General features: G+C 40.1%; 3 protein-coding genes across 7 annotated transcripts; 2 read left to right on the top strand and 1 right to left on the bottom strand.

The window, feature by feature from the left end:
- Nucleotides 1-3004: 3004 nt before the first annotated feature.
- Nucleotides 3005-7317, bottom strand: SRSF1 (serine and arginine rich splicing factor 1). Of its 4 annotated transcripts, none has more exons than XR_008346480.1 (5): nt 6886-7317; nt 5852-6072; nt 5423-5595; nt 4644-5231; nt 3005-3482 (listed from the first exon to the last, which is right to left on the bottom strand). XR_008346480.1 is itself a non-coding variant. In XM_053457716.1 (4 exons), exons 1-4 carry the CDS (start codon nt 7077-7079, stop codon nt 5037-5039), a joined length of 783 nt encoding a protein of 260 aa, XP_053313691.1. In that variant the 5' UTR covers nt 7080-7317; the 3' UTR covers nt 4197-5036. The 4 variants fall into 4 exon arrangements, 2 of the variants coding, with proteins under 2 accessions (XP_053313691.1, XP_053313692.1); XR_008346481.1 differs by having other exon boundaries at nt 4644-4747; XM_053457716.1 differs by lacking the exon at nt 3005-3482 and having other exon boundaries at nt 4197-5231.
- A 7642-nt stretch (nt 7318-14959) lies between these two features.
- LOC128475249 (dynein light chain 2, cytoplasmic) lies at nt 14960-19079 on the top strand. 2 transcript variants are annotated; one of them, XM_053457721.1, is made up of 3 exons: nt 14960-15099; nt 18180-18318; nt 18662-19079. In XM_053457721.1, exons 2-3 carry the CDS (start codon nt 18187-18189, stop codon nt 18797-18799), a joined length of 270 nt encoding a protein of 89 aa, XP_053313696.1. In that variant the 5' UTR covers nt 14960-15099; nt 18180-18186; the 3' UTR covers nt 18800-19079. The 2 variants fall into 2 exon arrangements, with proteins under 2 accessions (XP_053313696.1, XP_053313697.1); XM_053457722.1 differs by having other exon boundaries at nt 15086-15107.
- Nucleotides 19080-31600: 12521 nt separating this feature from the next.
- On the top strand, nt 31601-62831 carry HEATR6 (HEAT repeat containing 6). Its single transcript, XM_053457706.1, has 20 exons — nt 31601-31867; nt 31960-32067; nt 34727-34867; nt 35596-35711; nt 37919-38033; nt 39720-39821; nt 41812-41946; nt 44692-44978; nt 46099-46276; nt 47411-47617; nt 47719-47818; nt 51392-51735; nt 52200-52322; nt 54598-54684; nt 56743-56877; nt 57465-57587; nt 58289-58413; nt 60659-60755; nt 61322-61526; nt 62087-62831. Exons 1-20 carry the CDS (start codon nt 31601-31603, stop codon nt 62623-62625), a joined length of 3534 nt encoding a protein of 1177 aa, XP_053313681.1. The 3' UTR covers nt 62626-62831.
- Nucleotides 62832-65545: the final 2714 nt, after the last annotated feature.

Below are 65545 nucleotides of genomic sequence, written 5' to 3'. Positions count from 1 at the left end.
AAATAAAATGCAAGCCGGCAGGGATTCAGCAGCCTGCAAACATAGAACATACATGCCATAAGGGAGTACTCACTCACAGCCAGAAAGAAAATATATATACGGCAGCCTCAGGAAAAGTGCAATGAAGAGCATCCCCAATAGCGGCTTCCGGATGCCATAGGGCTCAATGCTCCAACAAAATAATAAAAAATGCTTAACTGCTTTTTGGGCAACGTCGGCATATTCCATCAACACTGCCGTATCGCTGAAAATAATGCTTGTTATCCGGGGTGGAACGGTTTTGCTGGAGGTGGAACTACACCAATATGGCTGCATTACTAAAAACGATGCTCCCAATATGGCCCTCAGAAGCGGCTGCCGGTTAGGCACAGGGGGGCAAGCGAAAGAGGTTGTGCCAATATGGACAGGGGCATCATAACAAGCTCTCAAAAGCTTACTTACGCAAACAATGCCTGAAGAGGCTCCCAAGTGAAACAGGGAGGCCAAGCACTTTTCAGAGCTGCAACTGGGGGCATAACGAGGGGGGGGGGCTTCTTCCTACTGTGGATGTAAAGTATTGAATAGGTATTGGCTGGATCGTTTAACCCCCTTTGTGCATATGAAGTGTGGAGTAAATTCCATCGTCCAACCACCTTTCTTCTTTACTTAACTTTGTGCCAGAAGTAACCATGGTCTACGTTTTGGGAGAAATCAACTGTTTCAGATGATATGCTTGCCCTCTGGGGCAACCAAAGAAGGGTAGCAACCATAGACCAAAGGACCGCCCGACCCATGTTTACCATTATCGCCTTAACTCTAAAATATTGCAAAATTATAAATTGTCCCAATGTCTCGTGTTTAGATCGATCCGAATCCAATAGCCTGCGAGGCTTTGCTTTTTTTTTTCATCTGAGGGACTGGCGTGTCCATCTGTACAGTCTCGTATATATGGCTTCTGATTTAGTTTCCCAATCTAGCTGAAGCCAATTCCATCTTAATCAGATGTGAGTTAGGACCTCTTTAGAGCATAAATCCCCTCTTAGTTTGCAATTCCCACATTGCTTTATTAGCAATCCCCCACATGAACGTTCTCTGCATTAGGGTTTTCACTCATTGTGCTGGCGTTTCATTACACTTCACTGTCTACTCTCTTTCACTCCCGTTGGGTTGCTCTGTGCTGTAGGTTTCCTCATTTGTGATCTTATATCTTAACCAGTCACCAGGTGGGGTCCCATTCTAAACTCAAACTTCTGACCCTGACCTACACCGCCCTTAACTCTGTACCCCCTAAATCTATACCTTACTGCCATAATTAGGAGTTCACTGGTGCTGTGCCCCCTATATGAAATTATGTTGCCCATCCCATCAGAATTTCTCCTCATGCATAACTTTCAAAAATTCTGAAATACCAACTTTTCTGAGAAGTGTGCAACCTTTCCGCCTAACGCTCTCAGTCATCATCCTAATTAAGTCATCTGAATGACCAACAACCTCTACAGACCCTATCGACTCATCCCCATCCACGCAGTGTTTTTTTATTCTTTTCCCCTTATGTTTATGCGCGCCATGGTGTATCGTCTGTCTGTGTAAAACACTTCTAGGAAGAGTGTTGTTGGCAGCTGCTAACATAGGGGAATATTATCATTTATTTGAATTTACACATCGAACTCCAGTTTTTTGTTTTTTTCGATACATTGCTGTAGCAATTTTAGCAATTTCATACAATATGAAAAATGTGCATATTTTTGTAACAGTAATAGCAGCATTGTAAGCCTAATCCAGTCACACTTTTTGTCCAGCATAATCAATGTGAATGCTATACCATAAAATACTTGCTTCAGACAATCTCTTTATCCTCAGTCATTTGAGCAATATCTGCTGTGGCTTTTTTTGAAACTGCAATAAAAATGGTCAACAGCTGTGGAGTACAAGCAAGAAAATATTTGTTAGTGTGAAAAAATTCCATCTTTGGTTCATCCTGAGGCACTGTAGCTGTATGCAACAATGTGTAACATTGAGGGGTTTGTTATATGGTCTTAAAGATAAAATCTGTAGGATGCTCATGTATGCTGGGCATAGATACATATGTAACAATGGGGTGAAGGGAACGCATGCTTTGTCTTAAATGCAGGACATCTTAATTTCTACCAACTGCATGCTTACTTATATTGCCTCCATGAATTAACCTCTACTTGTGCTTGAAAGCCTTCATTCTCTCTGCATAGTCAAGCTTCTGTAGTAGGTTATGACCTATTGTTCTGGCATTTATCTTTATGCTAAACAAACCACCCTCCTGGTACTTTGTTAAATCCCTCTAAAGATGAAGTCTGTCACACAAGGGCAGTTTCCTCCATGGGCTAGCCCAAGGACAGGTCCAAGTCAGACAGAGGAACAGTGCTCATGTAATTAAGCTATCTAGTCCCGCAATAAACACTGCGCTTACACTGTGGAAAGACAGCTCTGAGCAAGGTGGTAAAGGAGTAAGATAGGGAAGTCTGCTGGTATAAGAGCATTAACAAGGTGGGGGGGCAATTGGCTTTGCCTACCCACCCCATCTCAGAAAGGGCGAGCTGTGAGTCTTCAGATCTTAGGCTTTACCGAGTTTCTGGCAGAACATTTTTCCCTCGCTGGAAACAGCATGGCCAGATGTTTTTACTACTGCTACCCACCTAGTCTTTGTGCAGTGGACCCCCCTTGTAAGTGCTGTAGTTAAATTAACATAAGGGATACGTTATGTATTGCATATTAACACCAAATAACCATTTTATTTTAACACATTACACTTGGCAACTAGACAGCAATACATCTTTTACAGGTACAGATTAAATATGGACAGCCCAGTTGTAACTATTAGTAGTCTAACAAGGGAATATAGAATGACAGATACTGAAGTGTAACTGTTAAGGGCCTTAATGGAAAAATCAGGTATTCGGACTTCATATGTGCTGTAGCAAAGAAAATTAGTTTCAGATGCCGAAAGGAAGAACAAGAGATCATTTTTTTTTTCAAGTTTTATTTAAAAAAAAAAAAAAAAAAAAGCTACAAAACCAGCTTTCAACCTTTTGCCTAGAGCAAATTATGGATTAGTTTTAAATCTAGCATTTCACCGTTTCAGTAAACATCCCCATATACCCTCCCACCCCAAAAGCCTTTATTTACCATCTATTTGGTGCATTCCTCCCAGGAGATGGCTTCAGCGTGCCTGATGTCTCCACTTTGCTCAAAAACAAAAAATCCCACCACAAAATTCTTCCATCTTAAATGGCTCCACTTGTCAAATAAACAAAAAAAAAATCTAGCATTGCCAATTGAGATCATGGAAGGAAAAACTCCACATGAATGCAGTTTAGATGGGGCAGGAATCCACTCCTATGTTCCTTGTTATCTGATCCCGCTCCATGAATCCTGGCAATTCATCCTCCCTATCCTATTTCATTCCTATGATATGAATCCATTGATCCAGCTCCAGGATTGTGATCCAATGAGCCCTCTCCAAGCCAAACCTTTACAAATCAGCAAAACCAAGAAAAAAAAAGGCAAAGTTAGATACGGTCAATGTACATGTCTGGGAAGAGATCAGTTATGTGTGCAATATGATTTCTACTTCTGCACAGATAACTATTTAAACTTCCCAAAACAAAGATCTAGTGAAAGGTGTGGCACAGATACCAAGTAACTTGCTGCTGCATTTAGGCAACAGTGTAAGGGGCAGAAGAACGGTTATACCTCACGTAGATAAATAAAAACCTATGAAGGTTTCAAAACTTGCAGCCCTGATAAACAAATCAAAAATGTTATTCAACATACCATTTTGATGGCACCAGTATGAGGTCTGCTATATGCTTATGGTCAGTTTGCCTTAGTGTTAATACAACCAAGCCGGCAGAAACAAATTAGCAGATCTAGTGCTATGCAGTTAAATTACTCCAAGGAAGTTAAGGTAACAACCCTTCAAAAGACTGGTCCCTAGGCTGCCCCATTCAGTTGGAAAACAGAAGCCGTTTAGGGCATTCATTAAGATGGCATTTGAGCACAATGACAGAACTTTGCAGTTACTGCTAGGATGGGGGAGCCAGACAAAATATGAGAAGTTAATTGGCATTGGAGTAAGTGTCTCACTATAAGCCGAATTGTAACCAGGTGCTACTTCACAATCAAGTTGCAGTGTGGAGAATTTTGCAAGTTATTGAGTCTTAAGAAGTTGTACACTTTTGGACTGCATTTTATGTTTTTATTCAAAAAAGTAAGGTATGTCCCAGGTAAAAACAATCTCCTGGGAATAACACAGGGGAGGTTGCATCTGCCTGTACAAAATATTCCTATAAAGGCCAGAGCACATGTATTTGAAATATTGAAAATGTCAGGGGACAAAAGGACAAACTTACTATCCCAGTCTACGCTAACCTTTAGACCATTTTGCGTTTTTTTGTTGAAAAAAAGGTTTGTACCAGTCACATAGTACATGCATGTTTAGCAGTATTGATATTACACTACAGGGCAGAGGCCAACAACCCACACAACCTATGAAACATTGTTGAAGATGGAAGGAACTGTTCACTAAGTTAGAAAAATTGCCTAATGCAACCTCAGATTAATATGTTCTCTTAATGTAGCAGAAGGTCAATACTGCCAGTTGTGTCTAACAATAGCACTTGGAGTCATACCATGGCCTCCATTTTTGATCTGATCCTCCACAAGCCTCCTTTTGACAATCCTAAAATGATTGAAATCTCCTCCACAATTCCTTAATCCATCTCTTCAGATATGTCTACAGAAAGACACACGAAAAGTCAGGTAAAACAAACTTTCCCACAGGTTTTCATCCATAATCCCAAACAATTTCAAACATAGAAGAAAAACCCACAGTGAGTCTCTGGAGAGGTTAGCTAGGCTGGGAGAGATTGTACACCTGTTAAAATACATCGGGCACAAGGAAAATGCAGGCATTAGCACAGATTTCTTACTAATGATACTATGCCAAATGTTTATAACACTTAAGAAAACTTGAATAAAACAGACTTAAAAAAAATGGAATAAAGAATGTATACAAAAGTGATTTATGTGCGGGAACGAGATCTGCTGTGACGGGGAGAGTAACGTGGAGATCCACGGCTTCTTCTTGGGGAATAGCTGCGGCTGCGACTGTTGCTTCTACTACGGCTTCTGCTACGACTACGGCTGCGAGACCGTGATCTTCCATAGCTTGGGCTTCTTGGTCCATCAACTTTAACACGAATGTAGGCAGTTTCACCCTATTAAATAGACAGAACCTGGGATTGAACAAGCAAATCTCAACTAGAGGTACAACTCCTGTAACTAAACCAGCCTGGTTCAATTAAAATTGAAGTACAAAAGCTTGTTTTCTTACCTCAACAGGAAGAAAAAAAATATATATATAACAATTCTATTCCAAGCAAACAAGATAAACACAGGAAATACATACCTCATGCGACCTAAATTTAGTGTTATCCAGTTTCCGTACTGCGTAAGTCATATCTTCTTTTCGCACAAACTCCACAACACCGGTACCATCTCGGTAAACATCAGCATAACATACATCACCTGCTTCACGCATGTGATCCTTTAAGTCCTGCCAACTTCCACTTGGAGGCAATCCTGGAAAAGAAAAAAGTCATCTGTATTTTCTTCAGAGATCACACTATAGAATCCATATGCACCAAGCTGCTTCAAACGCATATTAAATCTGTGTGCGGTGACTGATGTTAATGTTTAACATACAAGTGCTTAATGTCCTGCAAGGCAAGTTACACCTAGTACTACCATAATTTACCTGCAGTGGATCTACAACAACCGCATCCTTTATCCGCACATTTAAAGAAAGGTACTGCACATTGGATACTGTCAAACTTACCAGAGACAACAACTCTGTATTCTGAGCGCCTGGATGGGGGCCCATATCTTCCACGGGGAGCACCGCCTCCACCACCACCTCCACCACCACTTCCTCCGCCGCCACCTCCACCACCACCTCTTCCTCCTCCTGCCCCACGTCCACTACGGGGAAACTCAACTCTGAGACGATAGCCATCGTAGTCGTAGCCATCCCTGCCATATACAGCATCCTCAGCATCCCTAAGGAAAAACAATGGATGAGCAACAATATAGTTAAACACTTTATATGAATGCAGTTGATTTGTCATCACCTTTTCTGAATTTTTTTTTTATTACTGGTGTTTTAACTCATGGTCAACAAGTGTGATCAGGAAACTGTGGCACAAGGTCCAATAATGCACCTGTTTAAGTCAACAGAAGCTGGAAAATTATTCTGTAGTCATGGAAACCATATGTATTTTTTTTATAATGTTAATGGAAGGCAGATTTGCATTCAGAGAAATACATTGCATCCAATGCAAGTTGGACTCCACTGCGCATGCAAAATGGGGTAGCTAATACAGCCTTCTGAGGAGATAATGCCGCCTAAACTAGCTTGCCAGTACTTTGTAAAGCAGCAATAATCCAACCACTTTATAGCACGTTCTTTCGGCTTTAGGAGAAGTGCGAGTGACGAGTTTTGTTGGGTAGAAACTTACGTATGAGGAGAGGGGAGAACAACAAGATCAGGAGAAAGAAGATAACCTGAGGCCAAGGGCGAAAGGATTACGAAACTTGGTAAGCTAAAATATGGCGAAGGCACGTGAGCACGTGTTCACAGCTACCCAACTAGAGGCAGCCACAGCACTAACGCAAATTATTTAACGCGACTACAAAAATACCAGACCAGTCGCGGAATAGCTTACCGGATAGGCGCCATTTATAGTTGGCGCCATTTGTAAACAAAAACCTACAGTCACAAGGATACGTAGATTTTGATAAAAAGCAATATACGTTTAGGGTCCCCATATGGAAGACAGAACATAAACCGAACCGCCACTCATAGTTTAGTACCTTGGGTCTTCGAACTCGACAAAGGCGAAAGGCGGCCCTCCTCGCCGGTTCTTAAGATCTATGTCTCGAATGGCGCCGTACTTGTAGAAAACGTCCTCGATGTCCTTGGTACGGATATCAGGGGGCAGATTCCCGACATAAATGCGGCAATCGTTATTGCCCGCTGGCCCCCTAATCACGCCTCCTCCAGACATCTCCAGCTTGGCGGATTTTTAAGGAAAAATAATAGACAGAAAAAATCGGCAAACAGAAAGCTCCTGGCGCGTGTATCCAGAAGCTGCACAAAATGGCGTTCGCTGATGCCTTTCCTTCCGAACACCTCCTTCCGTCGCGCAAGAATATCCCACTAATGTACGTCAACAACCTCAAAGGGTAACCTTCCGCGATACGGCCTGCTTTTTCTTCTCCTTCCTTTCTTCAAGGGGCGGGTACCTACAAGCCTAACTACGTAACAAAAGAAAGAACCGCTTCCAACTGCTCTTTATATAGGAACTCTAAACGGAGCACAATCATGGGCGGGTATATTAATTCGAATACGACCGTGACGTCATTTCCTTTAGTTCCCAGCATGCTAGGTGTTGGTGGACTGGTCTTTGTATTAGGAAAACAAAAGGTTCGTTGGAGGCGCCTTTTTTCTCGTTTAGCTAAAACACACACACAAAAAAATAAAAAAGTTTGAAAACCAAAAGCACACGTTGGCGAAATCACGCGGTTTCCGTACTGGATTGTTTGTGTATACGCTATGGGCCTTGCCTTCTTATTCCAAACGTAAATGTTTACGTGTAGTGAAAATGCGTTTGGAACCACGAGCTCAATTTTCATTCTTCTGTTGTCTTAAATCGTTGTATAACAAAATATTTCTGGTTTGTTTTTCTCACATTTTTGTGTGAGTGTTTGTTACGTGGTCATGAAGGGGTTAAAGACCAGCTGTTGGTGTTTTTTTTGGGGGGGTCGTGATATTCGGACAATTACTCTTTTTCATTTTAAGTGTTCTCATTGGCATTATATCGTTCTCCCAAGGATAAATACCATTCTGTGTATAGTCATTTAGTATGATTAACATATGTAATATATATGTATACATGCAGCACTGTGGAATATGATGGAGCTATATACAAAATCAATTTAAAGGGGCACTTCAGCCATCAAATATGCACGTATACCTTTTTAAAATTACGTTGCTTTTTTTTACAATTTAATAGAGCATTCCGCTGCTCTCCTTTCAGCCTAAAATATCTTCTCGCACATGACATACTAACGTAGGGTTTTTACCCTAATCTCAGGCTTAAAGTTTGTATGCAATAGTTTGTGCACTACTGTGACTGCAGATGTACCGCATACTGTAGATGTCAACACTTTTATTGGCCACTCTTTAATTATCTCGGGGTGAAGGGGCAGATTCTCAGGATCACACAATCTTAATTTGACTCCTTTTTAATTTGGGGGGGGGTCCAAGGAATTATTGCCCTCCAGTTTTCTATTGGAATCTCACTGTGAAAACAAAAAAAAGGTGATTGTTGCTTCAAAAGTGTTAAGGCCATAGCGGATACCAAGTCCCAAATCTTTGTCTTCTGAGGCCACACCCCCACAAGGGGATATGCAGCTTCTTCCTTTCCTTACAGTCCTATGCCTTGAGAGGGCTGTGTATCTTCTAGGAGCCCCCTAGTGGAGACCCAAGGGGAAGTGGTGGCCAGAAGGCATAATCCGCTCCCCCTACCAAAACCTCTTAAGAGTCTTCAGGGACTCTGTTCCCCTGTGCCCTTCGGTAACCCAACGGTGCTTAACTCATTGCCCAAACAGAAAAAACACTCATGCACTGATATAAAACTGAAGCGTGCAGTGAGCAGTGCAATATATAGGCCCCAGCCAATTGTGCCAATTGAGAGGTGAATAGAAAGAACAGGTAGCTGTTCTGGGTTCAGACAATAATACAGAATGGTCTTCCTAGCTGCTGCTAAAATAATTTCAATTAATTTTCCTACCAATGTGGTTTGTGTGTATAAGCCACAAAAATTGCTGTGTATGACTGCCATGGAGATGCTCCAAATTTATTTGCTCTCACAAAAAAAAATAAAAAAACAAAAAAGTCAATTACAAAAAAGATTTAATAATCAAGCCCAAATTCTCTCCAACCTGGTGTTAATCTGTCAGTTGAGTTTTCAAAAAGGCCATCGCTGATGCCAGATACCCAAAAGTTTTCATTGTGTTGTTGATTGTGACTCTCAGTTAGGCTGGATAGGTCATAGCAAAGCAAAAGTTCTGTTCTGCAAAGCTTTACAAAAAGAGTTGATTTTCCTTTGCTTAGCAGCCACTGTAGTAGAAAAGTCACAAGTTTCATAGAGCAAATTTTGTACTTTATGATAAACTGTAAGGATCCTGCTTTTATCCTGAAAGTTGAGCAGTTTAGTGATAACTGGCATTGACCCAGACCACTCCATTCCCAACTGATGTACTCTTTTCAATTCAGCCAAGACTGTGAGGTAAAGATTAAGTCGCATTGTCTCAGGAATCTCCACAAACTGTAAATTGTTCCTCCTCCTCATTCTCCATGTCATCTAATTTTTCATCTAGCGAACCAACCAGCTGTTGTTGAGTGGCGCTGTAGTTTGCAATGTTTGCATCTTTTTAATACTGCAATAGCAAAAGTATTAGTTGTCACCTGCTGTGAACTTTGTTCAAATGTGACCTTTAGATCAAGGAGCCTTTCATCTATCAATGACATCTCATTCGCCATCACTTTTGTAGAGGTAAGATGCTCCTCCACCAGACCTCCCCACTGGAGAAGACGGCACAGAGATACTCTGACAGTGGCAAACTCTGCAAGGGTTGTCTGCTTTAGCTTCAGGGGATCTGTTTAAGTGCTGCACTCTGCTCCCATTCACTCTCCCCCATGCAGCCCTATCACCATATATTCTTATGTTAGGACAAGAGAAGGTATACAGGTCCAAGCTCTCAATCTGTGGCCCAATTACCTCGAAGGCCGCAATCAAACCTACCCGGAGCCCACCTTACGGGAAGAATTTTTTGGGGTTGGTTTTGCTCTCTTTGGCAGTGGCGGAACTACCGGGGCCGCAGGGGTCACGACTGTGACCGGGCCCTGGAGTTCTGCCAGTCAGGGGGGCCCAAGGGATGCCGAGCGGTTGCTGAAAACGACCGCTCGGCAACTCTTGGGCCCCCCTGACTGACAGAAATCCAGGATGCCTCTGCTCCCAGCCGCTGCTGCCTCCGTCGCCGCCGCCTGCCTCAGCGCTGCCCAGAGTGCAGTGTTGGGAGCGTGAGGCGTTTGTCTCGGGTGCCGGCGCTTCACGCTGAGCGCCGGCATATGACGTCAAATGCCGGCGCTCAGGAGTGAAGCGCCGGCACCTGAGACAAACGCCTCACGCTCCCAACACAGGAGTTGAAGGTAAGTGACCTACACAGGGGGGGGGAGTGGGAGGGAGTTGAAGGTAAGTGACCTACACAGGGGTTAGGGAGGGAGTGGGTAGATCGTGAGAAGGGGGGAGTGGGTAGATCGTGAGAAGGGGGGCAAGGGGGGAGTGGGTAGATCGTGAGAAGGGGGGTAGGGAGGGAGAGGGTAGATCGTGAGAAAGGGGGGGTAGGGAGGGAGAGGGGAGATTGTGAGAAGGGGGGAGTGGGTAGATCGTGACAAGGGGGGGTAGGGAGGGAGAGGGTAGATCGTGAGAAAGGGGGGGTAGGGAGGGAGAGGGGAGATTGTGAGAAGGGTGGTTAGGGAGGGAGAGGGGAGATTGTGAGAAAGGGATAGATGGGTTGGGGGTGGGGGGGCCCTTAACAGATTCTCACACCGGGGCCCTGAGGTTTCTAGTTACGCCCCTGCTCTTTGGCTATCGCTTTCTCATTTTCTAGTTTAGCCCATCTAATCACCTTTTTTTGCATGCATTAATGGCTTCCTTATATCTCATATAGGATGCCTCCAATTTGTCTGATTTACATGCTTTAAGAGCCATTTTCTTATGTTTAATTTCTTGGTTTACTTCCCCCCTAAACCACATTGATTTCAATCTGTTTCTTTTATAATTATTACCTAATGGTACATAATGAGAAGTGTACCTTTCTAATATTTGTAATATTCCTCAGTGTTTTTTTCACTAAAGAGTTTATACCAGTTAATATGTTGTAAAGCTGCCCTTATCTTATTGAAATTGGCCTTTTTAAAATTGTGTTTTGGTATTCCCCATGTGCAATTTCTTTTTTGAGTTTATTTCAAAGGACACCACATTGTGATCACTATTACCCAAGTGCTCCCCCACTTAAATGTTTGACAATAGATCAACATTGTTTACTAGAACAAGATCCATCTCCTGCATGGCAAATTCATTGGAGTGAAGAAGGAGGCAAATTCATATGGGTGGACACTGCGAAAAGTATGCTTCAAAGTACATATGGTAGCTGGAGAAATCAATGGGCTTTCTTTGCATGTGAACGTACCACTGCCAAATCATGACTTGGCTGGTGACTTCTGAGACTTGGAAGTTGATTTGGAAAACATACTTTTGTTTAGCCAACACACAGAAAAATAAACCATAGCTTTCTTCAACGCAACCCTACACGCATATGCAATCGGCAGAGCCTCCACTCATGGCTAACTCTATTATATGGAGTTTCATTCACCACAACTGTGACAGTAAGTTTCATAAACATGTAGTAGTTAGTTGAAATACTTCCATTATCTGTTCCCACTACTAACCCTGTATAAAGTAGTGGGGATAAAGGGGTCTCATCCCATTTGATATGGCAAACATTTGGGAGATAATGCTGCATTCAATTCCCTTACAATAGGAGCTTTATATAGAGTGGACATTTCTTTAAGAAGCCGTGAGGAAATGCGTATTTGCCCAGGGATTCCACCAGATAGTTCTTAGGACAAAATGATTTTGATAATTCACGAGGACTAGCGGCAGCTGGTACTCAGTCTATCGGAACAGAAGTCACAAGCGTTGTCCACCCTTAAATCCTTAGGGTGGACAAAGTAGCATTTCTTTGAAAATGCTAATAAACCAGACGCAATGCTAATGATACAACTGTGATTTTGCAGAACTTAGAAACATGTTGCATGGATGGTGTTTAATTTAAGACACTTAAATTTGAAAAACAAAGTCTGTAGTCAAGTTTGTGTGTGTTGAGGGAAGGTGTCAGGCAGTTTGCAGTTCGTCTTGGTCAGTGCATGGAGGATTGCTGAAGACCATGTTTATACCTTAATTTCCCACAAAATAAATGCAATGCAAGCCTGCTGGGCGACCATCTACCTACCTACTGCCTTCTGCTGCCTGGCATTTAACCCTCACTTCCCCAGCAACCTTATAGCATGGGCTCTTTGTGTGGTCGCATAGAAAACTGAAATAACACAAAAATAAAAACAACAAGACGCTAAAATTTCATGAACAAAAATTGCGTTTCTAATTTTGTTTAGAAATATCACAACTACAAACAAATTCTGATTCTTTATAAACATAACACACTCTTGACACAATCCCAGTGAGTGTCCTCTTTGATAATAACCTTAAGCCCTCTTAGCCCGAAGAATAATCTGACCTTGCTCAAAGTCCACCATCCTTCTGATAAGATAAGCAGGTAACCACTACCACCAGAGCCTTTTTTCCTCATACTTTGAAGGTTCATATTCAATATATTGCTATATGTATACTGTATATATTTTTAGGCGAATTAGGTGAAGTCGACCACTTCCATGTCCCTGTCTCCTTGCATCGCAGCTCCGTTTGTTCACTGGCATATTTTTGTTCTTCTGTCTTCATTCTTTGTCCACTGCTACAAACATGTTCTTTCTTCGTCAGCTTCTCCATGGACCACTGGACATGGCCTTCGTGGTGAACCTCCACAAAAAGGCAGAGCTTCTGGGCACACTATCTCGCCCCGATTGGCAGAACGGAGGAGATGCTGTTTCTGTGGCTCTGTCCTTTCGCGGAAGTCCAACAGAGAGACCAGAATAATGCAAGTAGATTCGCAGAGAAAGAGAGGATAATCTGTCTTCATTATTCTGGGGTCCTGGTGAACTCTGGCAAAAGGGTGGAGGCTCCGGTCACACACTCTCTTCTAGCTCTTCTAATTGGGGCGAGGGTGTGACTGGAAGCTCTGCCCTTTTGCAGATTTAGTTTTTCCTGTTGTTTGCTTGTACCCATGGCTGGAGAGATGTATATATATTTTGCTGTTAGCACTAGCAACTGTGGTGATTTTTTAAAGGGAAAAGAAGGCCCAGACTGTGAGATAACGCACACGGTGGTCCATTAACTTACTTCTTAACAACCTTCTCTAAAGGCATTGTGTGACCAGTGGGATCATAAACACTCATAAATGCAAAGTCCCACTGGAATTTATCAGAAACATTGAAATAACCAACTATTAAAATTGACAATTTGCAAAAAGGAGGGCCTTCAGGCAAGCCTTCTCTCCTGTTTCTGCAATTGGGGAGAGGGTTTCCCTGTTTCTCCAATCAGGGGAGAGGGTATGCCCAGAAGTTTACAATAAGAACTAAAAAGTAAATATAAACGAATGTAGCCATTTAAAAAAAAGTTTTAAAAAACCTTGGGGCTTGGGACCCGGGAAACTGTTTCTTACATACACTTCTCTGTCTAACAATGTCAGTGATGGGGAGAGAAGCAGAGACAAAGACAGTACTTATAAGCATTGCCTTTGTCATCTGACAGTATCCACACATGTGATTGGCTGTAGCACCAGTGCCCCCAGCTTCTCGGCCTTTTGGCTAAGATCAAGTGTAGTACCCCTATGGGAAGAGGGGGGAAACACTGATCCTCTGGCCTTAGGGCCGGGAAAGCATGGAGCCCGAGGTGCTTAAATTGCCCTGACAGCAATGTTGGAGTCACCGTGCGCAGTCTTGCACACCGCTGTGCACGGTGAGCGCACGTTTTTGCACAGGCGGTTATCCTACACTTCCTCCATAGCACCATCAGGGCATGGAGTGAAATGTATTTTTGAACCTGGCTAGGCCAGTCATGGCCTGCCCTTATTTATTTTTATTTATTTATACAATCACAATGTGTTGAAGCACGTGTGCCGATTAATTTGTTTTTGGATTTCATGGTCACCAAACCTTTTTGCGAGGCCACGTTCACTCTTTGTTTTTTCGATTTGGACACCTTTGTTTTGGACACTGTCTTTTGGCAGTGAAGCCTAAAGGGGGTTACTCCCTTGCGGGAGTGCCCTGAAGGCAAAGGGGTCTCACCCTCCGGGGTGAGTCCCGAAGATCCGGCCCTCCCATGGGGGGGGATTTGTCTGGGTTCCCCTTGCGGGGACCCAGTATCGTATTGGGCTTCTGACGTCTCTTCGGAGCACAGAATGCATTACCAAAGGAGCACGCACCTCGGGCTCCAAAAAAACAAACAGTGCCCCCAGCTGGACATGCCGACTGCACAGCACGCGAGCATAAAAATATATCACGCAGCTTGTCATGTCCAGCTGCACTTACGTCATTAGGTGGCCACCAGCCTTAAAGTGCCAAGAGGACTTCATTATCCCAGTCTGACCATGATGAGAAGTTTAGACCCTATCTCAGTTGTTTGTATAGGAATAAAATGTGGACACATAAGAATTGGTATGGGGGGGTCCAAAACTATTTAAAAATATTGTTAAGAAATGATGGTGACCTTAGCTTGAATTAAAGTGATGCCTCAACGATTACTGCACTGATTACTGCATTGATTGCATTCCTTTGTCTTAAATTCATAGAACTGTCAAGGTGTTGTAAAGTCTATCTACCACTGCTATGTTACGTTCTTCTCAGAACGACAACCAAACAGCTCGGCAATGACGAAACACCGCACGCATACTACAGTCAGAGAAACCGTGTGAATTACGTAATGTGAATTCAAAACGTCATTAGTTATCACGGAACCATATTAACCTACGCGCGTTTTCTGATACCCTTCGGATATACTTTGTTGCATTATATATTTCAGACGATTTAACATTTGTCTTAGGACCCTGGAGCGCAACAATTCTCTCACGGCATTGTGGGATGCAATAAGATGTAGGCAGAAAATAGCGAGAGAAAAATGCCCACGGTTGCTGGAGATAGGCGCGGTCTCCACCAATGGCGGGAGCGGTTGGCTGAGGCACTGCAAGGGGCGGCGCCGCTATTTCAGAGGGGCTGTAACAATCAGACAGCTATTCCAGGGTGCCAGACATACAGGTTCTTGAGGGAGCTGTTTACCACTGTGACCGGTGAGCGGGTCGTTATGTGGGCTTTTCGGTTTGGGATGTGTCCGTGTTTATGTACGATGGTTTACCGCATATCCCGTAGTAAAATATGGGCGGTAACGCCTGCTGCGTTGGAACTGGCGGCGGTGATACGCAGGGGCTGAATGTGCGAGTCTTCTGCTATTTAGTAACCCGAGCCGTGTAGCGTTACGCGGTATCCATCCGGCAAGCGGCTGGGCGTGAGGGTTTGCGGCTCTGTCACCTGGTAGGTGTTGTGGAGGTGACCCAACACTCGGTTCTTCTGGCCCCTGGAATATCTGACGGTTGTTTTAATGCGTGTCCCCTCCCGTGTATCGCTGTGGGAATATTGCCGTATCTATGGATTGCGCCCACGTTTTATTCTACTGAGCGCTTGTGTTCACGAAAGCGTTTTTAATTCGGCAACAAAAAATGCATAGCGGGCTACTGTGTCAAGTGATCTAAACAGTCATTCATTTTTATTTTTTTTTGTATAGGTTTAGGAATGAAATCACCTACCTTTTTTCAGTTTTTTTTAAGGTGGGGAGGAATGAAATCGATCTTTTCACTGCTTAGTGCCAATTTGAATTGGACCACAGCTAAACCGAGAGATAACCTCTCTACCTATCGTGTGGGAATTATTTTGGGCCATACATACTTCTAATAAATAAGTTTTAATGTGTTAATTTCTTTTAACCAGAGCATTTTTTTTCTTCTGTTCAATCAGCCACCAGTTCCTTCTTTGCTCAGGTGAATATATATATATATATATATATATATATATATATATATATATATATATATATATATATATATATATATTTCTTGCCCATCATTTTGTATGAATTAAAACCTTTTCCAATACTACAGCAATATGCATAGACCCAGAGCAGATGTTGGTTCAATTGCAGTTTCAGATTTAAAACCTACAGCACAAAAGTTTAATTTATGAAAAGTAGGCACTTGTCATGATCGACCCCCCCCCCTTCATCAGTTGTGTGACATTCCCTGTGAACATTTTTGCTGCACATGGGTATTTGTGAGTTGGAGACCGAAACATGGATCTTATGCATCTAAGCTTTCCAACTCGAAATTTTCTATGCCTGGTTTGTTGGGCACATGTCCCAGGAAACTAGCGTTATACAATTGGAAATATCTTTTTATCCTCTCTACAACCAACCCCAAATCCTTGATTTTAGCTAAAATATACATTGCATGTGCCTTATAATTTAGGTTGTATCGTCTGTGTATATGGCCTATGTATTGAGTTTAGGTGTTTCAGCCACACCCATAACAGGTGTATAAAACCAAGGCATTCAGTCTCCAAAGACACTGGGAGTTGAATGGGTTATACTGAAGAGCTCAGTAACTTTGAATGTGGCCAAAAGTCGGTTTGTGAAATATCTGCCCCGATCCGCTGTAAGAAGTGGAAGCATCTAGGAGTAACAAATCTGGGTTTGGCAGATGCCAGGAGAATACCTACTGCAATGCATAGTGTCTACTGTAATGTCTAGTGGAGGAGGGATAATGGTCTGGGGCTGTCTTTCAAGTTTTGGGCTATGTGAAGGGTAATCTTAATGCTATGAAGACATAGACCATTGTATGGTTCCAACTTGGTGGCACCAGTTTGGGGAAGACCCTTTCCTGTTCCATCATGAAGTAAGGTCCGTAAAGAGGTGGCTTTGTGTGGAGGAATTAGAGCGGCCTGCACAAAACCCTTAATCCCGCTGAATATCAATGGTATGAATTGGCTTGCCCGTTGCAAGCCAGGCCGTCTTGTCCAAAATCAGTGACTATATGATGGTAATCTTCTTTTACGATCCGTCATATAGACATAAGAGACGCGCAAAGCTCTTTATTTAGTTTTTTTTGATAGCTACTGTTAAAGGGTCAGAATGTACAACCTTGTCATGTGGCTTTTTAGTTCAGCGCTCAGGGACCATTTAACAGATGGAAGCACGACCAACTGTTTGTTCAGTCGTAAGTTCATGGAAGCTTGCATACCCGGAGTTGCGATTTTTAACTTTCTGGGATCACTATACAGGGCTGCCTTAGCCCTTCTTTCTGGAGACGTGTCGGTGTTGGCCCTGTATAATGAATTGTAATGCAAGTAACAAGTGCTGAAGTTGCAACTCTAGCCTAATTTCTTAATTATGGCCACTTTAATGAAATAAGTCCGGCTGCTCCTGGCAATATCGGTTTTGTGACTCTTGGGCAACTTTATCCCAGCACGTCAAAACTTTATGGAAAGCCAAGCTTAAAACTTCCCTGACAATAAGGAGAATGATTGGCGACAGACTGGTCAGCTTTTCCTGCAGGCACACTGTAAAATCCGTACAGTAAGCACCCTAATGCTGCTTGCTACTATGGTAACGAGTGTGTGTAGGGAGGCATGATGCCAGCTGATCTGTTAGATCAGCTGACTAGCATGCTTGGGAAAGGAGGGGGTGGGAGAGAAATGGCTGATGCATGGATCAGTAAATGTGACATAAATTGCCCCGTCACTATGAGAATACCTCCTGTAGTAAAAATGTGAAGGCACAAATGAAAATATATGTAATGTATCAATGCTGTGTCTGCACTACAACATACTGTGTTCATACATGTAGGGGAGGGCTGGCTCCGTGTTTCCAGTAATTTGGGTGGGGTGGGTGGAGTTCAGCCTTGCTAGTCCAGAACAAGGCACATTGGGTTTTTCTTTCTTCAGGTCTGAATGGATGATTTTGTTCTGTGCAGTCCTATTTAATGAACAAGTCATCAAAGTGACTGTTATTGTCATTAGCATTTCATTCTATACAAACATATCTTGTTTAAGAAGCATTGGAGTCTTTACAATTATGCGTAGTTTGTCATACTTTAACACTTGATTACCTTTTTATGTCCTTTTAAGTGAGCTCTAGTCTGTAATCTTTGGTGTATAAAGGTTGCTAAGTACCATAAAACATTTACTACGTTTGGTAGCATTCTGTATAACATTTAAGCAAGCAATGTAGATCTTGCAGAAGCATATGAACATTTTTTAAAAGCACAAGACTGAATAATTTTGTTCATTGATGTTAATTTATGTACTTTCTCAACCATAACAGGAACACCATGTCTGACAGGAAAGCTGTTATCAAGAATGCTGACATGTCTGAAGACATGCAGCAAGATGCTGTAGACTGTGCCACTCAAGCTATGGAAAAGTATAATATTGAGAAAGACATTGCAGCCTATATCAAGAAGGTACTGTCGATTGGATCTTTCTTAAGAGTGGTTTGTATTTTAAATACAGGCATACCACACTTTAAGGGTGTAGTTGCAGCACAACCATTTGCTTTGCGGCCACGTAACGGCATGACGCCAGCACGTCAGTTCCTACTTAGACTGTTTTTTGTGGTGACTGTTGCACTGCAGTACATGCAATAAGTGAAAAGCTTAGTTTTTTTTATTTTTATTTTTCTTCACATGTGCTGGACCTAATTGTGCACATAAATGTGCGGTATGCCTGTACTTCTATCTGGTGTGATTATATTAATTAGTAATGCAATTACAAACTGTATAACTTTTTTTTATTTTTACTTTTTAGGAATTTGACAAGAAATACAATCCAACTTGGCACTGCATTGTTGGCAGAAACTTTGGCAGCTATGTAACACATGAGACGAAGCACTTCATCTATTTTTATTTGGGCCAGGTTGCAATTCTCCTCTTCAAATCTGGCTAGACACAGGATAAATTATGGACTGTAATGCACTGATGGCTGGAGCCAGAATCCCTTCAAACACGGCTGTGCAGCTGCATGGACTGTATTCTATATTTAATGTGTATATGTTGCAGTGTAAATTTGAATTTTTTTCCAGTTGCCTGGAGATAAGGCAGCTTCATTTTGTTAGTTTTGTTGGTTTTGTTTTGTTCCCCTTTATGTAGTATTGCACTTGGGGAATCTGTAAATGCTTTACAATGGCGTTTAAGTTGGGAAAAGTAATTAAACAAAAACAAAAATACTTTGTGTGGATTTTCTTTTTCCCCTCGTTTTGTTATAAGTCAACAAAGTACATTGGAATGCCACGCAAACTGAGATACTACCTTCTAAAACATAGCTGGTTGCAGGAGTTACTATTTCAGTATATGAATTGAGAACTTATACAATTAAAATTTTACCTGCCTTTAAAATATTTTTGGTATTGTCTTAACCAACACCTTCAATATTTCGTGCCTTGTGGTAAAGAGAAATTTACTTTGCTTATATTCAGTGAACAAAGTCCTTCTAGTTTTACCCACAGCAGTCATTGTGAGTAATTGCAACATGATTTTGAGCTTAAAAGGGTTTTATGATCCAACATCAACTGCTTTCTCACTGCTATTAAATTACACTATAAGTAAAGCAGGTTAGAAGGTACGCTCCTCTTTCCTTCCTTGCCTGAGTGTTTAGCCCTTTAGTGATTGATGTGTTCTCCGTAAACCGAAGCTGAGGTTTACTCTCCTAGTGTCAAAAATGACACTGAGCAGGGAGATCTTTGCAACATAAACGTCTAGTGAAATGATTCTAGCCAGAGATTACAGGACAGTGGGTATTGTATTTCTGAATGGCTACCATACTTTTAAATGGGAATGAATGTATTTAAAATATACACGAGGGCCGTACACTAACTTGTAATAGTTAAATGTGTAACATTACTTTTTTAAATATAAAGCATGTTTACTCAAATTTTTCTCCTACACATATAGATTTTCTTTTCTTCTTTTCATAGACTATTCTTCCTCGATACCCAAAATATTCAAACATTATTTAATTCCAGCCATCTGTTATGCATTCTGGATCATTGCCTTATAGAATGGATCTTTTTGCCTTTTTTTCTTTTAATGTGGACTTGGCTCTAAAGATTTGTATCTAAATCTAATTTCTTGTGTCTTTAATTTCAAAGTGTAAATCCTGTGCAATTACTAGTTATTGGCTTCATTCCAATTTTGTTTAAATATGACGGCTCTCTTGCCCCTGGCTTTCTGTATATTGTTTGTATTTTTATGTTCTGCTTTTGTGTACATTCCATTAACCTCTCCCTACTTCTGTAGCTAGCTGTAATTTTTAGTCATGATGTTCACTTCCACATAGAGATCTTCTGTTTTAATTTCACAATGTACAATACTTCTTTGTTTATACCTGCTTTCATACTCTAAATTATATTCTGCTTATTTTTTAACTTATGCCCTATGATCTCCGTGAAGGCAACAGGAGGGGAAAGGACTGTGTTCAGGCATGGGCTGAGGAGTAAAGCTATGGGCCAAAGGTTGAGGCTAGAATCAATTAAACTGACCATGCTTAAACAAGAAAAATGTCCAGATTAAAATAGTGTGCCTCAGTCGTTGTTCAAAGTTAATCAGTATGTGGGCACTGTAAGAATAATCTGCATGCTTGTGCAGTATGTTTTAACACTGTTCCACAAAGCCTCACTGAAGCCATAGGAGACCAGTTGCCATCTGAGGACTACTGTCCAATGTTGAGGGATCAGACAGACAACAGGTAGAACCCTGACAGATTTCATGATCGAAACGAAGGGGGATGCTCTGCCTTCCTAGAATGTTAGATCAGTCTGTCACTGGATTGATGGGAAAGGTATGGTAGACTCAAGGAAGAAAGCTCAGGCAGGTACCCGAACTGATAATACCACTGACAGAATGAAAAGTTGGGTTACACATCTAGTTTTACATTTTACATTTTTGTTTCTGTAAGTCAAATTGTTATTTTACTTGTAATTTCCTGTCTATCCATTGTACAGTGCTACAGAATATGATGGCGCTATATAAAAAATAATTATGGCTTCTCTGCTGTATGTTTCTGAAAGAAAGTTGCTGCTATGATTACTATATAGAAAAAAACTGGTAGAGATTCCGAAAGATTCCTAAAGGGAACGGGGAAATCTTACCTTTTACCCCTTTGCTTAATATCCATGTCGTAACCATGCATCCAATACAATGCACATTTGTTTAAAGCACGTATTAAAAACAAGACATGTGCAAAAAATCCATTTCTCAATGCTCAGATCCCAACAGGTCACACCACAGCAGCTATTCAGGTAAATTAGGTAACAAAAAGCCCCTCATTGGCATACATTTACTTATATAGTTTAATAAAAAAAGCTGTGGATATACTTTCAGTATAAAGGCTACAGCTACTCATTGTAGATATTCTTTAAGGGAGGAGGACATTCTTATTCAAGCACATCAGAACATAATGTGTTCCTAAAAGTAATAGATAATTTATATCTGGATATATAACTACAAGTAGTGGACCAAACGAAACTCTCTATTCATTCCTTTGGGTTCCAAGTAATCCAATTCATGGATGCACCAGACTTTTCAGCGACTTCTTCCTATCACCACCCCTCATCAACGTGTCACTCTTAATTGAGTATAGCAATTTAGCTGTAGTCTCACCCCTATTGTCATGTGTGAAAACGCTTTTGCTTATAAAACTGCACTTTTTACACTCTTTGTTGGCTTGGCAAAGATCTCTGTGTAGGATTGAAACGTTGCCATTTGAGGTGAAATAAAATATACTACATTACTGAATGCTGAGTGAAAAGCTTTATTTGTATCTCGATGGGAGTCTTACTACGGCATTTGACGTTATTTGCTTGTAAAACTGTGATTCCTGGGAAAACCTAAGGAAAACACCGGTATTGTTCAGATTGGTATTGGTAGATGATAAGCTATGATGTCTTAAGTACAAGACATTTTGTAACAATCAGTGAATACACTTTTATTGACTAGTATATTTTTTGTAAGTGTGCACTAAAGTAAATGTATGATTTTTTTTTTAAATGAAAATGTAGAAGTGATAAAGTCCATGGCCAAACTGGTATAAAATGTAAAAATAAAGTGTATATTTCCTGAAAACTTGAAGACATTTATAGTTCGGGTTTAAAGGTTTGGTGATGAGGAGGAAATTATTGAATGAACTCTAAGACTCGTGGGAGTTTTTGGTGTTTGAGCCTAGTGTGTTATGGATGATGGAGTTCACCTTGGTAAGGTGGCAGTTTAGGGCATAATCAGGTCTTTGAACGAAGGACGTTTTTGGTGAGGCTAGTTGCAGGGTTCCCTAAACTGCTATTCCCTATAGCAGGGTTTTGGAAATGCAAAGGTTATAGGACATAAATAGAAGTTTGGAGAGACTTAAGGGTGTGGAATAGGAAGGTTCAATGTAATGTGTGACTGAGCTTCCAAATTGGGAAGGGAGAGAAGAGTTAGGGAATGTAGGTGATGAGCCCATAACAAAATTGTTAATGGCTCTTTAGCCAGAGAGAGTCTACTAAAATAGCTAATGGTGCTTGTATGCTAGCTTGAGATTAGATAATGAACAAGGTTCTGGCAAGGTGTTTACTGGTGCTAGTCAACTATTTCAAGGCTAGTTATTTATTATGGTAGGTATTTTTTAGGACAAATAGCTGTGGAGTGGACTTTGCAACAGATGGAGAAAACAGAACAGGCTATAGAAACAACATTTGGAATGCAAAATATGGAAGTTCACCAGGAAGGAAAGGTTCTACCTAAGTTAACTTGGAAAGAAGGGAGAGGGACAAAGTGGAGAGAGAAATAGGGAGTATAGGAGATGTGGAAGGGTAGGGGAAGCAGAGGGACATAGGCTGGAGGAATTAGAAGGAGATTGGTAGAACTGGCATACTGGAGCTTTGAGCCCTGCCAAAAGCCTGCAGAAAATGATTTTATATCTAGGATGTTCCAACTGAATTGAGCTGCTGCTAAGAAGGAGCAGTGGTAATCAGACACCACATTTATTAGCCAAGGTCTAACTACATTGAACAAGTAGTGGACATGGGAAGCTTCTTGGAGAGTAACATTGACCCTAACAGACATATTGCCACAGTTATTCATATAGTTTTTGTCTTGGGTACCTACTAGCAGGGAAAGCAAGTTGATATATTGCCTATGATTATGTCCCTACAAATATAAGGGGGTAGCACATAGACTATGGTAAAACGAGTTGGGATATAGAAAGAGACACTGGGCATGGGAAAAAGTCTGAAATTGTTGGCAAGGGAAGGGATATGGGAAGATTTTCAAATTGAGATGATATGGAAATGTGGACAGATATGGAGGCCAAGCATCATTTTTTGAAGAACAAGCCAGGGAACACATAACCAGATAATTTATTACCTTATGTTGCACACAGGATATTAAAACCTGAATTTAAAATTGAGATTAAGTGAAACTAATACCTACCTATGACTATATGAGTGTACTATATAAGAACTATTCCTCAGACCACTGGAATTTATGGTAAATGAGTAAAGCTAATCCTCTCATGGGATGAGGAAGGAATTGAAATCCAGCACATGCCTTGTGGGTGCTGAGGGTTCAGACTCTTGCAAAATAGGTAAGGAGAAGTAGGGGTACTGGTCAAGAATAGGATGACCATATTTCCTAACTGCCATTAAGGGGTTTACTGATGAGTGCATTGCATCAAAAACATATTGGATCTTTTTTTCTGTTTGTGCTCACATATGTGCAGTCTCACTTATGAATGCGAGCACACATAGGATATTCATATTGCATATATGCAAATAAGTCCAATCATATTTGCAGAATATGTCTTAAACTTGCTTGTGAAGGTATAAAACTTGCTCATCGGGGGAATGGCATCTTAACAATAGTTTCTTAAAAAAGGACACCCATACATCTTTTATTGCTTCACGTATAAGAGACTATTTTCAGTTGAATAGCTCCCCAGAGATGAATAGAATGCGCATAAAGGAGTATTAAGATGGCATATAATAAAGCTAACTTCCACTTCAAGAGAAATCGGTAAGAACAATATCTCAGGCCCCAGGCTAAGTGAAAGCAGTTACAGACTTTGAATAAACACCATCTTTCTAAGGAAACTGGTCACCAAATTAAAAAAATAAAGCTGAGTTAGCAGGTATTCAGCTAAGAAAAACAGAATTCATGCTTAGATGCCTTAAATCAAGGACGGGCTGACCCATCGGGCACTCGGGCATGGATGGGTCTGCAGAAGCAAGGCTGGTTCAAAAATAAAAAAAAATAAAAGTTACTAATTACTACAAATACTGAGACGTAGATATGAGGGGGTGTAACCACATGGGAGGGACATAACAAGGAAGAGGCATGATAATGATAGGGTTTGGCTTAGGGCTTCACCACAGGGAGTCCGTGACTTTTTGTTGCCCGGGGCCCTGGATGCTCTTAGTCCGCCCCTACCTTAAATAATGTTATTACACAAACAAGTATAAAGCTGATTCCCTTCTGGCCAATAAGATAAGTGAAATCTTCCCAGATTAGACCCCAGGTAAAACTATATTTGAAAAGACATAGAATCCATCAAGTTAAAATGTCGGCTCAGTTAGCTGTATAATATTATATGCGGTTATACAATTTGAAAGGACTTTGGGACAACCCAACCTAGGATAGAGGCAATTGATAAATTTGTAGGTTCCCTTTGCTTGCCGAAGATTTCTTCCTTGATGAGAGAAACATTGGAAGCCCTGTTGAGGCTTAATGAGTTCACTAAAGTCATCAAACAATGAAAATTGCATTTTCCTCCGGGACCAGGTGCCCTTAATAACTTATATCATAAAATATTTTCAGAGCATCGGAGTCCCAGGCTGTTGATGTTCTTCACTGGGATAATACAGGAAGGTACAGTACCAGAAGAAAATCTGGTAAACTAATGTAACTCAAACCAGGAAAAAAAACACCAGATAAGTGTTTCAATGTTAGATCAATTTCTCTGTTGAATTGTAATATAAACTGTATGCAAAAGTATGGGCAAATAGGCTTACCTTGATCCCGCCAAAGCTGCTTCACAAGGATCAAGTAGGGTTTGTGTGAGGCCGACAACCATCAGACAACACATGTAAAACCATAAATGTAATAGTGCATGCATCAAGATCTTCTAAGCCATATACATTGGACACTTTTAGAGAAGGTCTTGAAAAAAATGAAATTTCCCGGTTAGAATGATAAAATTTCCCTTTCCCCTTATTATACACTTTGGCTCTTGAACCCTTAGCAGTGGAAATTAGATCTGACCCAAGAATATCTGTATATAGAAGACTGTAGAGAAATTACTTTAAGGCTATATACATTCTGGACATCACCAACCCAGAATCATCTTTATTGGAACTGATGAATTGGTTTGAACATTATGAAAGAGTTTGCGGACACTACATCCTGTTATAGGCCTGGGTCTGCAGGGCTTACCAAAAAAACAATAGTTTAATTGAACAATTTTATACCTCAAAATTTCTGCATATATTGATCTGAAAAAGAGAATTAAAATATTATTTCTTACAATCTCAATTGCAAAAGAAAACATTAAAGGAGTAATCCAATGTACCACAGTAGCGGAAAAATGATGAGATGGCGTTGGTATTTTACCCTATAGTGCATAGCTGAAATGTTTCCAGAAACATTGTCAAAATGCTGGAGAGGGTGTCATGTGATAGGTAGCATGGGACATATTTGGTGGTCATACACAAACACAAACAAATACATAAAATAGTGGAAGGCATGGGTAGCCTTTATTACAAGCAAGCAGGAAAACTTCTGAGAACATGGAAAGTTCTCCTCTATTAAAAGATATACAGGTGGCAAGAATCACAGGAAGAAGTAGTATTTTATCTTAGAAGAGATATGCATTATGTCAGTGGGTGTCCAACCTGCGGCCCTCCAGCTGCTGCAGGACTACATCTCCCATAATGCTCTTTCGGCTAAGGGGCTGGCCAAGGACTATAGGAGATGTAGTTCTGCAGCAGCTGGAGGGCCGCAGGTTGGACACCCCTGCATTATGTGCTAGCATTGGTCATTTTCTGTAAAAGTAAATAAAAACGAGAAAGTGTTGATATGTATTCCATGTAGTACCACTAAAACATTTAGACTAGCAAGACAAAAAACTTGCTAGTGATGGTATACTTTTTTCTTGTCTAAGACTTAGATCGAACTCATTTTTGGTCCTATTATTATTATTTTTTTCTTTCAAGCGCTGTATTGCCTTTACATGCAATTACGACATTTAGACATTTCAATATAAGCATACATGTGGTGAGATACGGGGATTAGCATTTACATTTTGTGTTTACCTACTCAAGTCAATACATCTGTGCTTTCTCTTCTACATTTGGTTTCTTAACTTTGGGGTTTTTCACCTCCATCACCTTATGCTCATGCTGTCTCTTTAACACAAAAATCCAAACCCTAACTAAAAACAAGAGAGGACAGAAAAGAGGAGAGAGAGTATGCAAGACAGACTGCAGCTTATTATACGTACATTTTTACATTTTTATTTCTCCTGAAGAAGCCGACGGTGTTTGGCGAAACGCGTTGAGAGACAGATATTAAGAACTTTCAACCTAAGGGTTCTGTGATACGGACGTTTTTATCTTCCGGACTTTTTCTTCCTACTGTGTATATGCATAACATGATCGTTATGCCAACTTGTTTGTAAGTTGTTCCGCTTTTTCTTATTAAATATTTGCAAAAACATACTGCACCATTTGTGGTTTCTCACCTGTATTGCAGACCTTAAGAAGAAAAGAGTTTCTTTTGATGAGCCTCCCTATGAAGTTATTTTTGTGAGTGCATTAGACACATTCATTAAATAATTTTAGTTTGAATTTATTACACTATTGTTTTGTATATTTCTTTTTCCACATGCGCCCCTCTTATTGATATATCGATTCTTTGGAACACTTGTGAGGAGTGTTTGGGAGCTGCAGAACATGTGGGGTATACTTTTATTATTGATTATATTCATGTGAGGGTGTTTTTTTTAGTTTTCTATTACCAAACTTGTCCCCTTACAGCTTCCCATTGCCAGCGTTGTCCCCTATCACTTATCAGTGCCAAACTTGTCACAAAAACAGCTTCCCAGTGTCCCTTAACAGTCTGCCAGTGCCACCCCAGTTTGCCAGCATACCTGACTGAGCCTTGCTGGTTTTTGTGGCTCATGCTGCCAGGCCGGCGCCGCCCACAAAGATTATTGAGTGGGCAGACTCAATTCTTTTTCAGATGGACATAAAGGTTACTAATTGAGCCCGTCCGCTCCATTATTTTCAGAGCTCTCATCTTTAGGCAATCCAGGACATGTGGTCACCCTAGTTTTAAGTCAAGAAATTGTCATGGTTGAATCAAAAACCCATGCCTTGAAGGGGATAACCCTAAACATTACAATAACACACCTCTTGTGGATTTCAAAGACTTACCTTTCTAGGTGCCCCACAGCAATCACACATCTTGCTGTCTGTAGTACTCTGATCATCAGCTGCTCATACCTGGTTTATTGATACCCACAAGAGCACTCTGTTACCATCTCAAGTGTGCTTATTTCTGCAAATGGGTTCTTCCTGGTGTAACGTGAGCAGATTCTTAAACCCAAATCATGAAAGTGCAAAGCGATTTCACTTTTTTTTACAGGTCAAATAAAAAGGAGCATTACTAAAAAGGGGTAGAACTACCTCTTAATATCAAAATCACTCCCATAAACTATATATGATCTGAAAGCACATGTCCCAAATACCTCAAATATACCACTCTTACCTTTCTAAGTGAACCACCAAAACTACTAAAATAGGATATTGAGGTTTTTTTCTTTTACCCTTTCACATGTTTGCATGTATCAGGATGAATGGTACAGGCTGGACTCTCGTTTTTTACTCAAACACATGGCATGATTTTTGCTGAAGTTCCTTAGCTTGGTTTGGGGTAATTCTTTTGTGTGCCTCAAAAACCACACAAATTATGAAGCGGCCCAGCTCCGGGCACTCTAAGGGTTAATACGTTAAATAAATAGATTAATTAGCAGATCTGCAGCAGAACACCTCTTAATGAATTTCTGTGCATGCTAACCAGGGGGACCTTGTTAGACCCCCAGAATGCTCGCTGAGCTAGCACTCGAGCTAGTACTCGAGCTGACTGGCAGTTAGTATACCATGTGCCAGGAGATGTGGTTGGGTGAACATCTCCTGCACAGCAAATAGAGAGGGGGCAAGGAAAGGGGCAAATGAATTTACAAGGGGGACACCACACAAAATTTAAAGGGACAGCTCAGCTATCCTTTACATTAAGGTACATATAATGGCTTGAGTGTCCATGTCGTAACAGATAATCACAATAATATAAGGAGACAGCAATGGGAACTATTTGACTTTTTGGTGGTAAAAACAAATACTTTTTGAAAAAATTCTTTGTGTATTTTATATATTTTTTTACTGTTGTTTATAGAAAGACTTGGGGCAAAGTAAGGGCATGTTGTGGAAGGTGCCATTGATAGAGTGAGGTATGAAAGACCTGTGTGAGAGGAAGTGTGTACATGAGCATAAAAAAGAGCGTCATCAAGTGCTAGGTCTGGCCTGTCATCACCGGTCTGGCCCTGCTAGAATATAAATGAGTTACTGGGGAGCAGGCAAGGTGCTGGGCTGACACTCAGGCGTGTACCAGCTCACCTGTCAGAAGGTGCCAGACCTCCCCTGATCCCTAAATAATTAAACAGAAATTTGTATCTGGCTGTATTTTATTTACATGTATTTTTATGTTTATGTTGTGAAAACATCTGTACTAGAACCAGCTTGCAGTCCTATTGCATAGAAGATGTCCCATGGCAAAGGTTAAGGTGAATAGGCACGATCACAGAGAAACAAAGTAAGTCAAGGACAAGGCAAACATGTGGTATGCACAGAGAGTAGAAGCAGGGTCTGGAACAATGTCAGAATTGGTAGCTTCATGTGCCATTTGATAACCCAGCAAAAAAAGGCCACAGACAAAGTCAGGGTCAGGAGACTGAGAAACAATCCAAGTGGAAGAGCCAGAGGTCCACACATGAAGCAGGGTCTGATGAGAAACCTAGGTAAGGGGCCAGGATAAAATTTCACCAAACAGAAGTACAAGAGGGCAGTACCAGAAGCCAAGTCTGAGAAGTAGCTGAGGTCAGAAGCCAGAATATTAGTCCACCAAACTAGTAGGAAACAACACATGAAACGGAAAAATAGCTAAACAGTATAGGTCAAAGTAAGGGTCATGAGGGATTGGGTAGGGTGTCTGGAACAGGTAGTAGGCTTAAAACACATATGAGGCACAGGGCTAAGAGCAAATGAATGCCAAGTTGCAGATAAGGTGGCCAGACAAACCTTGAAGGATGCTTCAGGAGTTTCAATATCCTAATGAAGCAATTAAGCATGCTCTACATGAGATCGAGGCAGAAGCCTTAAATAAGAAGAGCAAGTCCCACTCACAGTTATGTAACTGAAACATTGCTATATGGGAACAGGATGAAGGCACCTTGCATGTTGAAAATGTCTGATCTACCAGAGACCCACAGAGATACGTGGCCTTACATAGTAACTTATTGGTCATTTTTTAGTATTGACATTTTATTGAAAAATTAAAACGTGCAAAGAGAGCATGATGCATAGTAAACATTGATATAAAGACCAATATACATACACTTAACGATATTACTCAACCATTGTCGCACTTAATGGTCCACTATCAATGCCAAGTGTGAATAAATTGAGTAAACAGTGTCATGCCACTACATGAGTTAATTTGGGCTTGGCATAGAATGGGTTAAGGAATTTGACCGTAATACTCAGTTCATTAACATTTTTTCTCACCTTTCCATTTTGGAGCCAGAGCCCAATATAAATCTTGATGACACATGCTGGGTATTGCCACCTTTGACAGGAAGATGTTACCTGTGAAAGGGTGAAGGGCCAGACATCCTGGCTACATCTCCCTGTGGGTGGAGACAGAGTATCAATGGACACAGGGTAGAATTATTGAAGACATAATGTCTAAAATATGATGGTTGCATAACTTTGGGCCCCACCAAACATTACACCACTATGCCTGCGGTGTGCTGGTTTCAGAGAGACCAAACATGCCATGCAGACATGACCATAACAGAAGTTATGCAAAGGTTTCCTTTTGCCACCTGATAAGAGTGTGGAGTTTGGTATGAAAATGTTCACTAGGATCAGATAATTATGATGATCCTGGTGTCATAATTATGCCAAGCTCATTGGGCATCATATTTGGTATAACGTGATCCCAGGCACAAGTTGAATGTTAAGCTGCTGAACCCCCTACTCCCATCCCCTTGCTCAGGTGACAGAAAAGGGATGGTCTTGGGGGATAAAAAGGTGGGTAATTGGTCAACACTTGAATCGTTCTCCATTTGCCCTTTAAATGGGGGTGTTTCCCGCTGACATCAGCGGGAACGTCCCCGACATCAGCGGGAACTAACTCCTACTGACGTCAGCGGGGAGTCCTGTCTATGTCTCTTTTTATATGCATTTTTGTGTAACAGCACTGTGACCTATTTTATACTGAGATTAAGTATTTTTAATCAGTTCTGTCTTTTGTTCGCTAATCAAATTCAGCCTTGCTTTGTGCCCTAAGGGGAAAGTGACAAGCGTACCGGAAGTCTGGTTGGCGTTCAATCCTTTGTACACGCATACTCCGATGTCACGGCTCGGCCGATAGCCCTGTCTGTGACAAAGAGCTACATTAGTTTCTGCTGGGATCAACTTAATGACTACAGTCATAATTCATATGTGTGGAACAGTATAATAGCTTGAGGTCTCAATTGTGTATTGTGGAAAAATTGTAGGAAGGAGAGAGGATAAAGTTGGTCTAGAAAGGAGGGAAGGGGGTTGGCTACTTGCGGCCTATAGTTGTTTAGTAGGCAGGAAACCATAATCAGCGGTTTGTTCCAGAGTACAATGATGCAATGGGGAAGCTATAGGGAAACTAAAGGAGTCTTAAGTGGCTTTCCAAATGTCATAGAGGTCTAAAGATCCTGTGAAGCCTAGGATTTATGGTAATTACTAGACAGATATTAAAGATGTGCATCACTGTTTCCAATGTGATTTTTCAATTTAATATATTTTTTTTAATGGCCCAGATCATTCTTATTTAGGGCTGGTGCACTTAATAAAGAAATGGACGATAAGCATACATAAAGGCATAAATCTTCTTATGTGGCAATACTCAAGAGCATTTACAGATTCCTAAATCTCTCCACTAGTATGCATTTCTAAGTAGAGTGTGCCCCCTAATGGTAGGCTGATGGAATTGCAGATGGCAGTTTAAATATCTGTTAGTTTATTTAATTTAAAAAAAAAATATAATCATTATTTTATCTTGAATAAAATATGGGCGAAAAAAAGACACGGATCTCTCCTAGGGGTGTGTGAGGTCATTCAATGACTATTAGATCTGAGGGTGCGCCTATGATATATATATATATATATATATATATATATATACAATTTTCATAAGTGTTCAACATTGAGCAGACAGTAGCTAAAGTCTACATAGCCACAAAAAGAATGTGAAAGACCAATAACCCTCCTACAGCTTTAACAGTGTACAATGACGTAATGTTGCAGGATGCAACGTTCATGTGACAGGAATTTCGTTGACGTTGCCGCCGTCGCAGCAAATTACGGAAGTGCCCTTTGGTTTCCTTAGTAACCTGTCGCCCTAGAAGAAAATGGCGTCTCAAGAAGCAACGGAAGATTTCGTGGAGATGCCGCGTGGAAAAGAGTCGCCTTCTCCTCTTAGCGATTTGCAAGTTACTCATGTCGGGGTGAACTTCAGTACGGAGCCCGACGAGGCGAAAGTCTTTCAGGTGTATTTAACTAAACTATGTAGCCTCACGCCGTCTGACACCGAGAGCTTTCGTACAGAGATAAACCTCCTTCTGGATCAGCTCATCTCGCAGGATTTCACGTACGGGGTCAAGTGGATAAGAGAGGAGGTGCGGAACATTGCCTTCAGTTTGACTTATTTGTGTTGGTTTTATAGCGCGTTATATTTGTCAGTAGATCATACTTTTCATTGTCGTTCCAGGAGGTTTGCAAACTGCTATCTCAAGCTTGTCGTCTAATTCAGCTCAGTCAAGAACATCTTGTCAGCAAAGTATGCCGGCTAATCCACTATTTGTTAAATAGACTACAGGTACAGTAGCTCTTTAGATTTTAACATCTGCAAATCTGTATTTGTTCACACTGGATTTCCTAGTCACCCATGTAGTAGCCATGGTAATGGTCCAGATTGTTCTAACTCTGGGGATATGCACTTATTAGTGGAATGGACAGAAGGCCTACATTAAGGCAACAATCTTATTCCGTCAGGGTCAGGATGGATACAGAGAAACACAAAGGTGAAAAGTTGGAAATGATACACAGTTACCCTATTGCCACATGTGTGTTAAATAGACGCTCCAGGCATCATGTACTTTAACGTGCAAATGCATGGGGGTGGGTTCTGCTGAATCCCCCACATATTCATTTGCCCCTTTAGCCGCCACCATCTATTTGCTATGCAGGAGATGTGTTCTAATGTATGCATCTCCTGCCACGTGATAAATTCTCTGCTCTACAAGTGTCCGCTAATATGCTTTCTTATATAAATTATGGTTTTAAAAGAAAGCCCTATTTGAACCAAAAAAATGTATAAAATTCAAGAAAGAGAGGGGTTACAGTTAGAGAAAGTCATTTCAAAAACAATAAAAATGCTCTGGTCTTGTAGTGCAAAATATCCCTGGTCTTCAAGGGGTTAATACATTTGAGGCTTGGCACACTGGGGTGCACTGTTTCCTTACAATTCTCTGTCTCCAACTCACCATCACAGTGATAAGGAGTGAGGCAGAGAACATGGACAAATGCAGTGCTTACAACCCGTTTTTGTGACGTACCTGTTATGTCATCAGTCTCAAGGGGGTTAGGCAAACAAAATAATAGGCCCTTAAAGAAAGAAAGTAAACCAGTTTGGCCAAATTTAAAAAGGGTTTGTATTGGTAGAAATAACTTACCAGAAACATGCATACATTTTTGGTAATAATTTAGAAAGGCAGGCTGCTGCTAAGTATATATATTTGTATATAAAGATAGCAAACATTTTTGGGTGGGATATTAGGTTAAAGTTGGGATTCACTGTGATTCACAATAGCGAAATATTTTGCTTCTCGCAAGATGGCTGTGCCCACTCAAAAATAAAAAAGTTTCCCAAGAGGGTACTGCATTCAACCATGCAAGTCAATGTAGCCCAGCTTACAATCACAATGCGATTAGTATAAAAAAAAAAAAAATAGTCAGTAGCAGCCGCCCCTCGCGATCCCAGCATTCATAGCGACGCTGGATCGCGCATCATTGATGACGTACCTGGTACATCCCGGTCATGGCGGTGACCTATGACCCGTAGTACCAGGTAAGTCCCGGTCTTGAAGGGGTTAAAATAAATTAAAATGTGATAACATGTAATAACAATTCCCCAGTGATGTCACCATTAAGGGAACTATCCACTTCCAAACAGCCCCAAACATCCTGACTTATGCATTGGTGGTGTCACTGTACTCAGGAGATGTTGCTGGACACATAATGAAGTGGTGTTCAACAGTGACGCATACTAATTTATACCTAAAATACAATTTGTGTGAAACAACACAAAATGTGAATACCACAAATTTTGAATTTGAGTGTATAGTCCAAAGCCAGTAGCTAAAATGTTATATTTATTGGTAACACTCAAGTTCACTCTTATTTTAATTAATGAAATAGAGGTCTGACTATAAGACTAAGACCAGATCCCCCACAATGCTGCAGGGGACCTGAATCCTCCTCTCTGGCAGCCAGAGAACATCTGCATGATGCGCGCAGACAACCTCTGACACTTCCGTCGGGGCTTCTATGACGAAGCGCCAGCGTGACATGAACGTTGACATGACGATTAGAGGGTATAAATGGCAAGCGGGGGGCAGATGTGCATAAGTGGGGGGCAGGTTGGCAAATTAAAGGGAATAAAAACAAGAAATGCATTTTTCTCAATCATAGCTTTTTATTAAATATGAAAAAATTGTTTACATGTGAATTAATATTTACTAGTAAAACTTTTCCTATAGGGTAGTCTTATATTCAGGCTTTTTCTTTTATAAATTAATATTCAAATTTTCAGGTGTCGTCTATTAAAGTCATTTTTGTAAAGAATACATATTAAAGCATTTACCTGAGGTGACATCTGCACCTACAGAGCTGCAGGTGCTCTCCTCTTCTTGCCAATAATTGACTGCTTGAAGCAGCCAAAGAGTGTCAGAAAAGCAACAAATCAATGGGAGTGCTTTTCCATGCACAGTGTTTGCTTAACCAGCGCTGGAGTTGACTGGCTGGAAGTATGCACCAAACTCATCTCCTGTACAAAGCTGGGTGATGGGCAAAGAGACAAATGGATATGAGGATATTCATCAGAAGCCAAACATTTACCTGCAATTTAATGTACTTCTCAATTTGCTTGAAGCAGATAATGCAGTGATTGTAACCAAAAAAGTTAATTTAATTAATGTTCCAAATCTATACACACACTCCAAATAGTAATCATCACTCTCTGGGTTTGATAAGTCTCCTGTGAGAGACTGGAACATCGGTTACTATTTGGACTTGTTCGTATGCTAGCCGATTAGCACCTGGGTACAAGTTATATATTATAATGTTAGTAAGGCATTCAGTTACTTTTACTTACATGCATTATAGGACAAAGTAGCACTTCTGTTGGAAGTATAATTATAATGTATACAATTTACTATTTTACACATCTGATTGATTGTTATTTTTGCCTTTGACAGATTATAGTTGATGAGAAAAACTTGGATTTTCTTCTTGTGTTTTGCATTTCTGCATTAAAACATTGCAGCTCATGGACCCATGTGGATATCCTCCATGCTTTAGCAGCTTTAGTGTACAACAATGGACATAAATGCCAGAAGGTAATACATTTAACAAAATATTGCTACTGTTGTAATTGAGAACATTTTTCATTCTAGACGCTAATAATGCCAGTCTTTAAATAAATGTGTCAATAAAAAATATACTTTATTATTTACACGTGTATATATACATCATAAGAATGACATACACTTTTTTTCTTCTCTCCTATCTTTCCTCTTACCCCCTTTTTCTGTATTCTATTCTTTATGGTTCTTTTCTCTCCCATTTCTGTTTTCACCACTCTTCAGTCTCTTCTCGCCCTCTTTCTTCCAGCTCTACCTCTTGCCCTCTTTCTGATCCTCATGATCCTCTTTCTTTTTCTTCTTCCTGTTCTCCTTGTCCAATCCCACTAGAACATTCCACATGACATCACTTTGGTTTAAATATCCTATTATGCTTTTACAAAGAGAATACAATAAAAACAACATATTAACCCTTTTCATAACAATTAACCCTTACACCGATATGCCTTCATTACAATATTTACCCCTTTGCAACGCAATTCTCTTCTGGGCACTACAGTCGTTGACTAGTTCGGGCAGACTTCGTCAAGGTGGGGGAGGAGAGAAAAGTTAACTGTTGATTTAGATAATGATGGCCCTCTGTGTGTGTATATCAGTAAACGTTTACTGAATTGAACATGCATCATTACACTATGATAAGATACTCTTCCTAAAATGCATTTTTTAACATTTTGTTACAATGAAACAACTGACTTCTTTTACAGTATCTTCCTGATTTATTGGGGAAGTCTGGCATCCTAATACAGATAAGCGATTCCAGTAAGTGTGACCTAGAGTTATGGAGAGCTTGTCTGCACTGCATGGCTAATCTGTGTATCAGGTAAGTGCATTTTCCTGTGCATGCAAAGCTGGATAAATGCTGTCGAGACAGAAATATATTGTGAGTGGAGTACTGATGTTCTGTCACACCAAGAAGGTGGCGATAAAATTCAGTTTTCAGAAAAGATTATTTACCTGTGGTTCATGAGGTAGGGATACTGATGGCAGTCATAGATCATCCATTTCTAATCTCCACCTTGTGCTTTCGTGGGTAGAATACAAACTGTGTAACCATGAGAGGGTCGAGAATGTTAATGTTAATGTGGTATACCTACCGACTCTCAGCTTTAGCCCTGACTAGGTAAGTGCTCTGTTGATTTTAGTGGCAGTGGTTTGCTGCCACTCATTGGCTGCTTCAAGCTACCTTGTAGAGCCCTGCGCAGGACTGTTTTTTCAATCCTGCTCCCGCTGATTTTTTGCCCAATTCTGCAATGTGGGTGTTCCACTCCTGCCACATTTGTGGCCAATCCCGCCCACTCCCGCCACATTTGTGGCCAATCACGCCCACCTCCTTACCTGAACTGCAGATTTCCCGCGCAGTCCCGCAAGGCTGCCCTCAAGTTGCTCCCTCTCAGCTTCTCTTCTCTTGCTCCGCCCAGGAACAAGGCAGAGTCATGGGAAGTGACGTCACATGACTCCGTTTTGTTCCTGGGCGGAGCAAGAGAGGAAACACTGTAAGGGAGCAGCGAGAAGGCAGCCTTGCGGGATTACCGGGACCCACAGGTACAGTGCCTGACCGCCCGCTCCCGCCCGCAAGTTTTTTTGGCGGGACCCGCCTCCCAATGCAGTCCTCTACTACCTTGGTCACACATCTCCTGCAAGCCAAGGGGTTAGGATGGTGGAAGCAGTGCAGATGCGTAGAGGGAATCGTGACAATTAACTTCATGCATTTGTACCAGAAAAGAAAGGTAAAGGCGACACCCAGCATATGCATTAAATGTGGGTATGGTTTGTGTGTGTTTGTGTGTGTGTGTGTGTGTGTATATATACACCTGTTCAATTGCGTGTTAACACAAATAGCTAATCAGCCAATCACATGGCAGTAACTCACTGCATTTAGGCATGTAGACATGGTCAAGACGACTTGCTGAAGTTCAAACCGAGCATCAGATTGGGAAAGAAAGGGGATTTAAGTGACTTTGAACGTGGCATGGTTGTTGGTGCCAGACGGGCTGGTCTGAGTATTTCAGAAATTGCTGATCTACTGGGATTTTTCTTTGCACAACCATCTCTAGGGTTTACAGAGAATGGTCCGAAAAAGAGAAAATATCCAGTGAGCGGCAGTTGTGTGAACGAAAGTACCTTGTTGATGTCAGAGGAGAATGGGCAGCCTGGTTCGAGTTGACAGGCAACAATAACTCAAATAACCACTCGTTACAACCATGGTATCCAGAATACCATCTCTGAACGCACAACATGTCGAACCTTGAAGCAGAAGACCACACCGGGTGCCACTCCTGTCAACTAAGAACAGGAAGCAGAGGCTATGATTCGCGCAGGTTCACTAAAATTGGACAACGGAAGACTGGAAGAATGTGGCCCAGTTTGAGTCTGGATTCCAGCTGCGACATTCAGATGGCAGGGTCAGACTTTGGTGTAAACATGAAAGCATGGATCCATCCTGCCTTGTATAAAAGGTTCAAGCTGGAGGTGTAATGGTGTGGGGGACACTTTCTTGGCACAGTTTGGGCTCCTTAGTACCAATTGAGCTTCGATTAAACAGCCTACATGAGTATTGTTGCTGACCATGTCTATCCCTTCTGATGGCAACTTCCAGTAGGATAATGCACCATGTCACAAAGCTCACATCATCTCAAACTGGTTTCTTGAACATGACAATGAGTTCACTGTACCCCAATGGCCTCCACAGTCACCAGTTCTCAATCCAATAGAGCGCCTTTGGGATGGGGTGGAGATTCGTATCATGGATGTGCAGCTGACAAATCTGCAGCAACTGCGTGATGCCATCATGTCCATGTGGGCCTAAATCTCTGAGGAATGTTTCCAGCACCTTGTAGAAAGTATGCCACGAATAATGAAGGCAAAAGGGGGTTTAATATGGTGCTATCAAGGTTTACCTAATAAAGTGGCCAGTGCTTGTTTATATATGCTTTATAAGCTTTCATTGAGCTGGAATTTTAGTCAGTGAAAGCCAGACATAATCTGCAGACACTATTTTAATTTTAATGTTTTTTATTATTCTTTTAGTGTACCTGGACAACCATATTTGGAAGAACCTTACCGCACAGTGTGTTTTAATACTTTTTTGCATGTGCTACAGATGTCCAAGCCTGATGTTTTGGATGAAATTTCAATTTGTACAGTAAGTACATTAACAGGCATTATTGCACACTAATACAGAAAGAAAGGGTCCTGTTCTTGTGTGCTTAGGAGATGGAGGGAGAATTAGAAAGTGAGGGACAGCTTAGGGAGGATGATTTGATTTTGAGGATCAAATGGAGAAGTCTTGAAGGTGAGAGGAAACTGTGTCATTCAGAATACAGGCTAAGGTTAGAATAAGTAGGGAAGAGTCTTGACAGAATAATGTAGGGAATTCGAAAGTACAAGTACAGCACAGATGAAATCCTGGAGATGCCAGCGGGAAGAATTGATCACATTTGAAGAGACAAATTGTAGACATAGAAGAAGGATTTTAGCTTTAGGAAAGTTCTAAGAGGATAAGTAAGGAGAAGATACATTTTCTTTAATGAGTAAGGTGATCATTAATAATTAGAGAAGTGGAAAAGTGTCTTCTGGAGTGTTAAATCACACTTCACTGTCTAGAAGTCTGCTGGACAAATCAGAATGCTACCTACTAAAATGTAAAGTGCTTACCCTAAAGTTTGGTGTTGGAGCTATTTTTCAGGCTTTGGGCTAGGCCACTTAGTTTGACATTTGTGTGCTTCCAACTTTATGGCACCTGTTCGGGGAAGGACCTTCCCTCTTCTATGCAGCACTGTGCCCCTGTGCGCAAAGCAAGGTCCATAATGACATAGTTTAACAAGTTTGGTGTGGAGGAACTCGAGTGGCCTGCACAGAGCTCAGACCTTACCCCCATTGAATGTGTTTGAGATGAATTGGATTGTTAAATGCGAGCCAGGCCTTCTCATCCAACATTCATGCCTGAGCTCACAAACTCTCTTTTGGTTGAATGGGCACAAATTTCCTCAGACACACTCCAAAACCCTTAGGAGAGCATTCCCAGAAGAGTGGAGGCTCAAACAAAGGGGGGTGGTTGTCTGCACAACTCCATATTAATGTCTGTGGTTTTGGAATGGGATGTCCAACAAGTTCATATAGGTGTTATGGACAGGTGTCCGCTTACTTTTGTTCATATAGTTTATATAGGAAAACATCTATTAGTATGAAAAAAAAATTGTAGAAAAAATATTATATTTAGCAAGTGCAGATGGAAGAAATATCGATATATTTAAGGGTTTGTCCTGATTTCAGAAAAAAACACCCCATAGACCATGGTATGTTTTTTATCATAGCATATTTGAAAGGGTCTAGGGTCCCCCCCCCCTAAATTTGTGGATCTGCACTAAGACATTTCCCAAGTGTAACAAAAAAAACAACTCTTTTGGTGCACAAAAACTGCACTCTGTTATAGTGATCAAGCAGCTAAAAATATGAAAGAAAATGATTTTCACTCACTTATTTGCCTCTCATTTTCACCATTACAGTGAGGCAGGGCAACGATCACTGCCAACAGCAATGTTGACAGGCATTGCTGTTAGCAATGTGCATGTGATGGACTGTTAGAGCAATTGCATGCATGGAAGTGGCTCCCATTGGCAGCTGCCACTGGTCTTGCAGCTTGCAGCAGTCATTAGTTGCTGTCATTTATGCCATTTTTGTTCCCCCTTTGACTCAAAATTGTTTCCTGCTATGTTATTTTTTCTTTAACAAGAAAACCTGATTTCACCCTTATTTATGTGAATTTTTTCCTTCAACTTTATCAAATCAAAATGTTTTATGATTACAGTACATTTGATTTTCTTTGTAGCTACTTCAGAATGCTTTAAAGGGGATTCAGTCTATTTTAAATGGAAGCAAGATGGTGGTGACGGAAGCAGAACAACTAGGATCATTACTTGCTGTTCTTAAGGTAATTCTAAAGTTAATTCATTACAAATAATAATGGTTTCACCCCTTCAGGACCAGGGTTTTTTCCTACCTAAAGTCTATATTGTGTGTGTGTTTGGCATATTTTTGTAACACACACACACACACATATATATATATATATAAATTCTCTGCTCTGGCCACCTATCCACACATGTTGTCAATTTTTTCCCCCCTAAAGATTATTTTAGTAATTTGCCCACAATACGGATGACTTGATTACACAGTTAGGGGATAGCCATTCTAGAGAAAAAATGTGGCTTGGTATCTGCAGAGGCCAGAGGTTACAGTGGTGGCTAAAAATCTTTCCTTTTCCCGTGAAAGAAAACGTGAGCATATCAATGGTCAGCAGATGGTTTAAGTCATATAGAGTTTGCATTATTGATTGCATTATTGATTTTAGGTGTTTCAGCCACTGAAACATTTACAGGTTTAAGAAATAAAGGACATTGGCATGCTATCTCCATAGACAAACAGCTGTAGAATGGGCCGCACTGAAGAGTTCAGTGACTTTAAATGTGGCTCTGTCATATTATACCACATTTGCTACAAGTCAGTTAATGACCTGTTAGATCTGCCCAGTCCACTTTATTGCTGTTATTGCATCAAGGAGTAAAAATAGCTCAGCCACGAAGCGGTAGACCGCATGCACTCACAGAGCAGGGCTGATGAGTGCTGAAGTGCCAAAAAATTCCCTGTAGCATCACTCATTACTGGGTTCCAAACTGCCTCTGGAAGCAACCTCAGCTGTGTCAAGTGCTTCCTGAAATGGATTTTGGTCGCCAAGCAGCTGCACACAAACCAAAAATCACTGCGTAATGCCAAATGTCGGCTAGACTAGTGTAAAGCACGTAAAGGCGTGATTCATTAATTCAGAGAATATGTTTCGACTTCTCCAGAGCTGGACTCTGGAGAAGTCGAAACATATTCTCTGAATTAATGAATCACGCCTCACTTTCTGGAAGTCTGATGGTCGGATGCCAAGAGAATGCTTTCTACCGGAATGCATAGTACCATTGGAGGGATATTGATATAAAAAGATAACGAAAAAACCTGCTCAATATATTCTGTCATTTGTCCTGAGTTTAGAAATGCCCACTGCTTTTATGTGTTTGGTTTTTTGCTTTTTCCCCAAGTTATAGGACAATAACTACAAGTAGCATTTTGCTATTTCGAAACATTTTTTTTCCAAATTTGGTCATCCTGCTCCCATGTCTTATTTGGGACATCTTTGAAGCCAGCCAATTAAATTTACCCCATCAAACCATAAAAATGCTGGTATGTTCCATGCACTTATTCTTCTACAAGCTGTTGATTTTTTTTTTTTTTTTCTTCACAAAAATTGCACTTCAGCTATATATTTACTGCTCCTGGTATATGCCAGTGCAAAACAACACCCAATATGCGTTCAGCAACATCTGAGTACAATGATACTTCCCATGCGTATGTTTGTCAGGTTTTGAGGGCTAAAAGGCCACATTTGGGAGGTGTGCGTTTTGTATATTTACATGTATATTTGGATTGTTTTACATTTTACTGGAGCTAGATTGCTCCCTTGATGGTGACATCACTGCATAATTATTTTTTAAATGATACCAAATTTGTAGTAGTTTTTCACTTTTAAGAAAATAATTCTACCTTTTTACCTGTTACCTGTTGCTTTTTGGTTAGGAACTTACAACTATATATCATTTGATTGGATGCACAGTTTCCCTTAAACTAGGTATCTATGAGTAGTTTAACTTGCATAGTAACATAGATTATGACGGCAGATAAGAATCTAGTCTGCCCATTTTACCTAACTGAGAGACTCGATACTATAATTAGTCCCTGGTCTTGTGTTAGACTCGGGATATCTTATAGTTAACTCACTGTATTAACCTCTACTACTTCTAATGGGAGGCTGTTCCTTCCCTCTTGGTAAAGTACAACTGCCTTGCATTGCATCTAAACCTTTTTTAATTTATTTATAGAAATACATGTTGTATGGGCTTCCAGGACTCAATATAGAGATGCCTATGGTTCTGTATCCAGCTCCTCTACCTCAGTATGATGGAAGATCACATACAAAGCCAGAGCAAAATGAGACTGCTGTACGACCAACTGGGGTAAATCGTTACATTTGTATAACCGATAATCTGTCAAGTAATATAAATCATTAATGGATTAGATTTTTAGAACATGCTTTGTTTTCTCATTCCCTTTCCAGTACTAGTGTAAATAAAGTAGGGTTAGTCAATCAAAAATGTATTCTTAGCTAGAACATTTATAATATGTGTATCTTAACAGTTAGACTTGTGCATGACAAGCACAGTCGATTCAGTTTTGGTCAGAGTGATACAAAATTTTGAGCAATATTTTCAGGGGGGAGGGGCTGGCACATCATGGACATTTCACTTACAGCAGCATATTATGGCTTAGGAAAAAATGCAGACTAAACTTTGCATTGCGGTAACACCACTACCACCAGGATAGCCATCATGCTATGTGACTGAATCCCCCCCCCCAAAAAAAATGAAGCAGAATGGCACTGCGTAGACAGACACATCCAGCCACATGGCATAGAACTTAATTCCCCCCAAAAAGAGGTTAAGAGGGTAATAGAGCTGCAGCAGTATACGCAGTAGGGAACTGGGCAGGGACTGGCAGACACATCCAGCCACATGATGTGAGACTGAATTGTTGGTCCCAGGACTGCCACTGCCTGCACCATTGATGTCCATATCCCTGTGAGACAGATACCATAATGTTCTGCTCAGAGGAGAAAAGAGTGTACTGCTGCTCTAGGATCTTAAAATGTATGACTTTGATTGTCAACACAACCCAGGAACAATACAAAACTGACGACTTTGGTGGCCACAGAGTGTGCAATGGCAGAGCTGGCTCTGAAGGATATAAGTGTACCGTTGAAGGACCACTTGGACGCACAGCATGTGCACAACCTCCTGTCTAACTATTATTTATTCATTAATACACCTACACTAAAAACAAAATTGACACCATCAGGGATAACACCCTCCCAAATGGTACCATATGGTAATCATATGGTACCTTGATCTCCCTCCTCACCATAAGCCACCCTCGCCTGCTTCACTCCTGTCTAACCCACTGAAGCTTCTGATGTCCTCTCGTTATCCCACCCTGCACCTTCACATTGCCTACCATGCCTTTCTAGTGTCCTTACCCCAACCCTAACCAATGTCTTTAATCTCTTTTTTTCCTCTCTGGTGTATTCGCATCATCATTCAAACAAGCCATAACCTCTCCCACCCTAAAGAAACCTTCCCTTGATCCCACATCCCTATTAAACTATTGGCCAGTTTCCCTTCTCTCGTTACCATCCAAACTCTTAGAACCACTTAAATAATAATTAACTAAGTTTCTCTGTCCGAACTCTATGATTGACCCTCTACAATCTTGTTTTCGTCCACAGAATACAACTGAGACCGTACTCACTAAAAATATTAATGATCGCCTCACAGCTAAAGCCAAAGGCTACTTCTAACTATTTATTCTCTTGAATCTCCCAGCCTTTGACACAGTTGACCACCCCTTCTCCTACAAACCCTCCATTCTCATGGCATTCGTGACACAGCTCTTTCCTGGCGCAAACCATACCTTTCTGAAGGTACTTTCACTGTCTATTTTACTAGAATTTGCTCCTTCCCCTACCACTATCTGTTGGTGTTCCTTAGGGCTCAATTCTTGGGCCTCTACTATTCTCCATCTACAGGGCCGACCCAAGGCAAAATGCCGCCTGGGGCGAATTTTAAAATGCAACCCCCCCCTTATCTACCCTTCCTCTCCCTCCCTCCCTATTATCTACCCTTACCACCCCCCCCCTTGTACTTACCTTTCAGCAGTCCTGCGGTGAGTCTCCCTGTTCGATCTCGGTGCTGGCTTGTAATGCTGAGCGCCGGAAATGAGGTAATCTTCTGGCACTCAGCGTTACAAGCCAGCACCGAGACCGAACAGGGAGACTCGCCGCAGAGGAGAGAGAGAGAGGGGTGCCAAGCGGGTACTGACAGCTTGGTAAGCGAAAACCACTCGCCGCCCCTTCAAAAGTGCCGCCTGGAGCGGTTGCCCCACTCGGCTCCATTGTCGGGCCGGCCCTGTCCATCTACATCTCTTCCCTCGGACAACTGGTATCTTCCTTTGGCTTCCAGTACCACCTACATGCAGATGACATCCTAAGCTATATTTCTTCTCCTGACCTTTTACCCCCTCTTCTCGCCTCACCAATGGTCTTTCAGGAATTGCACCATTACCTAAAACTCAACATCTCCAAGACTAAATATATGGTAATCCAGGCATTTGCTTTGTCCACAATTCCTGACATATATATTTTACTGTTGACAACTAGATTATCTAACTGACAGAGTACGCTGCCTTGGTATCACACTTGACTCTGCCCAAATCCTTCTTCCTTCAACTAAAAAGCATCTCCCTAATTCTCCCATTTGTCACACAAGAAAGAACCAAAATATTAATCCACTCCCTTGTAATATTCTGTCTGGATTATTGCACATTATTTTACATCCTAGTCTTTCCCTCTCCCGCCTTTCACTGCTCCAATCCGTTCTCAACACTGCATCGAGACTATCCCCATTCTTTATCTGCTACTCCACTGTACCAATTGCAATTTCACCCTAAACAATAAAGCAACATAGAGAAGCATCCATAGATACAATGAGGAATTTAGTCAAGAAGTGCAATACCAATGTTTGACCCCACAATTATAAAGATTATAGGTGCAAGGTGTTTGCATATATATTTATTTATGGAAGTGCCATAAAATAGGAGAATGTACATGTAAGTATAATTTAAAAAAAAAAAAAAAAAAATTTCCACAGAATAAAAAGAAGAAATCCAAAGGCAGACACAAAAAGGCACCACAGGGAGAAGAGATAAAGAACGAAGTGGAAGTTGAGGAAGAAGTGAGCCATGATCTAGAAAAACTGAAGTTAAGTGCAGAGGATGCACCTTACACCCAATATTTAGGACCGCAACAATCTCCTGTCAAGTCTAAATTTAGCCTTGTAACAAAGGATCCTCGTGCTTCTAATCAAAGATTTCTCAATGCAAGCAGTAGTGACTCTGAATATTCCGATGCTGAAGGTGGCTTGCAGAGCAAAACAAGGTATTGTATTCTGTATATTTTTTACCAAACGCAACCTTGTCAATAAATTTTATATATACTTATTATAACTAATAACATTAGTGAGACTTAAGCATCACAAAATTGTTTAAATGGATTCTCTAAGGTTATTCAGCAACACTTAGCAACTATATAAGGAGGGCATTAATCACATAAGCACTCTTAACACCAATGGTAATTGTAATGAAACTGGAGAATTCCCCAGCTTTAATAAGAGAATGATAAGCGCAAGAGAAATATTCTATCACTTCATCCAGCAGTGTAGATTGCATGCGTTGATTAACCACATTCCCACCAGACTGACCTCATTTTGTCAGTTACCCAATTGCTGTCTGCAAGCAGTGCCTGTCAGTCCTGTAAGTTTTGAAGTACAAAGTGCCCTTTCAAAATTTTGGGGACATTGAAAACATAACTTGCCTTAAGCTGTTTAAATGCATTTTTAGTCAGTAAAGTCGATTTGCAGGGTTTTATTGCATTTTATCTTTTCTTTGCTTTCCTGGAGCTTTCCAGACAGTCTGCTCTTTATAAGATCTACATATCATTTCTGTAAGTCCCTTATTAACTTTAGAGAAAACATAATGTGAACTAAAGCCATAAATTAAACAAGCATACACTCTTAGAAAATGTTGTTTATATATGTATTAAAACCCAGGGGTCCAGACACTGTTCCCCCTTAGAACCTTGACCAACTCTTCTTTTAGTGGTTGCTAAGTACAAGAGAGAGAGAGAACATCTTTAGGATGTAGGATATATCTAGTTTACATTCTGAGCACAGTTTGCCCGTTGTGTATCTCCTACATACATGGCTCTTTAGAGATTTAGATGTGACGGTCCTTGTTTGTCCCACCCTTTAGCCTCTTGTATCCATTAGCCCTATATTGACCACATACGATGTTTTGAGCAATAAAGATAGTGCCTTTTAGTATTAATCTTCCCATTTTAATATTGCTGCAATATGTATTGGTAAAGTTGCAGAGCTAATAAGAGAGAATATTGATTACTCTTACAGTTTATATAGATATAATGTTGGGATCTATTTATGGATATTTTTGCATTTGTAAAATGTTTTTTTTTTTTTTTTTTTAATTTCCTTTTATTTTAGGTTTTACCAAGCCAAGGTCCGACAAGGAGCATTGTCCACCTTCCTATCTACAATAAAGTCAATGGATAAGAAAGTTTTTTATGGATATTGGTCATCTTTTGTTCCAGATATGCCAGGCCTAGGAAATAAGCAATCTGTATCTTTGATGACTGTTATACTTAAAGACCATTCACCAAAGGTTAGTGACTTTCTCCCAGTTACATGTAGTCATGACCAACATGAACCTTATGATTTACATATGCCCACATAAGCAGAAAACATCTATTCCTTCTTAAAAGACAGTTAATTAAGAACAAAAATAATTAGTTGAGAGGAAAACAATCGTGTATTGTTTTCCAAAAGAAATTTAAGTTTTAAAACCCAGTTTTATGTTCTTAACACACAAAAGGCCAAAATGCTTTGCTGACACAATGGGCATTGCGCCACAAATTGCATTAAGGACAGACATAATTGGAAGTATTCCCAAACATGTTATGTGAAGGAGGTAGGGTTTTTGAGTTTGTACATTAAAATATTTTACTTTGCTTTCTAAAGGACCAACTCCAGTTGTTTCTGCTTCAAATGTAGCTTGTATGAACCTATATGAAGCATATTTAAATCAGTGAGCTTTTTCTTGAAAGTCACCCTACCGACTGCAACACTGAACACCATACATGCAAAAGCCTAGGAGTACAGATTTGTACTATAAACAATACGTACACGCCCAATACGTACACACCCAAATAAACTAGGAATCCACACGCAACTAATACATAAATTCTGCCAATTCCAGTGCACGAGTGAGTGGCACTATTTTAAAGTGTATTTTAAGTGTGTATGTATATATGTATATATGTATATGTGCGTGTGTGTGTGTGTGTGTATATATATATATATATATATATATATATATAATATAATTATGGTGCAATAATGCAAAGATATTGGACGTTATTAGTAATGGAAGAGGTATTACCGACAATACAGAAGTTTTATGCCATATATAAATGGCGGTGCAAATAATGTATACAGTAGGTCCAGTATTAAAAGAAACCCAAAAACTAGAACTAGGTCTAGTTTTAAATAAGTCATATCAAATTCTTATTACATAAAAATGCAAGTCTCCTCTGCTCCTCATTTGTTTTAAATAAAAAAAGGTGCTTTATGTGAAGATGATTTTCCTCTGGTTTAATTTCTCTATCTTGCTATCTAAATGAAAGATCTGTACATGTACACTAGCTAAGTGTGTTGTATTGCAACAATCCCTTATTTCTAATTTCATGCATGATATCTACACAGTTCATTTATGGTTGTCTTTTATTTTGTGAAACAGACTCGAGCCTGTGCCCTTCAAGTACTCTCTGCAATTTTAGAAGGCTCAAAACAATTTCTATCTGTTGCGGATGATGTCAGTAATCACAAAACTGCCTTCACTCCTTTTTCTCTCACTCTTGCGTCAAGTATCAGAGAGCTACACCGATGCCTGTTGCTAGCAATAGTTGCGGAGTCTTCATCACAAACTTTAACACAAATCATTAAGGTAAGTAATTGCTCATTACTTGTTCATGCTTAATTATAGAGTGGGGAATAATTGGTAAATATGTATTTTTTGTTTCACCTTTTTTTCCATTTATATTCCAGTGCCTTGCAAATTTGGTATCAAATGCCCCTTACCATCGATTGAAACCTGGCCTTCTTACTAGGGTTTGGAATCAAATCAAACCGTACATCCGCAACAAAGGTACACATATTTATATAGCCTTCCTTTTTATTATCGTTAAAACTAGACTTGGGCCCCGGCGAAAGTTCAGTTTCGGGGGGGGGGGGTGTTACAAAAAACAACTTTCTATTAGCCAAGCTTAGTCCGTCGCCGTCTTCGTATTCGACATTTGTTTTCAGGAATCACATTCGTCCATCTGTCCAGGCAAGGTTCTTCTCCTCTTAGTTTAGTTGACATTGTGGCTGCGGCGATGAACAAATGGACTCGGATTTTCGTATTGCGCACATTCATTTTCGTTTTTCTTTTCATCCACTGTTGCATTACTTTGTTCGTTTATATGGACAAAATGGCAAAATTCAGAGCATAAGCGCATTTTTGTACGAAAACAAATGAGCAAGTCTACTTAAAGCATATTTTGAAAAGAAGGTGGCTGTATTTGTCTTTTAAAAAAAAATACATTGTCTGTTGTCCATTTTTATACCTTCAGAGACCTAATCCTTTAGAATTTAAAGAAATTTCACTTTTGTACCTATACATTATACATGGTCAGTCGAGCTCATCCCTTTCAGAGCTGGTCAGTTGGGTTTGTCCTCTTATAATGTATAGAGGAGCTGAAAACCCCCACTCTCCTGAAAAATATTCCTTTAATGTATCTTTTAATACCTTATATAGATTTGTACCATGTTGGTTTTAAAAGGCAAAAGAGCAATTTGTTAAAAATAATACATTAAATGGCTAATTGAAGTATAATAGATTGTAAGCTTTTGAGAATATCTAGGTCTTTTCTTCTGGCATATTATACGTTTGTATCAGAAATGTACACATTTATACTGTGGTATACAGTCAAAGATTGTGAATTGAGATTACATTCGTGTAGTGATTTCAAAAAGAAATCACTGCAAAGGTTTACCTTCTCAGTGTGTTGGCTTGAAATGTAACATTTGGCCCAGCAATCTCTTTTGGTGTGTGTGTGTGTATGTACAAGGTCATTGTGTGCGTAGTGTGACATACATTGTTATCACAATTTAGGCCTAAATGTATTTTTAGCATGAGATGTTCCACACTGAAATTAAATGTAATACCAGTTGAAACAAATTGGTTGGAAGTAAATGTTAATGCATTTTTTAAGAAGTTAATTTTGGTTGTCTATACCAGCTTGAAGTGCATGTTTCTAATATTTCCATAGTAGAACAACATAGACTATATGGGCACAATTATTGGGAAACCTGACACTAATAGTGACTGATGTCATTGCATTGCAAATACATATACATTCGTATGTAGTTGGTCCCCCCTTTACAGCTATAACGACTGCCACTCTTCTGGGAAGGCTTTCCACAAGATTTTGTTTCTGTGGGAATTGTTGCCCATTCATCCAGTAGGGCATTTGTGAGGTCAGGCGCTGATGTTGAACGAGAAGGCCTGGCTCGCAATCTCTGTTCATCCCAAAGGTGTTCAGTGGGGTTGAGGTCAGGGCTCTGTGCGGGTCAATCAAGTTCGTCTACTAACCAAATTCATCTAACCGTGTCTTTATGGACTTTGCTCTGTACTCAGGGGCACAGTCATACTGGAATAGAAAAGGGCCTTCCCCAAATGGTTCCCACAAGTTTGGAAGCATAGCATTTTTCCAAAATGTTTCGGTATGGTGAAGCATTAAGATTTGGAAGTAAGGGCTTAGCCCAACCTCTGAAAAACAGTCCCTTACCGTTATTCATTCTCCACCAAACAATCCCTGCCATTCCTAGTTATAGCGCTTCCCCCCCAGTGTTTATTCTGACGAACCAAGGTCTTTCATCTCCTCTCAAGGTTCAGATCTCAGCCCTCTAGTCTGAATTTCCATCTGGTAGACCATCCTTGGATCATCGGTTTCTGCAGAGCAATCGCCAGACTGAGGCCTAGGGTCCATCCTTCATTTTATCCCTTGGATCTAAACTTGGTCTTCAGACAGTTGATGGGCAATCCTTTTGAGTCACTTGAGTCACCCTCAAGGCGATTCTCCTGGTTGCCCTTACATCAGCCAGAAGGGTCAACAACTTCAATCTCTCTCTCTATTCAGGAGCCCTTTCTGCAGTTTTTTTCCAGACAAGGTGGCCCTTCATTTGCTCCTTGACTTTCCCCAAAAGGTGGTTTGTGACTTTCATGCATCCCAAGAGATTGTCCTTCCAGTCTTCTGTCCAGATCCTCAAACTCCTGAACATAAGAGACTGCACACCTTAGAGCTAAGGAGATGCTTATCCATCAACTTGCACGGACGGTCTTAAAGGTCTCCATGGCCTTCATCAGTCGGTGGATCCAGCTAGCCATCATTCTCGAGGCATTACAGACTTTTTTGGGGACGTAGTGGTTTTTTGTCTGTGCCATCAAGGAAACAAGGAACAGTAATTCCCAGGTAATAATTCCTTGCGATTCCTGCAGAGGAAGAGAGAGGTAGCAAGGGGGGGGGGGGGGGTGCAGTTTACAGTTGGTACAATGCAGTCAGGCAGCTAACATTCTCCTGGCATCCACTAAACTCAGACTCGCCCGTCAGACTTCCAAACAGAGAAGCGTGATTTATCACTCCATGGAACACAGTTCCACTGCTCCAGAGTCCAGTGGCAGGGTGCTTTACAACACTTGATTCAACGCTTGGCATTGTACTTTGTGAAATGGGGCTTGCATGCTCCTGCTGCACAATTTTTGTGCTGATATTTATGATGGTAGAAATTTGGAGCTATGGAATCACCAGAGCATTGGAATCGGCAAAGCATTGGCAAGTTTTAGCACTCTGTGACCCCGCTCTGTGCTGCTGTTGCTAAAAGCTTCCAGTTTTCAAAAAATACTGCTTACAGTTGACAGTGAATATCTAGCAGGGATGACATTTTACAAACTGACTTACTGTAAAGGTGACATCCTATCACAGTACCACGCTTGAATTCATTGAGCTTTTTAGAACCCATTTTTTTTCTCACAAATACTAGTAAATGCAGACTGCATGGCTAGGGCTTTATACACCTGTGGCAATGGGGCCTGATTAAAACACTCAAATTCAATAATTAAGGACAAAACTTTTGTCCATATAATGTATATTATTAACTTAAGTATTTTATATTATTGACATCTTTACGAAGAAGGTTGCGCTGTTTTTTAAAAACATGCAAATTCTCCACTGATGTGTTTGTTTTTTGTTTTTATTTTCTCAAACATTCATGGCTAAGCCTTCCTGTGTTGGGGCAACATCAAAGCCACATTAGTTTGAATTTTTAAAAGTTGAGAATTATAGCCATGTGTTTCATATATTAAATTGTGATGCTGATTTTAAAGAATGTGCCCAGATATAAATAGTCCATATACATGTATTTGTGTAGGTATATCTGCTGTTCAGCTTTTTTTATATATACTTAAAATAATCAGTGATCTCATTTTTACAATTGTGCAACCATTTTCAATGAATTAATATATATATATATATATAAATGTAATAATACTTTCAGTAATCTTGAAAGCTTTCTACTGTGAACTTCACATATTACCAATTTTAATTTTTTTTGGTATATATGAATATATTTTTCTGAGTTGATTTTTTTTGTGTGTCTATATTCCCCCTTGTTTTTACAGATGTCAATGTTCGAGTTTCCAGTCTTACTTTACTGGGTGCCGTTGTTTCTGCTCAGATCACTTTACCTGAAGTACAACAACTTTTACATCAGCCTGATTATTTGCTCTTGTCAAGTAATGGAAGTGTATGTGATTGTGAATGGTGGAGAAAAGAACAATTGCCAGATTTAGATGGAAAAAACTGCATCCATTCTGAGCAGTCCCACTCTGAGCCTTGCTGGTTGATTCGTTTATGTATTACACTGGTAATCAAACCAAGGGAAGACACTTATTCTGACAACGATGGAGCAACTGTATGTACATTGCTCTCTGAGCCTTCTCCTGTCCGGCTGGAAGCACTGCAGGTACCAAAGGAAAACCATATAAAAAAAAAATAGGCAATTATACTACAGAATCATGGACTCTTACATTATTACATTTACTGGGATACTTCCCCTGTCCTTATTCCATTGTTTAGCATATTATTATTATTATTTATATAGCGCCGACAATGTACGCAGGGCTTCTTACAATACATATATTCAAGGGGTATGTCAAGACTATAATTGACAGACTAAGACAAACCGATACATTAGGTGGAGAGAGCCCTGCTCGCAAGCTTGTATTTGTTGCTTGTATGTGTATTGATAGATATGAAAGAGGCAACTATTAGAACCAGTGGATTCTATGAAAACTCTAATTGTTTTTGTACAGAAAAGAACTAGTTTTAAAGCTTTATTTTTTTATATTTAGACCTACGATTGTTTTTGATTGTGCAAGATAGTTCAGGACCTAATACATTTAACCAATTTATGTTAATATTTTCCAGGTTCTTTCACGTCTTGTAAAAGGATGTTTTAATATGGCACAGAGTTACTTAATTGAGCTTGGCGAGGTGGTGTGCAAGTGCCTGCAAGAAGCGGATGCGTCAATTCAACTTCATGGTACAAAGGTAAGGCCTGATTATAGTTTGGTGTGCCGGAGACACGTGGGATGCCGTGACATTTGTTAATTTCAGCTAGTGCTAGATTTTTATTTTTGGAGGAGCCTGTTTAATCCTTTTTAACAGAAAGCTGAGATATTTGCAACCTCTTTCCTCCATTTGCAGCTTGCTGATAAAGTGAAAAAGTTCAATGCAGCTCCTATTGGACCCACACCATTAGCTACCCGAGTTGGGCTGTGTTTTTCCATCAATTTTATTTCATTTTCATCCTTTCTGGTCTCTTTAATGGTGTTTGAGCACCATCTTGTGACCAATTTCATTATAGCATGGAAGAAAATACATTTTCTCCTTTCTTATTATCCTCACTGCAGAGCCATCTAAGCTTTTATGTAACAGATTTGCACCTACAAATTGTGATAGTTCTTTATATCTTCTCCTTCTCCATCTTGAGAATCCTTTCTATTGACTTTCTTTCCTGCTGCAACCTAATCTCCCAGCTCTTTTCTTGGTTTTAAAGCTATGTCTGCCACATGGTTCAGACTTTGCTCATAGGTCTTGTGGATTTCCTGAACAGTAATTGGATAGGTCCCTCTTCATCTTGTCTGCATTTCCCCTCCCTCTTCATCTTGTCTGCATTTACCACAGCCCTGTCTTCTGATCACTTACATTTTTTTCCTGTTTGCACCTGAAATCTGTTATCACGTCTTCACATATATCTGAGGCAAAAAACCCTGGACCCTTGGCTACTACAATCCCTAATTCACAAGAAAGTTAGGAGGCAGCTTTAGAGTAAATGCGGTTTCACAGACTGTAAAACATACTCACGCTCTTGAGAGTTTTCATACTACAATCCCTTGGCCTGCAGCCCCTGCTGCCTGTCCTCTAAAACGTTCAGGATTCTCTACCTAAGTGTTCAAGGGCTTATACTTGCTGTCCCAGGCAACCTAATGAGGCAGCACCTCTGATGAGGTGGTCCTCAGATGCAGCAATTCTTGAACTGGCTCTAGTCCAACTTTAATATATTGGGGTTTCCAACCGTATTACTCCTCAATTTCTGGCACACAAGTCACTTACCAACATCAAGTAATTGAACATATCCTAGTACTGGATGAGTTAGCTAAGAAGATGGACCCAAAGTGGACCCTACCATAGATAGGCTACCATAGACTATGGAAGACTCTTCCATTTGAAAGTGGATATCTATTAAATTTGACTTCAAATCTATCACTGCCGAAGTCACAGGAAGACAGTGTATTATTCTCAGTCTTACAAGCATTCTAAATCTGAATTGTCTAATTGCCCATGGCTATACATTTAATTCCTTAACCGCTACTATCAATACTACTTTAATGTCTCTAGTGTCTGGGATGGATCTAGTGTGGTGACTGACAGATGTCCAGTCATCATTCTTCCTCCCCTGCATAGCGTCCACTATTATGTCCCTCCTCCTTCTTCCAGAATAAAAGTTACACAGGCTGCCATCCAGGCCACAAGATATTATAAAATAATTTGAAGAAAAAGGGAAAAAATGGAAGACTAAGATAGTGTTATTATACATGCCATACCTCACAACATATGTGAGAGTGTTCCAGTGTTCTGAAATATTATTGAAAACAGAGGGCCTACTAATGGGCCATTGTTGTCAACATCCCGACACTAGAGAAACTACAAGACTCTGAAAGACAATAAAACCAGAACATACAGGAAGATGCTAGGGATTTTTGGGCTTGTTGATATTTTTTAAATAACTAGCACCCTGGAGAAAAATCTAGATTTTGAAAACATGACAGGAGGCGGCAAATTACTTGACAGTGGCCTAACGGATTGCCAACCTGGCCACACATATTAGTTAATCAGTAACCTGGACCGCCACCAGTGTCCATCTGTACATGTGACATCATGCAAAAGGAACACAATGGGCAGTGGCAGTCATATAGTTTATTCTTTCAACATACATACTGATTGTTTTTTCAAAAAGTTTGTTTGGATGTTTATCCAGTGTGTTAATAAAGGGCAGAGTAGAGATGATTGTAGTAGCCATAATCCATTTTCTTTGTTAAGGAGAGAGTGAACATATCGCATTTTGAACTGTAACAGATACTAGTGATGGTGACGGGTGGCACTAGAGAAGATGAATGAAAGTGAAGATTAAGGGAGACGGAACTTTTTCTTCACCACTTATGCTTGGATGTCCCAACAACTCTGGCGAAGTGGCTTATTATATAAATGAGTGTATATATAAATGTATATTTTCAAGTAATAATATTGGTCTCTCCTAATGCAGCTTTTAGAAGAGCTGGGAACAGGGATAGTTCAACAACAAAAGGCAGATTCTGTGGTCCCACTAAGTGAGAGGGTTGATGTCGACCAGGTAGGCTTTTCGTATATCTTCTTAATTATCAAATAAGATAAACTGTGTATATAGATATAAAATGAGTGCAGCCCTACATTGTACATGGTTATCTGCATTATGACATACTGTTAGCATTAAATTCTATTTGATGTTGAACCAAAACGTTGTTTTTTTTTTTTTGTTTTTTTTTTAATCTTGAGTTAAAAAAAAAAATAGTATTTTTTTTATTTATTAAACAAATTTGTATGTCATTTATTAAAGACATAAACATATGTTGGAAACTTGATGGTGCTTTTTAACTATTAAAAATAACAATTCAGAAGGTAGACATTGGGATCTGTTTCTTTTTTATGGATTAACTTTGGTTTTGTGTACTTTAAATTTTTATTTATTTTAATTAGTATTTGCCTAAACTCTCACTTAAAAAGTACTGTAATGTACTTGTTTTAATGGTTTTAAAATGAACGGTTGAATATAAAAAGTGGTATTTATTATAATATCAAAATGTATGATTTTGTCTGTTTAAAATGCTACCGGTTGTGAAATGCCACAGATTAATGTCACAATGAATGTTATAGTAATGTTTATGTATTGGAATATGAGTTTTTGGATGTGGTTGATTGTCTCCTCCATACTGTTTAATATTCTTTTAAGTTTAAGATCTTTCTACATGGTATGGTTTATTTATAGTTGCTTTTACTTTTTGTCCTGTATATGGCCTGCCGTCTGGAATCCCTGTCATCTTTAACTCCTTCACAACAATAGAATGTACTTTAAGTCCTAAGGAACCTATACAACATGATTTAAGGATGTACTGATATACAGAAATCATCTAAGCTATATCTCATACACCCGCACCCCTGCATGACAGACCACCTCCAGGCTGGCCTTAAGCCCTCCTACACAATCCCACTCCTGCAGCCTCCCTCAGAGGGAGGCCTCTGATTCCCTGCCCTCACCTCAGATAGGAACTGAAAGAAGAATCATGGCTCAAAGGATGACTCTCAATGAATGGCAGGGAGCTAGCTGCTCTGCTACACACAAAATATGAACCCAGTATCAGGTTGTTTACAAATGATTTAGCATAGATTCTCCCATGAACGTGCAGTGAGCGACAGAAAAGCTCTATTTACCTGTTTTGCAGCCATCTATCTCCTCAGGGCTGGGTATGGCCAAATTTTATGGGGATTATGACCTAGGGATCTTTTAGCCATAATCCCACAGATGGTAGCTTTGCCCCATTGATTCCCCAGGCAAGCACACGCCAAATATCTGAACGTGTTCTTTCTCATACGAAGCAGGATTGCTATTGTGACCACAATAACATCAGTAGAATAAAACTAACCTGTCTCGCAATGGTCAAAATCCATCATAAATTCCCTATTAGTTGCCGGACAGCTCAAAGTGGAATTCTGCTTCACAATCATAGGATCAATAAGTAACAGTTATCCCTGTAGTAACTTTTCTGATACTTCTGGCTTTAAACACAAAAAGTCAGGCTCTGCTTTGATACCGAACATCAGGCAAGCTTTTACCTGTGTTTTCACTCACCCAGGGAGTCAGGGCTGCTTTAAAACATGTTAGTAGTTATATGTCACTGGCAGCACTCCATGAATGAGGGCTTCCTGCCTAATCTGAGGGACTAGGGGACAAAACTCAAAAAAAAATAAAAATAAAAAAATACCAAAAAGACAAGGCGGGGCAGGAGCCAAAGCAGACTGAAGTTGGCACTTCAATTGCATCTTGGTTGTTTCATTTCAAATCCATTATGGTGGTGTAAATACAACCTCAATAACGTAACATATTACACTGTGTCAAGATTTATTCAACAAAAATCAGCAACAAAAATCATCAGCAAGTGTGACCACCTCTATAAAAGCCGGTCTGGAGTGTTCAGGTGTGTGTTATCGCATTGCTAAGGAGAAAAGACATCAGCAATTATCTGAGAGAAGCGATATGTATACAGTGTGTGTGTGTATATTTATGTGTGTGTTTATATGTATATATACATATATAATATATATATATGCCAAATATTGATTTCATTGAAAGATGGAAAACCTATTTTTAATGCAGGCTACAACATTATGGAACATGATCCTAAGTGGCCCTTTGTCAGTGGCACTGCAAAATGAACAGCATCCTACCCTTCAAGCAAGTGCTTGTGATGCATTGTCAACGGTCTTGCCAGAAGCTTTTAGTAGTTTGCCCGTGAGTATATATTTATGTCGAGGGTTAAAGCAATATTTGTTGGGTGAGATTATAAATGGCCAGTACTGTCCCCAAATAATTGTTTGCTTGTCTTTGTAACACCTCTTTAAACTTTGGGCTAGAATTTACTCAACTAATCCCGTAAGTATGAAATTAGATCGTTATACACAGACGTAAATATTGATGATAGCATTTTAGACATAGACTTTTTATACCTTTTTTTTTTAATGTCTTGTTAATCCTTGAACCACAGCTGAGATGAAAACTATCGGTAATTTACATTAAACCTCTAAACTTTTGTTCTTTATGATTTAATATGTGTTTTTTGTTTTAAACAAAGCTAGTATCAATCTGTCAAGTTTGTGATTAAATTAAAATCTACATTCCATTTTTATATGTAACTGGATTCCATGTTTTAGTTTTGCAGTCACTCCAGTTCGAGAAAACCTTTCATGTCATTAAGATCCTAACAAGTTTTTTTGTTTTCTACCTTAATGTGTTACATTATTTATCAATGCTGAATCTGATCTGCCATTAGGTATCTTAATGTCAAATGAATGCTGTCTCTATTGATTCTTAAATTTCAGGATGATCGTCAAATCCTTTGTATAACATTGTTGCTTGGCCTGAATCACAGTGAGAATCCTCTTGTAAAAGCAGCAGCGGCACGAGCTCTTGGGGTATACATCCTATTCCCTTGCCTCAGACAGGTTTGTACTTTGTTAGGAACATCATTGCTTAGTCATCACTCCAATGCTGATATCTTTATATCCCTATACATTGAATCTGGTACCAAGAAGGCATTTCTTCAAATTTCCCTGGGTTCTAATGAACTCGCACATGACACTGGACTGTGCATTCCCAGTGTGTATTTTCTTGAAATACTGTTTGTTTCCACATAGTTTTGTAGAGCACAAAATAAATTTGTGCCGTTAATAATACCCCACTAAAAATAATACTCTGAAAGAAAAAAGCCTCTCATCCAGACCGAAAAGTCAGGAAAAATAACTAGTTTGAAAAAGAACGCAGCAAAATTGTTCTGCTCACTGTGCACAAGTCTACAGATAAGCCATCATTGGTAAATCCTGAAACTGGGCTGATGATGGTCTCAAGCAACAAAACAGTTATGGAGGGATCCAGTGAAGGTCTCGGGGTTTTCCTTTCTCCTCTTCCCCTGTAGTGTTTTTAGTGAGAAGTTGGAATAGTAGAGCAAAATGATAATTCAGCTTTCAAATGGTCCTGCCAAAACAGATATACTAACTGAAAACTATAAAAAGCTATGAAGTTATAAAACCTCTTTATGAAGAATATATGTCCTTCATATCTATATACCAGGTCATATAAATGACATGCAGCCAATGTGTAAAGAACTGAAGTCATAATACTTGTATTTCTCTTGTTCATGTTTTAGGATGTAATGTTTGTGGCAGATACTGCCAACGCCATATTGATGTCTCTTAATGACAAATCACCAAATGTTCGTGCCAAGGCTGCCTGGTCGTTGGGTAATTTAACCGACACGCTAATTGTTAATATGTAAGTACTATATTTAATTAGCTCTTAATTGTATTATTAAATGGTTTATACTATGTCATCTAAAAGGAAACATGTAAGACCACTGGGATTTGAATTTGTCTTTCTGAATGTAGCCCCCAATATCCCTTAGTTCAGTCAAAGATTATTCTTTAACCCCTTACAATGAAGCAAGGGATCAGTCCTCTCGTAGTAACTACGTGCTACAAATCTTATACATTTAAAAGTACATGCGTCGTGTATAAATATTGTCACTCAGGCTGTATATTGGTGTGTGTACATCACTACATTAAAGTACTTCAATACAAAGTGTTCAGTGATATACAGCTCCCAACCCAAATATCAGTTGAGACTTGATGAAGGGTGAAAACAAAAGTAAAGCATCCTGGTGTATGGAATACCGCCCCCCTAATGGAGCAACCACGAACCACGTAAATCCCCTGAAGCCTTTTACAATTGCCCCTTTCCCCTCCAAATATCTTACTGATCAGAGGCTTTATGGGAGAGGGACAACCACTCGAAGTTTTAGCAGACCGCAGCTGGTTCGCAATCCACCCAAGAGTTCCAGGGGAATATTGCTGTCGGCCGTGAGTGGTGTTCCGCAATTCCTCACCTGCCAGCAGTTAGAGCAAGAATTGCAGGGAGCAGTGAGGGAGCAATAGGGACAGCCTTATAACTGCTGTGTTACACGCCACTGGGCTGAATCAGTGTACATTTTCCACAAAAACGCAAAATACGTACAAAAAATGCAGCCTAGTTCTTGCCAAATACAGTATTTGCTCGCTTATAAGACGACCCCCCAAAATCTAAATATTTATTTAGTGAAAAAAAGAATATAAGATGACCCTATAGGAGAAAAGTTTTACTAGTAAATATTCATGTAAACTATTGTTTTCATATTTAAAAGCTATGATTGAGAAAAAATGTTTTTTTAATTTCCTTGTATTTGCCAACCTGCCCCCCCCAGTTATGCACATCTGCCCCCAGGCTTGCCACTCTGCCCCCAGGCTTGCCACTCTGCTCCCAGGCTTGCCACTCTGCCCCCAGAAATGCCTTATACCCCCCTATATGCCACATTGCCTCTCTGATATGCCTTTATACCCTCCTATATGCCACTCTGCCTCCAGAAATGCCTTATACCCTCCTATATGCCACTGTGCCCCATGAAATGCCTTTTAACCCCCTATATGCCACTCTGCCTCCAGAAAAGCCTTATGCCCCCCATATAACACTCCCCCCAACTTACCAGTGCTTCTGGATCCCTGTTGTCTAATGGGGACAGCGGGTGGAAGGTCATGTGACGGCAGTGCTCAGTCTTAGAAGCCCCGTTGGAAGTGCCAGCAGCGATGCACGTAGACAACCCCCTGCTGCTGCCGGCACTTCCACCGGGGCTTCTGCCGGCAAAAGTGCCGGCAGCGGTAGAGGTTACCAGACAGGAGGATCCAGGTCCCCTGCAGCGCCGTGGGGGATCTGGATCTTAGTCTTGTAGTCAGACCTCCATTTGCGGTCTGATTAGAAGACGACCTCGATTATAAGACAAGGGGTATTTTTCAGAGCACCTGCTCTGGGGGAAAAAACCTAGTTTTATAATCTAGCAAATACGGTACATTATAAGCGTTTGGTGGGGAAATAGCTGTATGAAATATGGTATAATGACCCATTTCAATAACCCTATGTTGATTATTTTACAGACACACATAGTTTTGGAATCTGCAAGCACTTTCAGGTCTACAGTTCTAGAATATTTAAAAACATTTTGAAAACAGAGCTTTCAAAATGTGCTCCTTCTAATATTGTCTAACTACAGATAAAAAATAGGTTTATAAGATTTAAATAGGTTTCCAAACTCTAGAAAAGTAAATATTTTCAGCTTTTTTTTTTCCACCTACATTAGCCATATACATGCATTATGATGGGTTAAACTTTTTTCTTAATTTGTCTATGAATATGGTTGCAAACAAATGCCTCTGGTAACCTAAGTGTAAAAGAGGGACATTACATCTGAATAAAGTCATTGCAAAATACCAAAATATGATTGCATCCTTAAGTATAAAGATGTGCAAGCCTTTGCCATTAAGGAGTTAATACTTCTTAGATTATTATTACATTTTGTGTGTTTTTCAAACACAAAGCCCTCTTATGTGCCCGCTTTTCTCTGTCGATTCTCTATATAAAGAGAACATGAACATGTACATGTGTGCATTTTATTAAATCCTAAGAATTATAGTAACAAGCCTTTTTTTTGCAGGGATAATTTGGGGCTCAATTTTCAAGAGGAATTTTCTGACATGTTGCTGCTAAAAATGTTGAAATCAGCAACTGAAGCTTCCAAAGACAAAGATAAGGTAGTGAAATCATAATAATTTTGAGTCATTATTAGTTGCATTTTCAGTTGAATTTGGGGAAACCACTGGAAGCATTCCTTGTGTTGGGCTATTTCACTTGTCCCTTTTTGTGACCTCCAGAAATGGTACATAAAGCCTTTTTCCTGACAGCCCCTCCAGCATTTATTGGATGTGTCTGGAAATATTAGAACTACCCTCGTTTAACCCAAATAATATTGAAATAACGCCTTTAAATAATTTGTCTGTGCCCAACTCATCTAAAAACTCTGGGTATATCCTTTTGAGTCTTGTATCATGATCTGTAGCTCTGTCTCCAATTGAACCACAATTGTCCTTTCCTGTGTACCTGTAACCATAACAGTTTGATATTATCCATTTTGGGTTCTGGGAATACATTTATTTTGTTTGTTTTCTGATACCTTTATATATTCACATTATTTAGCCTCTCCAAATTTAGAATAAACCAGTGTAGTATAAGTATCACAATAGGCAGGTTTCGGATATGAAGCCAGAAATATTTAATTAGTCTCCACTGGTATAAACAAAACACTTGTCTCTATTTCTAGATCAAAAGTAATGCTGTCCGAGCTTTGGGAAATCTGCTTCATTTTCTGCAACCTTATCATATCATAAAGCCTACGTTTTATGAAACAATTCAAAGTTCTATTCAGTGCCTTATTGCAGCTGTGCTTGGAGATGGAACTATGAAAGTGAAGTGGAATGCATGCTATGCATTAGGAAATATATTTAAAAACTCAGCTTTACCTCTAGGTGAGTAACAAACTATATACTTAATATTGTATTGTAAATTGATCTAAATAAAACCTATTTTCCCATGGAAAGAATATATATATATATTTAAGAATAGCATTAGATGCAGCCTATACAAATGAAAATTTTTTGTTTTTGTTTTTTATAAATTTTATTGTCAAATTTTCTACAACATCCACAACAGCCATTCCGAATACAAAGAAATTAGATCAGTGAGAAGAAAGAAGAGGGTGCTAATAAAACAAAAATGGCGCGCTCAGTTATCACAAAAATATATAATCAACATTTCTTAAACCATTTCTTTGTTCAACATCCAGGTTGTAACCAACAAAAATCCATGAACAATTTATAAAGAAAACATTTTCATTTTAGAATGCTTGTGTCATTATAAATTTGACCAAACAGTTGCACATTTTGTCTTTCTGTATACTAAACTGCACCTGCTTATTTAAACAAACGGGGTTCCCCTCATTTGTGGAGTGGGGGTTTTTGATGTAGAACCTTGCGAAATTTACTTGTTTTTCTTAAAACCAAATGTAACCTAAATGTGTCGGTTACAGGTAAATCTGAATGGACGGCAGATGCTTATAGTGCTCTCACCTCTGTTGTGAAATCATGCAAAAATTTCAAAGTGAGAATAAAATCAGCAATGGCTCTTTCCGTACCAATGAGTCGAGAACAATATGGAACCACTGAACAGTACTGCGATATCTGGAATTCTTTAGTTACTGCCTTGGAAAACAGTGAAGATACAGAAGATTTTATGGAGTTTAAGTATTGCTCAAATCTTCGTGCACAAATTTGCCAGGCTTTAATGCATATGCTAAGCATGGCAAACCTCAAAGACCTGCCTTGTATTAGAAAAACTTTCTCTGAGAAAGAGAGCACAATCAGAGGGTACATTTTACAGTATGCGAAGTCTGGGACAGGAGGGGATGAAACACAAGAAGAGTATCTGAAAGGAGTTAAAATGATTCAGAAGGCAATAGATAATGTTCATAGTGTCCATGATCATAATCTGGGAGATATAAATCTGCCCACTGAATTTGCTTTTTTAGAATCAATTTTAAAGAGTTGTGAAAAAGAAATTGTATCCTAGTGGGTCTTGTTTTTTTTTAATTTTAATTTATTATACATTTTTACTTTTTCCTAAAGAGTGACTATGCCTCCATTTTAGTGGCATTGTTATCCATGATCTAATATGATTTGAACTAACCTTTCGCAGTGAATGGTTGCAGCATTTTTATTTTTAACAGAAATTAATATGGAGAGAAAAAAGTACATGATGTGTTAAATAAAATAAAATTTTACAATATGAAATTGTATAACAATCGCGTCATTAATATATACCTACTATATTATTGCCATGCTGCTAATATATTTGCTACTGTTACACTTCATGGCTAGAAGTAATGGGAATTGCACTTATAGCACCTTAACAGTTTTGATAATAGATTCATCAGCAAATATTGTTTTTCTCTTCAACATGGTTACATGGTAAATAGTGTTGGGAGATACCCCAAGGAGCCTTATTAAAAAGCCAAGAAAGGTCACAAAGGGCTCTGCCTCAGGGTACCCCTGTTCCTTCACCCAACACACTGGACAGCAACTTCTACAAGTCATTTACATTTATGCCCATATGTAAGGTATATTGGTAGAGGTTTAATGCAGCAAGTTAGGAGTCCCCTCTCTTTTGTAGGTTACTACATATTCAAAGAAAGAAAATATGGATAGCACTTTCCACAAAACTTCGTCATGGTGAAAACGCAGTCATTTGGGACACCAAGAAAAGGCTGCAGAAAATGCTTGAGAAATATGGATTTGATTCTACATATGTAACATTTCTTGGCTTCATCCTGTTCCCACACTCCATATAGATAAAGGTTAAAATGGTCCCAAATACACACTTTTTTTGAGATACAAGATTGTCTCATTGCCGTTATCTCCTGAGGTGGTGATGTTTGGCATGCTTGGGCCAATTGATCGTTCCTCCAAAAGCTAACACATATTGTAACTGCTGTGCCTCGTAAATGCATACTCCGTTACTGGATCCACCCACGCTCACTCTTTTCAAAGATAAATCATTCCGACTATTTAGAATGGATTAGGTAGGCTCTACGCTTACTAAGGAAAAATCTACTGGTACATTTTTGGAAACATGGGGGCACGTACATTTCCACACTGAAACCTGACACACAAATGTTGATCTAATCTTTACTTCTACACGTTCTTAACCCCTTAACGTCCATTGCCGGGTCAGGCACGTCATGCAAAACGGTCACTTAACGACCTATGACGTGCCTGACACGTCATGAGACTTAAACAAGCTTAGAAAGTGATCAACGATCACTTTCTAAGCTTAAACGGTGTTGCTGTAATGCCTCGATGTCGAGGCATTCAGCAACACCGAGATCGGCATGATGGGCCATGTCTGGCCCCTCCCCGGGGTGTCAACATCCGCCATACATTGTATGGCGGCGGATGCCCGTTTTAAAAGCGAAGACTGCGTGCAGCTGCGGCTGTGACCGCTCTCCGGAGCGGTCACAGCGCGCCCTGGGGTAAGTATTTGGTGTCGCTGGATGCCTCCTGATCGAGGCATTCCATCACCTCCTAAACTTCAATGGTGTCGCTGGAATGCCTCGATCAGGAGGCATCCAGCGACACCAAATACTTACCCCAGGGCGTGCTGTGACCGCTCCGGAGAGCGGTCACAGCCGCAGCTGCACGCAGTCTTCGCCATCCGCAAGATGGCGGCGGCCCGGGAAAAAAAAAATAAAGTTGAAAAAGTTCGCTAGACGGTCTCCAGACCCTCTAGAGAACTCTGGCTCCACTTGCAGGTTGAATACAGGTACTGCATACAACCATACAAGTCAATGGAGCCCAGCTTTCTAATCACTATGTGATTAGTAAAATATTTAAAAAACAAAAAAACATGGTAACATTTAAAAAATATTATGCTTTAGAGGAACTATCCAGTTCCAGCAAAATGTAAAAAAAAAAGTCCAAAAAGAGTAAAATAAATAAAATAAAAAAATAAAGTTTATTATTATGAGCAAGTGCTAAAATTAGCGCTGTATCTTCCCAAAAATCCTGACATGGAAAAATTTAAATAAAAGCATTTCAAATACCCAAGGGGTGTCTAATTTAAAAAAATGAATGGTTTGATGGGGTAAATTGGAGTGGCCGGGCTCAAAGATAGGGCATAGGCAGGGCCGGACTGGGACTGAAAAGCAGCCCTGGAAAAATTTGGAGACCAGCCCCATATAGTTTATCTCACGGTGAAGCTCTTATACCCACACGCACCCCTTATACACACCCGAGTCACACTATGTGCCATTCTTTTTATCTCATTATTTGTATTAAAATGCCAGAAAGCAAAAGTGTTAAAAGGCCCTAATAAATGAAATATATTACACATAATGGGATCAAAACATTTACTACTGCGAACATTTTTAGATGAAAGAGTTCCATTTTATTCAGTGGAACAAAACACTGATCACATTATTCTTCACGATATTCTGGTAAGAAACTTTTGTTTCTTTATTAATTCATGTAGACTATTTTTTTCCATATTTAATAAAAGCTATGATTGAGACATGTTTGGTTTTTATTTCCTTTCATTTGACAACCTACCCCCGAGTTATGCACCTCTGCCCCCAGGCTTGCCACTCTGCCCCCCTGATACACCTTCTAACCCCCTATATGCCACTCCGCCTCCAGAAATGCCTTATACCCCCTATATGCCACTCTGTCCCATGATATGCCTTCTAACCTCCTATATGCCACTCTGCCATTTAGGGGGTTAAAAGGCATATCATGGGACAGAGTGGCATATAGTGGGTATAAGGCATTCCTGGAGGCAGAGTGGCATGAAGGGGGTTAAAAGGCATATCATGGGGCACTCTGCCTCCAGAAAAGCCTTATGCCCCCTATATGCCACTCTGCCTCCCTGATATGCTTTATACCCTCCTATATGCCACTCTGCCCCATAATATGCCTTTTAATCCCCTATATGCCAC

The sequence above is a fragment of the Spea bombifrons genome, chromosome 2, assembly GCF_027358695.1.
Source record: "Spea bombifrons isolate aSpeBom1 chromosome 2, aSpeBom1.2.pri, whole genome shotgun sequence".
In the NCBI taxonomy this organism is placed as follows: domain Eukaryota; kingdom Metazoa; phylum Chordata; class Amphibia; order Anura; family Pelobatidae; genus Spea; species Spea bombifrons.
Note: the sequence above shows the minus strand (reverse complement) of the source record. Positions and strands in the feature narration are given on the sequence as shown.

Coding starts and splice junctions, on each gene's coding strand:
- SRSF1 (XM_053457716.1), bottom strand. CDS start 7,079: ATGTCTGGAGGAGGCGTGATTAGGGGGCCAGCGGGCAATAACGATTGC. Junction 5,596..5,851: donor ATACAGAGTTGTTGTCTCTG/GTAAGTTTGACA, acceptor TTTCTTTTCCAG/GATTGCCTCCAAGTGGAAGT. Junction 5,232..5,422: donor CTAAATTTAGGTCGCATGAG/GTATGTATTTCC, acceptor TCTATTTAATAG/GGTGAAACTGCCTACATTCG.
- LOC128475249 (XM_053457721.1), top strand. CDS start 18,187: ATGTCTGACAGGAAAGCTGTTATCAAGAATGCTGACATGTCTGAAGAC. Junction 18,319..18,661: donor TTGCAGCCTATATCAAGAAG/GTACTGTCGATT, acceptor TTTACTTTTTAG/GAATTTGACAAGAAATACAA.
- HEATR6 (XM_053457706.1), top strand. CDS start 31,601: ATGGCGTCTCAAGAAGCAACGGAAGATTTCGTGGAGATGCCGCGTGGA. Junction 31,868..31,959: donor TCAAGTGGATAAGAGAGGAG/GTGCGGAACATT, acceptor TTGTCGTTCCAG/GAGGTTTGCAAACTGCTATC. Junction 47,618..47,718: donor CTTTAACACAAATCATTAAG/GTAAGTAATTGC, acceptor TTTATATTCCAG/TGCCTTGCAAATTTGGTATC.